The following is a 65,888-nucleotide window of genomic DNA, read 5'->3' as shown; positions in this document are numbered from 1 at the left end:
GCGATCTCTTGGATCGTTAAGGGGTGTAAACTTCACCTCGTGAACGGTTTACAAGTTCCTTAAAAACTTGTTGGCGACTCTTTTGCTCTATCTTCTTCCCTTTTGGACGCCACCGTACTTTAGTGTATGATCACAGTGGGGTTCAAGCTAGTGGGATTTTAAAGGCTTGAAATTATTCCCTACACTTACATTTTTTTTCAAGGGTATTTTTTTAGGGGTTACTTGTATGAGTTAATTCAAGGGTTACTTGTATGAGTTACTTATTCAAGGGTTACTTATATGAGTTACTTCAAAGGTTACTTGTATGAGTTACTTATTCAATGGTTACTTGTTACTTATTCAAGGGTTGCTTGTAGGTTGGTTTCAAAAAAAAAAAAAAAAGGTTGCTTGTAGGCCCCATACCAAACCAGTAAACCCTACAAGTAACCCCCGACCAAAACCAGTAACACCCTACAAGTAACCCCCGACCAAAACCAGTATCACCCTACAAGTAACCCCTAACCAAACCAGTAACATCCTACAAGTAACCCTAGACCAAAACCAGTAACACCCTACAAGTAACCCCTGACCAAACCAGTAACACCCTACAAGTAACCTAACCCCTGACCAAAACTAGTAACACCCTACAAGTAACCCCTGACCAAAACCCTACAAGTAACCCCTGACCAAACCAATAACACTCTACAAGTAACCCCTGACCAAACTAGTAACACCCTACAATTTTTGACGTAGAATGTTCGATTTGAGATTCCACGAAGAAAAGGAGCTCAAATTTCTTTGGTTCTCATCGATTTCACTACTTCAAATGTTGTTCATGATCTTAGGGATAATTAATCACAAATTGTCACAACAATTTGACACCCAATTTCTACAATTTCGGGCTTTAATTGTAGCAATTTAGCAAAGAGGAGAGAGAAAATGGGTAGAGTAGAGATATGGTTGTTGGTGATGTGTGGTTTGGTTTGAAGAAGAAGCTAAGAAAAAAGGAGAGAGAAAATGGGTGGAGTAGAGATATGGTTTTTGATGATGTGTGATTTGGCTTGAAGAAGAAGCTAAGAAAAAAGAAGAGAGAAGAGTTGTGGTATTTTAAAAAAAATAAAAAATAAAAATTGTGGCTGGCCACACCGTGTGGCCAGCCACATACAAAAATTTGTGATCATTGTTATGTACTCCCTCCATCCCCTAGCTAATACAAAGCCTTATTTACTTTTTGGGTAAACCAAAATAAAATGTCTCTTTCTATTTAAATATTATATTTTTCTTCATTATTACCCTTTTTGGATGATTTACAAAAATAAAGTTACTTTAAAACTCATATAAACTTTTTGCGTCGGAATGAAACTTATTTACAAAACTATTGTCCATGTATGCTCGGATAAGTTTAGCTTTGTTTTTTAATTAATTATTTTTTTTCAATGTAAAGGTATCGGTAAGCCGGTAAGTAGCGGTTTTGCCCTTTATAAATTGCTACTCCGTATCTTTACTAAACACAAACCGCAACTTTAAGTAGCGGTTTTAGACTATAAGGTCTATAACCGGTTGTCTCTAAAGAAAAATTATCCAAAATGTATAACCGAGCCCAAGTGGACTATATTTTCGTAATTAAGTTTCATTCCAACGCAAAACCGTAAATAAGTATTTTAAAAGCTATATTTTTTGTAAATCATCCACCCTCTTTTTAATGCGTTATCATTTTTTTCTTCCCTTACTTTTTTTTGTACATTTAATATCAATTTCCAACACTTTCTCTTTCTATTTTTACAATTATTCCCAATTACCTTTTCTTTCTCTCTAACCCTTGACAGGGTAAAGTCGTATCCCCAAATCAAAAGTAATTCCTAAATCCTCTAACTAATGTAGATAGGAAAGTAGGGTCGAATCCACAAAGAAATGAGTCTTTCTATTCCTAATTAACTAATGTAATCTAGATTATGAAGTAACCAATATATAAATTTGAATATGAAACTAAACTACGAAGATTAAGAATAGGGAGAAAACAATGAATAAAAGGATCTAGGGCATAGGTTCACCGATAAATAATATTCCAGGGTAGAACATAATAATCAATCATCAATGCATACATTAATCAGATCATAAAGGGCTTTCGCTACGTATTATAATCACACAATTAATTTACCGGTATTAAATCTCATCTTTCGAATATCGACTTAACCATTTATAAATTAACCTGCCTATTGAAACTAGACCTAAACATCAATTCTCATCTGTCGAATCTCGAATCAATATTGTCAAACTCATGCATAAAAGATCAGGCCTAATCTAGTCACAGAGCATTAAACCAATCAATAGGAAATTAATCTAGCATTGACAATCAACAACAATAAATTACCCCTTCATATTATTTATGGATCCCCACAAACCCTAGAAATAAAACTACTCACACATAATAAAAACTAAACTAATCAAAACAATAGAATAAGACATGATTAAAGGAATAGAATAAACAACTAAGATTAAGAGAAGAGAAATCGTTACCAAATAAATCTGGAATTAAGAATAGATTAAGAACAAAAGTATAAGAGAGAGAAACTAATCTAAAAGCTAAGTAGAGAGAGAAAATCTAAGAAAAATAATTAAGAGAGTAAAGAAGAGAGTACTAAACTTGTTTTACGGAGAAGTATTTATACTCCGTAATAATCCTAAACTAAAACAAACTTAAACGACGAAATTAACTCCTAATAATAACACGCGCCCGATCGGGCGAGGCATCGCCCGATCGGGCGCGCCTTTTTGCTCATCAGGTACGAATCTCGCGCCCGACCGGGCGCGTCACCGGGCGCCGACCTTTGCTTCTCTCGCCCGGTCGGGCACGCCTCCGGGCGCCAGCCTTTTTGGTCGAGCGGCTCTCTTGGGCCACTATCTGGACTACGATTGGGCTCCAATTCTTCGGGCCAATCTTGGTTTCCTCTTCGGGTCTTGAATACTTGGTCCAAATGCCCCGGTATCACACATACCGAGCCCTTAATCACCGGTTCGATGGCTCTAACCGGTCCTGGGCTATAAAAAATGGTCGTGCTTCTTCAGTGCTCGTGATTGCTCCATAATATCTCGGGAAAATGCTCCAAAAGTGCAAATCCCTGCAAAAGTCAACCAAAACTACGAAAACAGTAGAAAACACCAATTAGTAATAAAAGTGGCTCTAAAGAGCCAAAAACACTACTAATTATGACCAAGGGACGGGGGTAAAATACTATATAAAATAGACACATCGATCAACCCTACATGCATATATATACTTTTAATTATTAGTTGTTTTAAATAATTTACAATTTTTTTAATTCCCGCTCAAAAATTAAAAGAGACTTTGTATTAGGGAACGGAGGGAGTATTTACAAATATATAACATTCCTCCCTGAAAAATGCCTCCTGGGTCTATAGACTTTGTAATACTTGCTTCATTTTTATTTAGGGCTTGTTTGGTTCACCTTATTTTTGCTTATCTGAATTTATCTGATCTGGTCTGATATGATCTAATTGTCTGATTTTACCAAACTTTGATCTTAAGTGTACGATGATGATGATCTATAAGGAAAAAATATATCAATTGGAGTCTAGTTAGCTTAGATTCGTAATAATGTGTATTTTATTAATATGTAATTTTCATAATTTTTTCATTACAAAATTAAAGATACTTAGCAATAAAAAACTGCATAAAACGATCATCTGATCTGAACTTATTTTTTCTGAATTAAGTAAAAATAAGGTGAACTAAACAAAACCTTAGTTGACACGTTTAATTTAGGCACACATATTCAGAAGAGGAAAGAAAATGAGAGAAAATGATAAAACAAGTGGAGTACACTAAAAACATAAGGTATAAAAATTACAAAAAAAGGAAACGTGTCAACTAAAAATAAACTTTCTAGCAGATTATGTGCTTCTTAAAAAAATAATAATACAATTGGCCAAATTGGTAAATAAAAAAGACCTCTAGCAACAATTTGGTAAATAAAATAACTCCGTCGACAATTTGGTTAAAAAACAAAAAAGAACTACTAACCTCATACGACAATTTGGTAAAAAAAAATTCCGACAAACTACTCGCAAATGCTTAATTTAGTTTGTTTTTCGTGGTTTTCTTACTTAAATCTCCAACCCCATCTCTGGAGTTAACAATTTGAAGAAAAATTATTGTTTAAATATTAATTTTCACGTAATTTTCTACCTCTTATAATCGAAATTTTAAAAAATTGGAGTAGGAAATAAATTTGATATTGAGATATAGCAAAATAAAAGGAGATGACGTATTAATTTAAATTTTAAAATAGGAAAAATAATTTTAAAAGTACAATATGAATTTGTGTGCCAACACCTTTAAGCTCTAGTAATATGGAGTTGCGGGTGAGTGATTTAATAGACCATGATGCTATGTCATGGTGTGAGGATATAATTATGGACAATTTTAATGCATCTAATCAAGCGTTAATTTTGTCAATCCCATTGTCCTGTCGAACAACAAATTACATTATGTTTTGGTAGCCGAATAAGAATGGGGAGTACTCCGTGAGATCTGGGTACTTGTTAGGGAAGCAGAGCCTTACTTCAAGGCAATTTTAGCCAAATACGGATGTTTGGAGGCTTGTGTGGGGTCTCAAGGGGCCACGAAAACTTTCTCATTTTTTGTGAAAAGCGTGCAAGGGCTTCCTCGCTGTGAGGGAGAGACTGCACTATCGCCATTTGATCGATAATATGAATTATTCGATTTGTGGGAATGGAGATGAATTCGTGATTATGCTACCGTTGAGTGCAATGTTGCAGGGAAATTGGGTTGCTAGCAGTTTTTCCCAACTTATTGCACAAGCTCCATCTTCTAGTTTTGCTGACAGACTGGTTTGGGTGGCTTCTCAGGTTAATAATGATGAGTTGAAATCCTTTGCAACTCTACATGGGTCGCTTGGTGGTGTAGGAACTTGGTTGTCTTTGAAAATGCAAGTTTTTGCCTTGTTAGTATTGCTGCAAACTTGTAAAAATTTGTTGCTGATCATGGTGAGTATGTGAAGAGAGTATTTATGGGGCAAGGGGTGCCTGTGATGCAATCTGGAACATCTTGGATGCGGCCTGCTAAGGGAATGGTGAAGGTCAGCTGTGATGCTCATGTGGGAAGGGTGACTGGACTTGGGGTCGTGATTAAGGATGCTATAGGGAGGGTCTTTAGTTGTTGCTGTGAGACAGGAGAAGGCTGGATGGGCAGCAGACATTGCTAGCTGCTGCTTGTCGTTTCGGGCTTCAGGTGGCCAATAGGCTTGGCTTCTCCTCGCTGGTACTTGAGAGTGATGCGTCTAATGTGGTGCAGGGCGTGAAGAAATCTGCTGCCAGCTTTACTCTCTTTTCTTTATTGATTGATGATATTTGTAGTATCTCTCGATTTTTGCATTGCTTGCTTTTCTATTACTCATGTTAAACGTGCGGGTAATATTCTATCACACAATGTTGTTAGATGGGATTCAGAAGGTTGTAATGAACTTGTTTGCTTAGGTTACGTCCTTTTCCCCAAAGCCTTTTAACTTTGGCTGAAATTGACATCTATTAATAATATTATCCACAAGTGTCTTAAAAAAAAAAAGGAAATTTGAAGACTTTGTCAGAAAAAAAAATGAAATATTTTAGTCTAAATGTCGCTCGAGATTATTTTTTTACCAAATTGAATTAACTTTTTTTAATATTGTCGCCAAATTTATTTAATTACTAAATTGTCGCCGGAGTTATTTGATTACAAAATTGTTGCTAGGAGTCTTTTTTATTTACCAATTTGGTCAATTGGCCTAATACAATTTTCACCCAAAAAAAAAAATTTCTAATTGTGATATGTTGCAAGTGTTGTAAATTTTCGATTTTGGTGTATTTCGAGTGTTGTAAATCTTACAAAAAATCCATTTTAAAGCAAACACATATAAAAAAATGGAATAAGTACTCTTCTAGTGTTTTCCCCAAAACATAATTTTTATTTTATTAGAAGTTGTGTTCAATTTTCCAGCAAAATCAATAATAACTATATACTAAAAGGCACATCAGCAATGACACGTATCATCTCATGGTATGTCTTAAGTATTTTCTTAAAAAAAAATAATTTAATGGGAAATTTATTTAAAGATATTATTTGTAAAATTTAAATATTATATAAATAACAATGATATTTACCTTTATATATATATATATATATATATATATATATATATATATATATATATATATATATATATATATATATATATATATATATATATATATATATATATATATTGACATTCAATTAACTAATATAAACATAATTTTTACTCTAAGAGTATAATTTGAGATTGACAAAAGTTAATGACTAAAATCTAGATATAATACAATATATGTTCACTGATAAGGATATAGATGTAGATTTTTTCTTAATCCTCTTTTTTTTTTTTTTTTTTTTTTTTTTTTTTTTTTTATAATTTTTTTATATTCTTCTTTCTATGGTTTTTTTAGGATTTTTTTTTATATATTTTTTTATTCCTATAATAAATTTTAATCTTTATTATAGATTTTCTTATCTGGTTTAAACATTAGAATGTCAATTAAGCATGATATTCCATGTATCATTATGTCAAATACTTTGTTTTTGTCAATGATAAATTTAGACAATTTATGTATTATATTCTATCAATTAAATTTATGTATTATATAACATTATTTTATAACAAAATATACGGAATAATAATAATTGTGCATGACACGAGACCTAATATATATATATATATATATATATATATATATATATATATATATATATATATATATATATATATATATATATATATATATATATATATATATATATATATATATATATATATATATATATATATATATATATATATATATATATATATATATATATATATATATATAAGGGAGGGATCCGGTAAGAATCCCTCCTTATATAAGAACCTAGTATATATAAGAACCAATCTAATCCGTAGGATTAGATTGTAATAGACGCTCCAGATTAAAGGAATGTTAGTAATGGCATTATAGTAAATATGAAAACAGACCACCACCATATATAAACCCCAAATTTTCTCTCTCCTCAAACATAACCCACACTTCATAAAGTTTCTACTTACTACCTCACTCTCTCTCCTAAAACCCCCAAATTCTCTCCAAAAATCACGAAATTCTGATTTGATTTTTGTGATTTTTCTGATTTTAGCATGATTTCAAGTCGATTTTTTATTTTTCTCATTTGATTTTCATTAATTTTCGGCGATTTTAGTGTTCAAATTTCAGTGATTTTAGGGATGGAATTTTCAGCGGAGTTAGGGTTCGAATTTTAGCAATTTTAGTGTTCGAATTTCAGCGATATTAGGTAATTTCAGCACTACTTGATTATTTCTTGTTTGTTTTTTTTTGCTGCGATTCTTTTTGGTTTTTTTGGCATCATTTTAGTAGTATTTCGATTATATTGCTACCTCTGTATTCAATCTTTTATTGAATAGTCTATGTTTTCAGTTTTTTTGATGACTTATTGTATGTCTATTATGTTTTGCAACTAATTATGTAATTTCGGAATTTCTAAATGAATTAATTGACTTTTGTGAATTGTAAATTAGCTTAGGATGTTCTAAACTCTTTCTCATAATGTTCTAAACTCTTTTTCATTATGTTCTAAGTTAGTGATACCTCTTATTGCGTTCTTAATTGTTAGTGATATCATTTTTCATTGATCTATTGGGTGGTTGGTTGGCCTTTAGATGGATGAATTAGTGTTTTCCTTAGATTGATTGATTGACATATATTATCTTTGAGGGAAAACTTGGGGACTGAGGAGAAAGAGAGAGGGAAGGAGGGGTGGGAGGATTATGCTGGCTAGCTGGGCATTATTAATGAGTTCAAAGGCTTAAAATAGGTGGATGAACTTATAGTCTTATACCATGCTTATGAGTTATGAATTTATGATGTTGCAAACTTAACTGTCTCAAGATGAATTGTAGATGCCTGGCAAGTTAGGATGGTTTTGTATACATGATGGGGGCAATTTAACTTGATACAATGTGGCCATATCAATGCCAATGTAGCTTTCTAGTATGATAATTATCGATTTTAAAGTTGAAGTAGCTGCTGTCAAAATTAGTGGAGTATTGGGTGGGGGCCCTTTGGTTTGAGAAATTGTAAAATGTGAAGGGAGGAATGTATGTAGAATTTGAGTTTCTAAATGTGATTGTTTTCCGCCCCTTCTAAGGGGGAGTGGTGATCAATAATATACGTCTAAAACCTATTAGCTCAAGTGGTAGAGCACTATGTAAATGCATAGAAGATGTAGGTTCGAATCCTACATAGGTTATCTTTATAAATAACTAAAAAAAACTTAAAAAGTAAACCTTATTATTTCTACTTATAGCCTAATTTAGAACAAATGTAATAATTTAGAACATAATGTAGAACATTGGAAATAATTTTAGAACTTATAGAAAAAACTTAGAACATAAGAAAAAACTTATAACACGGGATAAAAGTTTAGAGTGCATTAAAAATTAGAATATAGGTTAAATAATTTAGAAAACATAGGGAAAAAATTAGAACATAAAAAGAAAAATATTTAGAACATAAGAAATTAAAAGGCTCATAACACATAAGAAATTAAAAGGCTTAGAACATAGGAAAGATAATTTAGAACATGAGAGAAAATTTTAGAACATAGGCAAAGAAATTAAAAAATGGGAAAAAAAATTTAGAACATAGGCAAAGGTTTAGAACGTAGGAAAAATAGTTTCATTTAGAACATGAGAGAAAATTTTAGAACATAGGCAAAAAAATTTAGAACATAAAAAAAGGTTTAGAACATAAGAAAGATAGTTTCGAACATGAGAGAAAATTTTAGAAAATTTAGAACATAGGCAAAAAATTTTAGAACATAAGAAAAGGTTTAGAACATAGAAAGATAGTTTAGAGCATAAGAGAAAATTTCACAAGAAAAATTTTAGAACATAAGAAAAGGTTTAGAACATAGAAAGATACTTTAGAACACAAGAAAAAAATTAGAACATAGGGTAAATAATTTAGAACACTAGAAAACTAATTTAGAACATAAGGAGATTACTTTTACTGATTTAGAACATAGGAAAAATAATTAGATCATAGACAAAAGAATTTAGAAACATAGGAAAATAAACTTTAGAACATAGGTAGAAAAAATTTAGAAAAAAAAAAAAAAAAACTTTAGAACATAAATAGACTAAATTTAGAACATAGGAAAAAAAAACTTTAGAACATAAATGGACTAAATTTAGAACATAGGATTAGCCAAAAAAAAAAATTAGAACATACTTCGTATATGATTATACGAATCTATTTTATATTCTCAGTCATGGTTATTGTATCTAGCAATTTCTAGTTAACTTTACTACTTATAAATCATAAAAATCATTGATAGAAACATGAAAGACAACAAGGTCAAGGAAATTTAGAAAATTCTGAAAAATATCAGCAAAAAATAACAATTTATTATTATTACTAAAGAAGAAAAAGGCAATTTAGAACATAGGAAAACTCTCAAAACATAGATTTAGAACATTAGGGAATTTTTTTTTTAGAAAATATTCTGAACATTTTTTAGAAAATTGAAAAAAAGCTTAGAACATAGGGTTGAATTACAGTACATTATTTAATCGTTGGGCATGCTAAAACCTATTAGCTCAAGTGGTAGAGCACTATGCAAATGCATAAAGATGTAGGTTCGATTCCTACATAGGTTATCAGCGTCATGCGATAATTCCACCGAAAGTTAAAATTTTTGGTTGGCGTGTTCTTCACAATGGGGTGCCTGTTCGGAGCTATTTAGCTAAACGGGGTATATGTAGTGATGATATTTGTCAAGTTTGTGGTGATGCTCTTGATTCTCTTATGTTAGACATGGTCTTACAATTGTTGTTGAGGCAGGCTTGTAGAATATTGAACTTGAAACTGATTTGCTGAAGCTGTACTCCCACCTGCAGAACAACATCAGAGAAATTTCGCCCTTTGGTCTGAATGTGAACGATATTTTGTGCATTGCTAATTCTTGTTCTTCTTTTTCTGTCAGCCATGTTGGGAGGGAAGGGAATAGGGTGGCACATAAGCTTGCCCAATCTAGTAATGAGTTTGATTGTACGAGAGTCTGGATTCAGGAGCTCCCTGCGAGTTTCATGTCTGCTGTTCTTTTTGATGCTCCTGTTGTGAGCTAATAAAATTCTGTTATGTTCTCCTGTCAAAAAATAAAAAAGAACCATAAAAAAAAAATATATAGGACTAAGTTATACGAACAAAAAATACTTATCGAAACTATGTTAAAACGAAACTCTTTAAAGTTAAACATACACTTGTCTCCACATTACACAAAAAAATCGAACAATCAAACAATCGAACTAATAAATAATCGAACAAAATATATATAAATCGAATAGAAACTCGCCAAAAACAAAATCGAATAGAAAAATACCCAAAAATCGCCAAAAATCGCAAACGTATTGACGAACACTTGAATTAATGAAGAATTCAGACAAAATTCGTGAGTTCCAAGCAGATTTGAATGAATAATTTGATGAATCTTTCTTTGAAAGCTTTGAATGAATTTGGGGAGAGAACTTTAGAGTGAGAAAAAAGTTGTACCGGTTTTTAGAGAGAGAAAGAGCTGACAAACTTTTCTAAAATTTCTATTATACAATAAAAGGTTCATTAATTTACAATAGTGCCATTATTTTGATCCGGGTAAATGTTGAGCGTTAGATCTTGATTGATCCAATGACTGAAAATGGCCTTTATATATAATGGGTTCTTATATAGAGGAGGGTTCTTATATGAGCCTTCTTATATGAGCCTTCCTCTATATATATATATATATATATATATATATATATATATAAAGGAAAGATTATCATTAGCATATTAGCTTATATATATATTAAGGAAAGATTATCATTAGCATATTAGCTTATAAGGTTGAACACAATAAACTACAGAAAATATGAAAATTAATTTAACTACTTTACAAAATAACACATAGAAAAAAATGTCTAACTATTGCAAATTTTATGAAATGAAGGAAAGGGAGTAATAAGTTACGGAGTATTATGAAATGAAGGAAAGGGAGTAATAGGCCTTGTTTGGCAAATGACTGTTGGTGGTTGACTGGTTCACTTGGTTTGTTTGATTAGCTGGAATGTTTGGCTGTTTATAATGGCTTTTGAAATTGGCTGTGTTAAGCTGACTGTTTATAAAAGTGTTTGGTAAAATAATTGTTAGTTGTTAGCTGTTTATTACATAATTTGTGGGCCAACAAGCCAAAAGCCAACAAAAAGCTACTCAAAGCAGCATTTTCATTTTGACTTAAAAACCAGTTTTTTCGCTCACTAAAAAGCCAATTACCAAACACATTTTTTGGTTGTTTGACCACCTAAAAAAGCCAAAAGCTAATAAAAAAAGCCATTAAAAAGCCAATTACCAAACATGACCATAAACTAATAATTTCCCAACATACTTCCGTAATTTAAAATAAAAAAACTGTAAAAGTCCCCACATTCTCCTGTATTCCTAGAGTGTAGCAGTATACAGTAAAAGAATCTTATTTTAATCCACTTCGCCCACTTGTGTAGTCACTCTCACAGTCTCACCTCCATTTAACTCAACTCCCTCTCTATTTCCCCACTTCCCCTCACTCTCTCCTCCTCTCTGAAAAAAACAGAGCATCACCAATGGACCGCTTCACCATTTTCTCTCTCCTCCTCCTCCTCCTCCTTCCATTCTTCTCTCTTTCAGGTACATTCTTCTTCTTCCTCCAATTAACCCCATTTTCATCATTTTTAGATCTAATTACTCATTATTTGTTTGTTTATTTGTGCAACAGAAGGAGGAACCATTGGAGTAAACTACGGCAGAATAGCAAACGACTTACCTTCCGCTTCTAAAGTCGTCAACCTCCTCAAATCCAACAGCATTGATCGTATCAAAGTCTACGACTCCGACCCTGCCGTCCTCCGTGCACTCGCCAACTCTAACATTAAGGTCACTATCGACCTCCCTAACGAGCAGCTCCGCTCTGCCGCTACTCGTACCTCATACGCCAGCGTGTGGGTTCTTCGCAACGTAGTGGCGTACTACCCGCATACCCTCATTGAGGGCATTGCCGTCGGTAATGAGGTCTTCGTCGACCCGCAAAACACCACCACTTACCTCGTACCCGCCATGAAAAACATCCATTCAGCGCTTGTCAAATACGGGTTGGACTCCAAAATCAAGGTTTCTTCTCCTATTGCGTTGAGCGCATTGGGAAATTCTTACCCTTCTTCAGCCGGGTCGTTCCGGCCCGAATTGGTTGACCCGGTTTTTAAACCGATGTTGGAGTTTCTCCGCAAAACTGGGTCTGCTTTAATGGTGAATGCTTACCCCATTTTTGCTTATCAAGGTAACAGTGACGTCATCTCGTTGGATTACGCGCTTTTTAGGGAGAACCCAGGTGTGGTGGATGCCGGAAACGGGTTTCGTTACTTTAACCTTTTCGACGCTCAAATTGACGCTGTTTTCGCGGCAATGTCGGCGCTTAAATACGACGATATCCCCATTGTTGTGACGGAAACTGGCTGGCCGTCGAAAGGTGATCCGATGGAAATCGGCGCTTCCGTCGAAAACGCCGCCGCTTATAACGGTAACTTAGTTCGCCGGATTCTGACCGGCGGTGGAACTCCGTTGAGACCCAAGGCGGAGCTGACGGTGTTCTTGTTTGCTTTGTTTAACGAGAATAAGAAACCCGGGCCGACATCGGAGAGAAACTACGGGCTATTCTACCCATCCCAGAAGAAGGTTTATAACATTCCGCTGACATTGGAAGAGGTGAAGAGCTGGAAAGATGTCAAAGGGAGTTCGCCGGCGGCGGCGGTGGGGACGCCGGCGGTGAGTCCGGCGACCGGGAATGGTGGTGGGACAGGGAGAGTGACGGTGAAGGAGACGTGGTGCGTTGCGAATGGGGAGATGAGTGAAGCGAAGTTGCAGGCAGCTTTGGATTACGCTTGTGGTGAAGGACAAGCTGATTGTCATCCGATTCAACCTGGTTCTCCATGTTTTGATCCTAATACTCTTGAAGCTCATGCGTCTTATGCTTTTAATAGTTTTTATCAGAAGAATGGTCGGAAATTTGGTTCTTGTGACTTTGAAGGGGCTGCCTTTGTTGTGTCTAAACCACCAAGTACGTTTTCTCTCTACTCAATTCTATATTTGTTTCATATTTTTATGTTTTACATGTCCAAGATTTGAGATTAAATCCTGTTTACATTCTCAAATGAATCAAGTAGTCTAGTATAGTTTGTCGTAAGATTAGAAATTAAATCCGGTGTACATTATATAGAGATGGACCAATTAACAGTATATATTGAACTAATTTAAGTTTAGAGAGCCTAAAATCAAGCTTAAAGTGAGAAAACAGACGCTAATGTTGACTGTTATCTCATCTGATGTTAAAGATGAACGTCTTTTTAAAGGGTAAAGTTGATGTTATTCAATTTTGTTTTTAATCAACGAATGGTCTTGGTCTGGCAGTCTGGCTATAAATCAAGTTGGCATTTGTTTATCTAATTTGATTAGACAACATTTTTTACGTATTTCAATTGTTCTGTGATGATAAAATGATTGTTTTTTGAGGGGAAAAATGATTGAGTACTTAATACTCCGTACTTAGGACGTAAGTTTATTTATTGGGGATCGGAAGATACTCTGTATTTGATGATTTAGTGTGTAATTTACTTCATCTAAACCTAGATGATTTAGAGTGTAATTTTTCCTGCTTTCGAGTTAGAAAAAATTAATGTATTAAGAGTTAATGATAGCTTAGAGACACATTCAATTGTCCAATGCATAGATTTTGCGACAATATATTGTCACATAGTCATAAAAAACACATTGTATTTGGAACAAATAGAATTAGACAAGAAAACAATTCATCACATATATCAATTAACACTAGACTTGAACCTGATTTAAAGTTGCCTCGATTCGACCCTACCCTATCCCGAACTCAATAACTCATCACCATATACAACCCACAACTGAATACGACCCCGATTAGATCAACTCAATCGGAACAACCCCAACACATGAATAGTCCATATGACTCGTGTAAAATCTGTTACAATAACACAAACTTGCTAAGAGAAGTGGTCCTATAGAGTTGTCAAGTGTTGACGTCGATTATTAATGCTGTCACTGTTTTAAAACTAGGGTAAAAACTAAAAAAAATGAAGGGTGATGATGTTAGTATAATGGTGACCTCGTGCTCTGGCAATCTGCATTTGAGACCGTAGATTTTGCTATCTTTTTAATGTTGGTTGTACTTGTATATGAACGCAAATGCGTGCAAATGTGCGGCATTGGACCCAGTTAGCCATGTGGTAGATGTTGTATAAAAAAGGTTTTCATTGCTGCTGGAATTTGTCACTGAGAATCGACAATTTAGTCAAATTTTCTGCAGTTGTTAACACTAACGATCAAATTTTAGTGCCACATTATTACTTTTATGATAAAAGTGTTCATTTTTTTAAGTTTATCTCTTTTTGTTTTTATTTTGGTAACATGTGATTAACATATTGTAATGTTTGTTCTTGCATATTCTCGACCAATGTTGGAAGCATTGAAATTTGAGTCGTCTTTATTCAAAGTGTCTTGCAACGTTAGATACTTTTGGAACTTTGGATCTCATACTTGTTTTGTCTTAATAAACTTGATTATTTTATAATCACTATAGAAAATCTTCTCCCTCTTCAATCATGAGAGTTTGGTAAAAAATCACGAGAGTTTGTATAAAAATAGCTTGTGGTGAATAGTGTACATAACGATGATATATTAAGTAATTGTGGCTAGAGTTAAGGCCTGTTCTGATAAATTGAGCTGAGTTGAGCTGAATTGGGCTAAACTAAATTGTTTCTAACAGAGTTGGAATTGAACTGATTTGAAATTATTTAGTAATTGTGGCTAAGAGTTGGGGCATGTTTTGATTTACTGAGCTGAAGTGAGCTAAATTGAATTGTTATGAGAGAATTGGAATTGAATTGATCTGAAATTAAGCTGATCTTATAGAGTACCTATCTTCATCCTCATCATTTTACTCTTGAGAGTTATTGTATTAAGTCGGTAACACTAACCCGAGATCTTAAACTAACCTAATAAAAAAAAATGTACTAAAAGTTATTAGAATCCTACACGACCCTACTAATCTCTATGAAATGAAGAAGGGAGTACCAAAATTTAATTATTGTGTAACAGACTAACATAGTACACTTACTATTCCTTTTTTTAATGAATGAAATTTATGAAGTAATTTTTATTCTAGTATTCTGATAAAACCAAACTTGTACAAATTGTGCAGGATATGGAAAATGCGACTTTCCAACGGGATATTAATGTGAAAGGATGACGTTACGAAGCGTGTGAGAATAGTAGTTGAGTTATAATTATGTAAGCTACAGTACAATTATTATTATTATTATATAGTCGTTTAGTTAAATTTGGGGGGTGTTGTTTTTGTATTTACTTGAATAGTTTGGGAGGGGGCAGTTAATTAACATTAATTGGAGAACTACTAGTAGTAGTAGAAAGCATGTTAAAGTAGTTTTGTATCATTGGTATGTAATTAACTATGAACCAACTCTAACTTGCTTTTTTACGGAGTATTATATAGAATTGATGCATCTATTTATTATGAAGTACTGTAATATTCAGTTGGTTGTTGGCTTTTAAAGAGCCGTTTTATTTTAATCATTTTATGCTTGTTCTCTAGTTTTGTTATTACAGATTTACAGTAATTCCAGATTTATTTCAAAAATTGTTCAGTTTTATCGAAGTTAATTGAGGTCCTAGGAAATTGCCTGGCTTAGGGGTGTTAACAAAGTAAATAAACCTATCTAATCTAGTTTACAAACTAAAAACAACAAAGTTCAGCTCGAGAAGCTTGTAAACATACTCTTTTTTATTTTATATATTTATTTATTTAACGACTAATGAATTATTGGTTGGTTGCTTATTACACTATACCCTCAGTTTTATAATATTAATTTCATATGGAATCAATCTTATAAAATAAGAAAAGAAGAATAACATTAAAGTACAAAATAATCCATAATTAATTTACCTTATTCAATTTTTTTTATTTTTTTATTTTTCTTTTGGGAAAGTATAAGTCATAAACTCATAATGCATTATTCAAGGAAGAGACTATATCATCAATTCGCAACCAATTAATTCTAAAAAAATTAAGTTAAAATGGGAATATATTCAATGTGGATAGATATTTTTAAAACACTCAAAATAATATACGAGACTAAGATTATGAAACGGAAGGAATATTAAAGACTATTTTTTTTTTTTTTTGACAAGACTATTTAAAGACTTGTTTGATCTTGTGCTTAGAGATGACAATGGATCGGATTCGGATCGGGTGGAGCTTCACCCGCATCCATCCATTACTCTAATCGCTCCATCCACATCCATCCATCATCCGCTTCACCCATCATCCATATCCATGCGTCCATCATCCGCGGATGAAACGGGTGGAGTGGATGACTAATGGATGAGTATTAAAGTTGAAAAAAACTCACATAACTTTAATTTTCGGTTATTTGTACAATAGTTTTATTAATTTTATTAATTAAAAAGGAAACAATAACAATATATTGTTTGAAAAATTAATTTGCAACAAAAAAATATATATAATTTTCTTTCACATTTCAGATTTTATTATTAAAATTCTTAGATTAAAAAATTAATATATGTTAAACGGGTGGGTGGATGATTAGCGGGTGAAAAAAGTATCATCCATATCCGATCCGATCCATCATCCGCTTCATCCGTCACCCGCTTTTCATCCATTTAATTCGGGTTTTCATCCATTTATTTATTGCGGGTGGAGCGGGTTAGTGGATATCCACTTAATATTGACATCCCTACTTGTGCTTGGTGTTTTGTTTCCTAATTCCAATTTATTGCATTTTTTTTTTTATTTTTTTAAAGCAATTTATTACATATTGTTTTAACAACATTCACTTTTACAAATACATTATTTTGCCTACCCCGTAATTACAAATTCTTAAATGAACCTGATTCACATTAATTTATTGTGAACCACTAATATTAGTGAAACTATGGTTGTTTAATTAATAAAAAAAAGTCACTATAATAAAAATAAGGTCATTATGTTGAAATAAAAGTCATTTTTGTAATATATAGTCTATAAGAGGTTAAATTTTTTAATGAAATATTTTATATAATGGTCAATATGAAAAATAAAGGTCACTATGTTAAAATTGTAGAGTGATTTAGAGTATGGAGATGAAATTCATGATTGTTAGATTAATTTGCTTAGGTTATGGTGTAGCAAATTGATTAGCATAAGAATTAGAGCATGATTAGACACCAAGCAGCAACAGTAAAGGTCTTTCGATCGGGCTATTGCAGCCCGATCGGGCGCGAGGCTTTGGTAGAAAAACGCTGAGTCTTAGCCCGATCGAGCTTGTACAGCCAGATCGGGCGCGCATGGAAGCTGTGTTGATTGTATTCAGCCACCCGATCATGCAAGTGTAGCCCGATCGGGCCCGTATGCATTCAGCGAAAGTGATATTTCTTAGCCCGATCGGGCGGTGCCGATTTCGATCGGGCTCGTACTTTTAATGGGTTGATGTTCCTTGCTTTTTGACAGTTACTTTTGGAGTTTTGCTCTAAGGATGTATATATACAGAACGTATATGATGAAAATGATGGTGATGAAAAGTTAGTTTTTAATAAGCTTTCTTTATTCATTATCTTGGTTTTGCAAAAAGTTCTTTAATTATTATTATCATCACAAATATCAAACACTTATCTACATTGTTTTGTAATCATCCTATTTGTGATTGCAATTGTTTCTTCGTTGTATCTCCTAAGTAAATTTCCGTGAAAACCCAGTTGTAGTATAGGGTCGGAATTATACTTTTGGGAAAGTGATTCCGTTCACGCCTCGAAAATTTTCTATTCTAATTTGTTTGCTATTTTTGTGACCCTTGTTCAAACACAAATTTCTCCAACAACCCAAAAGTATAATCTCGAAAATGGCAAATGTTAAGGAATTGATGGCCAACATTCAAAAGTTGGACAAATTCGAGGGTGTTGATTTCCGAAGGTGGCAGAGGAAGATGCATTTCTCACTACAAAAAAAATGAGAATAGGCAACACTTAAGATTGCAACACTTAAGATTGCAACACTTACAGAAATGATACTCTTAGTAATCTAAAGCAACAATATTTATTTATTACCTTGAACTAAAGTAACAGATAAAAAAGTGTTGCTCTAGAATATATAAGGCTACAGTCGCTTAAAGTGTTACCTTTTTCTAGTCTAAGACAACAAACATAATAATTATTGCATGAAAAGATAACAATAACAAAACTATTGCTTGAAAATGTAACATTAATATCTATGTTGCCATCTACGGCAACATTTATATTAAAAAGACAACATAATTTAAGATATTGCTTTTATGGAGAGTGTGTGTAATGTGTGAGATATTATATATATATATATATATATATATATATATATATATATATATATATATATATATATATATATATATATATATATATATATATATATATAGTTTGGTGGAGTTGGTGGTGAAGTCACCTTGTGACTTTGCTTGTGACTTTGAGGTCACAAGTTCGAGCCCTACAACCTACTAAATGCTTGGGAGTGGCAACATTTAGAAACATTTTTGAATTGTACTGTCTCCTTAGATGGCAACATTTTTCATTTGTTGTCTTTGTAAAAGTGTTGCCTTATGTATTATTTTACCTTGGTTTTCAAAATTGTTGCCTTTGAATAAAAATGTGTTGCCTTATGAATAGACAACGGGGGCATATACTATGCCTCATATGTGTTGCCTTAGCTACAAGGCAACACTTTTTTTATATTACGCAATGATTTTTCACTGTTACCTTTGCTTTATTTTGTTGTAGTGTCTTCTTGACTACAATTGGGGTGGCCTATGTTCTTGCTACTCCGAAACCCGAGGAGAAGGAGGAGGAAACAATTGATGAAGCAAGGAAACGCAACAAGTGGGAGAATGACAATTATATTTGTTGTGGTCATATTCTCAACAGTATGTCTGATGAACTCTTTGATATCTATCAGTTTAATGATTCTGCTAAGTCTCTATGGGATGATTTAGAGGCTAAATATATGGCTGAAGATGCTTCTAGCAATAAGTTTCTTGTTAGTAAATTTAATAATTATAAAATTATTGATAGTAGGCCAATTATGGAACAATTTCATGAGATACAAAGAGTATTAGGAAGTCTTAGACAACATAACATAGTTCTTGATGAGACCTTTGTAGTGTAATCTATAATAGACAAATTACCTTTTTCTTGGAAAGACTTTAAAAGTGGTTTAAAGTATAGGAAGGATGATGTTAACCTTGAGAGTTTGGCTTCTCACATTCGGATTGAGGAAGAAACTCGGGTGCAAGAGGGAAATAAGGATGGAAATCCTAGTTCTACTACGGTAAATGTAGTGGAGGATGCCAAACAAAATGTGAGAAAAAGGGGTAATGACTCAAACAAAAATAAAGGCAAAAAGCCTAAGTTAAGCGGTGATGGTTCAAAGTCACGTGCTTGTTGGGTTTGTGGAAAACCCGGTCACTTTAAGAAAGATTGCACAATCTGGAAGAAAAGAATGGGCAAGAAGAAGGCTCAAGATGGGAATGGAAATGCTAGCCAATCCCAAGACAAACAAGGTAAATCTTGTGCACAAATTTCATTTAATTCATTTATGAATTATATGTGTATGATTTCTGAAATCAATTGTGTACAGCCTGATTGTTCGTGGTATATCGATTCGGGAGCATCGAGGCACATGTGCAAGGATAGATCATTGTTCAAGACCTTCTTGGAGGTTGATGATGGAGAAATTCTCTATATGGGCAATGACTCTACAACTAAGGTGCTTGGAAAAGGACAAGTGGAGCTAGTCTTTAGTTCGGGAAAATCTCTTATTTTAAGAGATGTGTTGTATTCTCCCGAACTTAGGAGGAATCTTGTATCCGGTGCGATCTTGAATCGATTAGGTTTTAAGATGGTGTTTGAGTCAGATAATTTTATTTTGTCTAAAGGAGGTCAATTTGTAGGACTTGGTTATTTGTGTAATGGTATGTTTAAATTAAGTATTTCAAATACTTTGAATGATGTTGTTTATATTGTTAATGATAATTCTTCTCTATGGCATTTGCGACTTGGTCATGTTAATTATAAAAAGTTGTATTTTATGTCAAAGTATGATACCTGTGTTTGATCCAAGAATAGAGAAGTGTAGAACATGCATGTTAACCAAAATCACAAGAAAACCATTTCCTCAAGTTGTTCAGAAAAATAATTCATTGCTTGATTTAGTGCATAGTGACTAGTGTGATTTTCACAACACACCTTCTTTAGGGAATAAGAAATATTTGGTAACTTTTTTTGATGATTATTCAAGGTTTTGTTACATTTATTTGTTATTCTCTAAAGATGAAGCCCTTGATAAATTTAAAATTTACAAAAGTGAAGTAGAATTGCAAACCAATGAAAGGATTAAAAAGCTAAGAACAGATAAAGGTGGTGAATACTATGATCCAATTTATTTCCAATCTTTAGGTTTAGTACATGAAACTACCGCAGCATATACACCACAACAAAATGGTGTAGCGGAAAGGAAGAATAGGACACTAGAAGAAATGGTAAATTCTATGTTGTCATATTCAGGTTTAAGTGATGGATTTTGGGGTGAAGCCGTTTTAACGGCTTGTTACGTGTTAAATCGTGTTCCCATGAAAGGGAAAGATGTAACCCCATATGAGCTATGGTATAAAAGGAAATCAAACTTGAGTCATCTCAAAGTTTGGGGTTGTAGGGCAATTGTAAAAGTGCCGGAACCTAAACGTAAAAAGTTAGGTGAAAGAGGAATTGAATGCATTTTTATAGGATATGCGGATCATAGCAAATCCTATAGGTTCTATGTAATAGAACAAAATGACTTTTGGTCAGTTCACATCACCATTGAGTCAAGGGATGCATTGTTTGATGAAAATCGATTTTCTTCAATTCCTAGACCAAAGGACATAACTCCAAATGCCAATGCTCAAAGTATTAATCAAATTGTCATTGATCAAGAGGTGGATGACCAAACTCATTTAGAGGAGGCATCTACATCATTATCACAACCTAGGAGAAGTAAGAAGGCAAGGAAAGAAAAATCTTTTGGCCCGGACTTTCATGTATACTTAGTTGAAGGATCAAGGGAATCTGTTTCAACACAATTTCCATACATTTTTAATGTAGAAGATGATCCTTTGACCTATGATGAGGCTATGAGGTCTCGTGATGCTCCATTTTGGAAGGAAGCTATTAATGATGAGATGGAATCCATCATGGGAAACAATACTTGGGTTTTAGCTACTTTACCACCAAAATGTAAACCAATTGGGTGCAAATGGATCTTCAAAAGGAAATTGAGGATTGATGGAACGGTTGAAAAGTTCAAAGCCCGGTTAGTGGCACAAGGTTTTACACAAAAACCTGGTATCGATTATTTCGATACATATGCACCTGTTGCTAGAATCTCAACTATAAGATTGTTGATAGCACTTGCAGCTATCCACAATCTTGTGATCCATCAAATGGATGTCAAGACAGCATTCTTGAATGGAGATTTAGAGGAAGAAGTTTACATGCGACAACCGGAAGGGTTTGTTGTGGAAGGTCAGGAAGAAAACGTTTGCAAGTTGATTAAATCTTTGTATAGGCTAAAGCAAGCACCTAAGCAATGACATCAAAAATTTGATGAGGTTCTGTTGTCTAATGGTTTTAAGTTGAACAATTTAGACAAGTGTATTTATAGAAAATTTGATGACAATGGTCAAGGTGTCATAATTTGTCTATATGTAGATGACATGTTGATCTTTGGAACTGATTTGTCACAAGTTGAAAAGACAAAGTCATTCCTTAGTTCAAAGTTTTCCATGAAAGACATGGGGGAAGCGGATGTCATCTTGGGCATAAGGATAAAGAGGGAAAAAGGAAAGTTTGTCACAATCTCATTACATTGAGAAAGTGCTCAAGAAATTTGATGTGAGTGAAGACACTACTTCTCTTTATTCAACATCTATGGATCCTAGCATAAAGTTGATACCTAATGAAGGTTATGCGGTTTCACAACTTGAATATGCTAGAGTAATAGGTTGTTTGATGTATGCCATGACAAGTACTAGACCAGATATTGCTTATATAGTTGGTCAACTGAGCAGGTACACTAGCAAGCCTAGTATGCTACATTGGCAAGCGGTTCGACGCTTGTTGAAGTACTTGAAGAAAACCAAGGAATTTGGTTTGTCTTATACTGGATATCCTTCGGTTGTAGAAGGGTATTCGGATGCAAGTTGGATCTCTAACAAAGATCATTCCTCCACAAGTGGATGGGTTTTCCGATATGGGGGAGGTGCCATTTCATGGGCTTCAAAGAAACAAACTTGCATTGCGGACTCCACAATGACGTCGGAGTTCATTGCTTTGCATTCGGCTGGTAAAGAAGTCGAATGGTTAAAGGATCTCATGTTTGAGATTTCTTTGTTGCCAAAACCGATATCTCCAATAGTGATACATTGTGATAACAATGCTACCTTGGCAAGGGCTTATAGCCAAGTTTATAATGGTAAGTCAAGGCATATTGGAGTACGACATAGTTACATCCAAGGACTTATCAAGGATAGTGTGATCACTATTGATTATGTTCGAACAGATCTTAATCTCGCCGATTGTTTTACCAAGGCATTGGCTAGAGATGTTAATAATAGGATGACAATCGATTTAGGATTGGAGCCCTAAATAATCACAATTAGGAGAATCTCAACTTAACGCCCAATAAGACGTTGGGTCTTAAGTTCAATGAGATTAATTCTCTTAATTAAATTGATGATTGGGAACTTGTTTATTCATCCAAGGTAAAGTTCTGGTTTTCTGTGATGAAAAGAGGTTGTTTTTAAACTTAATAGAATTCCTGATAAAAGTGCTTTGGTCACAGGAGCATGTTGGAACTCTACCTATATAAGTACGAGGTTTAGCCGCTTCAAGGAGCTATTAGGGGTGTAGCTTTGATGTACTTATGAATAGATATGGACACATGGCTTATAGTGTCAAGCTAATATGTATTTAAGTAATTAATCTTGTGTGTGTAATATCTTCAAGTTTCCAAATGTGTTGCTTTTGGTTCAAACGTTTCACGATACCAAATGGATACGGATTCTTGAATTGTATATTGCACTAAGTGGGAGTTCTAGTCTATGTACACTTTCATTTATGCATAAGATTGTTTTGGGATGATGATGTTATTTGCAATGAATCTATTTAATACTCTAAATGGGGGAGGATTGTAGAGTGATTTAGAGTATGGAGATGAAATTCATGATTGTTAGATTAATTTGCTTAGGGAATGGTGTAGCAAATTGATTAGCATAAGAATTAGAGCATGATTGAACACCAGGCAGCAACAGTAAAGGTCTTTCGATCGGGCTATTGCAGCCCGATCGGGCGCGAGGCTTTGGTAGAAAAACGCTGAGTCTTAGCCCGATCGAGCTTGTACAGCCAGATCGGGCGCGCATGGAAGCTGTGTTGATTGTATTCAGCCACCCGATCATGCAAGTGTAGCCCGATCGGGCCCGTATGCATTCAGCGAAAGTGATATTTCTTAGCCCGATCGGGCGGTGCCGATTTCGATCGGGCTCGTACTTTTAATGGGTTGATGTTCCTTGCTTTTTGACAGTTACTTTTGGAGTTTTGCTCTAAGGATGTATATATACAGAACGTATATGATGAAAATGATGGTGATGAAAAGTTAGTTTTTAATAAGCTTTCTTTATTCATTATCTTGGTTTTGCAAAAAGTTCTTTAATTATTATTATCATCACAAATATCAAACACTTATCTACATTGTTTTGTAATCATCCTATTTGTGATTGCAATTGTTTCTTCGTTGTATCTCCTAAGTAAATTTCCGTAAAAACCCGGTTGTAGTATAGGGTCGGAATTATACTTTTGGGAAAGTGATTCCGTTCACGCCTCGAAGATAATCCGTTCTAATTTGTTTGCTATTTTTGTGACCCTTGTTCAAACATAAATTTCTCCAACAAAAATTAGGGTCATAACGTCGTATTTAAGCTCACAATAATATTAAAATTATACAACTTTTAATAAAGGTAACTATGTTAAAAATAAGGGTCACTATGTTCAATATAATGTCAGTTGCGTGTGTATAAATTTCGGGTCCACAATAATATTATTGTGGACCAGGTCCACGCAAGTCTTTCTGCCCCGTAACCCCAAATCATCCCCTATAAGGCCTAAGACTATAACTAATCTTTAAATTCCAGGTATAAACAAAATTAAATAAATAAAATAAAAATAAATCAATATTACTCATTATAAGACAAGAAATTATTGCCTAAAATGGAAGCCATTTCTCTATGAGACTATCACAAAGAGGAAGTAAAATTGAAGGGTTGTGAGACAAATGCAAATGTCTCACAACCATTAAAATAACATAAAAGTAAAAAGAGAGAGAAAGGAGGAGAGAGATAGGAAGAGTAAAAAAGTTGGTGTGGGTCCCACTAAAACTTTTCAAAAATGGTTTCATGTTAAAAAACGACCAAAAAAAAAAAAAATTGGGACCACAACTAGTGAGAGTATATTTTGTACCACTGACTATTTTTATAAGTACCACTAAAACCGCATTGAGTACCACTGGGAGTGTATTTTGTACCACTGAATTGTAATAGTATTATTTGACAGCCTAATTAGACCTTTGAAACTTTTTTTAAATACCACTAAAATTATATTTTGTAGCACTGAGAGTGTATTTTGTACCATTGAATCTAAAATGGTAAAATTTAAATCCCGCATGAAATAACCAATCTACCCTTGCGAGACACGTCTAAATCTCTGTCAATCCTCCGTTTATATAACCTCCTATCACAAATTCACAAGCAAGAATATCAATCTTGAATTTTTGATTCAATCCAACTCATAATCTAAAGTTTATTATCAAATGCAAAGTATCTCCCCTATTTTATCTACTTTCTTAACACTTTTTTGAAATAGAGACAAGGCTCCAAATCTATAGGGTAAGCCCAAATGTTTGAATGGTCTTGAACTCTTGGGTTGAGAAAAGTAAACATTTTAATTGCATGCAAATAATGAAGCTCTAGTGGAAGATACGAATAAATCCTTGAAACCAATAGCTTAATCTAATACTTCCTCCGTTATGTATTATCTTGTTAATGTTGATTAAATAAGTGAAAGGTGTGTGATTAAGGGTAGGAGAGAACACAAATTTTTAAAAAAATCGGGTGTACAATAATTATTGTACATCCATTATAAAGATAACCTAAAGTGATTAATAATTACTCCTGAAATGAATAAAAGTTACCCCAATTCAAATAAAAATTATCTTCGCTTTATTAGTAAAGAATCACATTTTAAATGACTAAAAATCAATTATTAGTGATTGAATGTAATTAAATTACCTTTATAAAACTTTTCTTGTTGTTGATTTATATAAAAATTGTATTATGTTTAAAGTTACCCAAAAAAAGACAAAAAGTTACCCTAAAATTAGCTAAAAGTTACCCTTATACTGCTCGATGTACAATAATCATATAACTAATATATAAAGCTAAACTTTTAGCCAGGTCACGAGACAGCGACACTTGGCATTCTGACTTTTTCGCCAAGTGTCGCGCCACCTTGGGTAAATTTAAATAAACTTCATATGATAAAAAAAAAAAAACCGTCAAGTGTCGCGCTACCTTGGATAGATTTCATAAGATAAAAAAAAATAGGTAAGAATTCTATAGGATAGAATTTTAGAATAAGATTATTAATTTAGAGTTATATTTTTGATAAAATACCAAATAATAAATTTATAATTAGGCCACAAGACAATATCATTTAGCGTTTTAATTTTTCGCCAAGTATCCACGTTGGATAAATATAGATTGACTTTGTAGCAAAAAGAGTTAATTTAGAATTCTATTTTCAATCAAATTGAATTATAATATGTAGTATAATTTTATCTTAAAAGTCCATAAACTACCCGGGCATCGCCGGAGCACAAAACTAGTATTAGTGTAAACCGGATGTATACAAAAGTTTTTGAGGAGAGAATTAATGGCCACCACTACAAACGCATGCCTAATAAGCTGATAAGATAAACAAACCTTAAAGATAAATTAAATCCTAAAAACTCTAATAATGTCTTATAAAAGGATAATTTTTCGTAATCTTTATCCTAAATAAATCATACGGATACGACAAAATAAATCCTAAAGAAAATAAATCTAGACTCCTAATTCTTGATGTTTGATCCGCATCAATTAAAAGGGTTAAATTGATACCATGTTCTTAGTTGAATGCTTAATCGCCTTAATACACACAAGATGTTAGGCATATTACGAGGTGTTGGGATGCCAAAATGGCTATCCATTTTGGGCTTTATTTACTATTGGATTCTCAGACCCAATAAGCCAAATATGTGTTACTAGGAGTCTTGGAGCTTAAGTCAATGCAAAGATCGTTGGATTGTGTAACTAATACGTAGTACGGAGTACATGTAAAATTAAGGAAAATGTATATTCTCATGATACTAAAGTATACTTCCTCCGTTTTTTTTAGTTGACACTGTTTGACTTTTATACTATTCATATATTACACTTTGACTCGCTTTTGTGATTTATATATCCTATAAAATGTGGCGATTCTTCTAAGGGGCAAGGCTAGGCTTGACCTCCCTTAGATTTTGATCCAAAATTTATCATCTACTTAAACTACTTTACTTAAAATTAGTGTCTTCTAATTGTTAGATAATTACATCACAAGCAAATAAAAATACTTGCATTTCTAATTTAATGGCAATTTTCTTCTTACTTTATTTATTTGCGATGTTGTTAGAGATTCCATACTTGCTAAAGTAACTTTTATATCGTTAATTTTTGTAGTTACATATACACCGTATCTAAGTCATGCTAAATTTAATATTTTCATACAAGTCAAATATTTTTTTTTTTTTTTTTTTTTTTTTTTTTTTTTTTTTTTTTTTTTCAGTTGACAGGTCGTTTTATAACACCTATCCATCATGTTATGATGACATTTATATATTAGTAAAAACAATATGTCATGGTAATACATGAATAGTATAAAACCTAGATACTTAAGTAATAATTGAAATTAGCTTTAATTCGATCACCCCTCCCTCCGCCCAAAAAAAGTTGTCAAGATCCGCCAGTGCCGGCCCATAGATATAATAAAATATACAGTCATGTGGGATCTTGTTTGAATCGTCTACATGTATATTTTATTAATATTCACTTTTTTTAAAAAAACAAAATTTCAATGTTGATAATTGAAGTTATTAAGCGTTAAAAACATGCGTTGGCAAGCGTGATAATAGAAAGGTCAACTAAAATTAAAACAAAGTATTAGAATAAATTTTGCTATTTACTGCATAAATTGCGTATATTTTGGTGTGCATATTGTATTGAAAAAAGCGTTTTGTGTGAGACTGGACTCACGTGAGATTGGACTCTTAATAAAAAAGGCGCGGGCCTGAGATACTCGACCAAAGCCCGCGCACCAATTTATAAAATGTGTGAATTGTTTGTCATTTATCATTTTCCTCAAATTTCAAGTGCAGACATTTTCTAACAAAATCGCGAACGCATTTATTTCGCGAAACTAAGAACTCCTTCATTTCTCAAACATCAGAGCCTTCAGATCAATTTCAAATTTCTGAAAATTAAATCAAAAAATGGAGAAATTAAACAACAGAATGACAATTGAAGAAGAATCTGATTCACCTAAAGAATCAATTCCGAGCTCAATTACTGCTGAAAAAGGTACAATTTATTTCAATTTAATTACATAATTTCAGATCGTATTTAAATTCAGATGCATTTAATTACAGATTGTATTTAATATCAGTTTGTGCTTAATTTCAGATCATATTTAGTTCATAATCAATTTGACTTTATGAATTTTCGCAAAAAGTTAATTCAATTTTGGATGCAATTTAAATTTGCATATAATAAATTTTGACTTATAATTTGCATGTAATTTTAATTAAATTTTCAAATTTAAATCGTATTTAATTTCGAGTTAAATTAGACTTATAATTTGCAACCAAGTCAAATTTATTTTCAGTTAATTGTTAATTTCAAGTTATAACTTGAAAGTAATCCTAATTTAATTTCAGATCGTAGTTAATTTCATTTCTATTTATAATTTGCATGGAAGGCTAATTTGATTTCAGATCGTAGATAATTCGATTTATATTTTGCATGCAAAGTTATTTTAGTTTTAGATTGTATACCTAAAGTGTTGAGCAATAATAATGAATGCAACATATAATGTAATTATAGAAGAGAACACCAATCAAGGAAGAGATGATGAAGAAAGAGATGAAGATGCTGCAAATATAATAGGTATGTTTGTTTGAAAATTTATGAAGTGTTAAAATAATCTTAAATGGTGGAATTCCTGAGAAAAATATTTTAATGCTTACAAAAATAGAGTAATTCCTAGCATATATAATGTAATTCCTGACTAAACATAGTAATTACACATAAAATATATTTTTAATTCAATTCGTTACTTTGTAAATCTCATTCCTGAATCATTTAATCAAATATCTGACTATTTTAATCTTATTTCTGATGAAATAAATTTCAAAACAATTTTAATTTTGACTAAAAAATTGTAATTCCAGTGTAACAATATATAATTCTTGTGTAATTTTATGTAATTCCTAACTTATGTTATCTTAAAACTGACCAAAAAATAATATATTTCTGAATAAAATCTTGTAATATCTAAGTATAATTAATTAATTCCTGAATAAAAGATGCTAATTTACTAAATCAATAAATTTGAATACAAGTTTAACCCCTGACTAAAGTATATTTAAGCCTGACAAAAATATACTAATACCTGATATATAAATATAATTCCTCACTAAAACATAGTATAATTCAATTCCTAATCAAATATTGTAATGTCTGACAAAAATTGTTCAATACCTGACATAAAATATTTAATTCCTGATATAAGCATACTAATTTGTGTTATTGCTTAAAATTAATTCTTGATAGTTTAACTATAATTCATGTTATATAATGTCTAATTTTTGATTGAATACCTTTAATTCCTTATAATATATCTGAATTGATATATTTGTTGAGTAAAGTATTCTAATTCTTGACTTAAATTTTATAATTTCTTACACAAAAAATAATTTAATACCTGACTTTTGTATAATTTATATATTTACTTTTGCTGCAGATTATTACAAATATGACAAGGATGAAAACATAAGTAGATGTTTAGCAGGATATACAGTATCAGACTACAATGATGGATATTTTTTTTATACAAAGCTCATTCAAGATTTGTTGGTTTCAGTGTAAGAAAATCAACAAAGAGAAGAGATAATAATGATTTACTGTATGAGTTTTATTTTAGATGTTCTAAGGAAGGATAGACAAAGGGTAAAATGAAAATTGCAGGTGAACATAATTCAGTAGAAATACCCATATTGGGTAAAACTGATGAAAGAAAGAGAAAAGAAAGGGAAGTAATGAAACAAGAACTGGATGCAAAGCTCATATTCGTTTTAAGAAAAATGCAGAAGGTAGATTTGCTGTTCTTGCACATGAGTTGGAACATAATCATGAACTGGTAATAACAGTTCAATGACATCATCTAAGATCAGAAAGGCAAATATCAGCTCCAATGGGTGAGCTAATTGAGAGCATGATTGAGAGTGGTATTAAACCAATGGATGCTTATAATTATATAAGCAATGAAGCTGGAGGAGAAGAATGTGTAGGTCATACTAAGAGAGATCACCTTAACTATGTATCAAGAGTGAAAATGAGTATGGTTGAAGGTGGAGACATGCAGAATGTATTAGACACCCATCAAGAAAGAGCGGATCAAGATCCTTCATTCTTGTATAGACTGAAATTTGGAGAAGAAAATAATGTTGTGAGCTATTTTTGGCGTGACTCTCAAATGCTTGAAGATTTCAAAGCTTATGGGTGATGTTTTAATCTTCGATACAACATACAGAACAAACAAATATGGGTTGATATGTGCTCCATTTGTTGGTATAAACAATCACTGGAGAACAACAATGTTTGGATGTGCATTCATAACTGATAAAAAGACTGAAACATTTGTTTGACTTCTTTCAATCTTTAAAAAGTCAATGAGTGGAATTGAACCAAAATCAATCTTCACTGATCAAGATCTTGCAATGAGCAACGCCATACCAGAGGTAAGCAGTTTTAGCTTCATAATATTTGTATTTTATACTGTAAATATGTTATTTGTATTCTATAACTTAACACAATCTAAGTAATTTTTAATGTAGCTTATTTCCTGTCCAAAAAAATATAATTCCTCTGAAAAATAATGAAATAAATGACTAAATGTTAATAACAGATTCAAATTTTTTTAATTCCTGAATTCAAACTATTTAATCATGATGTAAGAAATCTTAATACTGATGTTTAAGTTTTAATTCCTGGAAAAAGTAATATAATACCTGAATGAAACTATCTTATTCTCATTTTAAAATGTATTTAATTATAAATATAATTTTAATCCTGAAAAATATTCTTTAATTCCTGATAATTATAAACTAACTCCTGCCCTACATAATGTAATACCTGAAAAAAAATGTCATGCATGACTTAAATCAACCAATGCCTAAGATGAAAGAAATTATATCTGACTAATAATATCTAATTCCTGTCTAAATTCAACTTATTTCTGAGTTAAAAGTATTAATTCCAAAACACTAATTAAACTCTGAAAATATTTAAATCCTGACTAAAATATATTAATATCTGACAAGAATTATTTAATATCTGACTATAAAAATAATAATCCTAAAAGAAATAATATGATTTTCCGAGAAATATGATTTAATTCCTGCCCTAAATAATATAATATCTGACTAAAAAATAATAATCCTGAAAGAAATAATATTATTCCTGATTTTTAATACAAAGTGAATGCCTTCTTTCTACTTCTCCATAACAGAAACAGAACAATATCAAAAAACTTCATCATCCTTACCATAGTAAACTATAGTTGGGAAATAAATAAATATATTCAATATGAAGACAAGGCATATAAACTAACACAAAAAGTATCTTTTTAGTACTTCAAAATCATCATTACATTAATTATAATCAAATAAGTACATCCATATCTTTGTCATAGTTGTGACATTGCCTTACAATTGCAAAAAGTACACTGTCACACTAAACCATGACAAGGGAGAAAAAGAAACTATATCAGATTCTATACATTAACTCCTACCTAAGTCATCAAGTTTTACTTTAACTGACTGGCTCTAAAAGGCTAACAACAACAACTAGTACTTATAGTCAGTTTAAAGCCAAAATAATGCCCTCTAGTTACTCAAAAAACAACCTACAGGGCAATTCACCTAACAACAACAACACTGTTCAAGCTTAATCCTGCACACCTGGTTGAGTTGCTTCCTCCCTCTTCCTTTTCTTGTAGTACATAGCTTCTTCATCCTTAAATAACCAACGCAACCCATCCAAAAATTGAGCCCAATCTTGAACCATCCCATTATGAAAGCCATAACCATTATTTCTCATTATATCTTTGGCCATCCACCACCTTTCACTTTCATGTTGGGCTCTAACATAATGAGGGATCCAGGCCTTAAAAAACCATAGTTCATTCCAGTGCTTACACACACAGTTGCACATGCCTTGAGCTTTAGGGGGCAACTTAGGGAAAATGTACATGCATAAAATTTCAGGAATTGATAACGCATGTGGGGCATCCTGATCTAGAGCCACCATATGATGAGGGTCGTCTACTGGATCCATATAACCTAATAAAACACACAATAATTATTGTGTTAACACAACAACAATTACACATAATTCATGCAAACAAATACTCTGTTTTTTCAAGAATAATTACACATAATTCATGCACAAAATTACTTAAGTAACAAACAGCAAATTGATCAATACTAATAAAAAACGCAAAATCGACATAATATAAAAATAATTCTATGATTAAACCTAACAATAACAACAATTAGCAGATGAAAGGGTATTTTTTTAAAAATAAATAACGTTTCATGATAAACCCTAAATCGATCAACAAATCATCACCAAAACACAACAAATAAAAGCAATAACAAAAAAAAAAAAATAATAAAATGATCAGAATTTTACCTTAAAATGCAATTATGATCCCTTCGTGCAAAGTTTTTCCAGAAATGGCTTCACTCGAACAGAGAATAGAAGATGAAAAGTTAGAGGAGAATATCCTTTTTTTTGTTTTCACTGGAGTAAATAGTACACAAGAAGAGAAAGGGGTGGGAGCGCGAAACTAGGGAACAAAGAAGCAGAAACGTCATTTCAATAATTGACGTCCTCGATTACCAAAAAAAAAAATTAAGTCAGTTTAATTCCTATTATATGAAACTTTTAATCTATTACCTGACTAAATATACTAATTTTTTACCAACAAGTATTATAGTCCGATTATTATAATTGACATTATTTATCTAATATCTGACTAAAATACTTTAATTCCTGACTAATATATTATTATGCCTGTCAAAAATAGATTAATAACTGACGTAAGTTATATAATATCCGACTGTTACTCTTTAATTCCTTACTAAAATATTATTATTCCTGACTAAAATATTATTATGCCTGACTAAAATATTATTATGCCTGACTTAAATCAACCAATACCTAAGATGAAAGAAATTATATCTGACTAATAATATCTAGTTAGTTAAATCAATCAATTCATCATTTCCTGGCTTTTAATTCCCAAGTAATTTAATTCTAAATCAATCAATTCATCATTTCCTGGCTTTTTATTTGTCCACGTAATAATACTCAGTCCTAATATAAAATATTGTATTATAAGGAATGTAGTGTAATATAATTTCTGACAAATATAAACCATTATATGAAAATTTTAATCTATACCCGACTAAATATACTAAATTTTTACCAACAAGTATTATAGTTTGATTATTATAATTGACATTATTTATCTAATATCTGACTAAAACACTTTAATTCTTGACTAATATATTTTTATGCCAGAGAAAAATAGATTAATAAGTCATGTGAGTTATATAATATCTGACTTCGACTCTTTAATTCTTGACTAAAATATTATTATTCTTGACAAAAATATAAACCATTATATGAAAATTTAAATCTATTACCTGACTAAATATACTAATTTTTGACCAACAAGTATTATAGTCTGATTATTATAATTTAATTCCTGAAAAAAAAAAGATAATACATGACAAAACAAAATAAAATCATAGTATACTACTAAATAAATACTCAGCAATGTATAGGGTACAGATTTCATATATTTCAAAAAGTAATACATCAAAAAATATACTCGTAATATCTTTTTGAAAATTTAATTATTACATATCATTTTCTTCATATATTAAAATGATATTGATTGAGATTAATCCTTAAGAAAGAGAGGAAAAAAAACCTAGAATCTTAATCTTCTTCTTGAGATTTTAAACTTGTTTTTTTCTTTTGATCTTTTTTTCTTCTTCCTGTTCCTTCTTTTGTTGGCCGTCTTCTTTCTTTTTTTTTTGTTTGTTTTGTTCTTCCTGGAATTTTTCTTCCACCCTCTTTCTCTTCCTCAGTTCTTCAATTTCATTCTTTTCAACTTTTTCATACAGCTTCATCAACCCATCCTTCACTCTATCTCTTCTCTCAAATAGATCATTTAATCTCTTTTCAAAGTTGTCAAAAACATTTTTTTCTGGATCGTTTGATGAAGTAGAAGATTGAGAATTGTTTTCTATATTTGAGGAATAAAGAAAAAGAGTTTGTTTTAGGAGAGAGAATATACAGGAACACAAACATGCAAAATGTATGAGCAAATCATGGTTTTATAGATAAATAAAAAAGATTAAAAAAAACTTAACTTTTAAAATAATTTTCTATTTCTTATTCTTACATTTTTGTCATCTTTATCCAAAAGTCTAGATAAACATCTTTATTTTAAATATCTTTATCCAAATCACATAGTACTGAGAGCTACTCTAAGTAAAATCAAACACTATTAAATTTTTTTATGCTTGATAAACATATAACAATACCTGATATAAGTTATCTAATATCTGACAAAAACGTGCTAATTTCTGTCTTTTAAATTGTTATTCCTGAATAAAATACTACAATAACTGAGATAAATTATCTAATATCTGACTAAACCATTCTAATTCCCGACTCTAACTATTAGATAATACAACAATAACTGAGATAAATTAAAAAAATTCAAACTATTAGACTTTTTTGTTATTCCTGAACAAAATAAGTTTATAATTGACATTATTTATTTAATATCTGATTAAAACACTTTAATTCCTGACTAATATATTGTTATGCCTAACAAAAATAGATTAATAACTGACATGAGTTATAAAATATCTGACTTTGAATCTTTAATACCTGACTAAAATATTGTTATTCCTGACAAAACTATATCAATTACTACCATGATTTATCTAATATCTTACTATAAAATGAAATTATTTGATTTATGTTGTCTAAGTAATGGCTAAAATCAAACACTATTAAATTTTTTTATGCTTGATAAACATATAACAATACCTGATAAAAGTTATCTAATATCTGACAAAAACATGCTAATTTATGTCTTTTAAATTGTTATTCCTAAATAAAATACAACAATAACGGAGATAAATAATGTAATATCTGACTAAACCATTCTAATTCCTGACTCTAACTATTAGGTAATACAAGAATAACTGAGATAAATTAAAAAAATTCGAACTATTAGACTTTTTTGTTATTCCTGAACAAAATAGGTTTATAATTGACATTATTTATTTAATATCTGATTAAAACACTTTAATTTCTGACTAATATATTGTTATGTCTAACAAAAACAGATTAATAATTGACGTGAGTTATATAATATCTGACTTTGACTCTTTAATACATGACTAAAATATTGTTATTCCTGACAAAAATATATCAATTACTGCCATGATTTATCTAATATCTGACTATAAAATGAAATTATTTGATTTATGTTGTCTAAGTAATGACTAAAATTTACTAATTCCTAATGAATATCATGTAATTCCTGATTAAAATAATCTAAAAACTGAAGAAAATAATCAAATTGTTCTATAATTGTTGCAAGTGTATCCAAATTCAAGACATAGATTGTGTCTATGGCATTTACAAAAGAATTTTGTATCACACTTTGGAACTTTAAAAAACAACCCTGAATTCAAAAATATGTTTCACAAGTGCTTAAGTGGTTGTGATTTAGAATTAGAATTTGAAGATGTCTGGAACAAGATGGTTCAAAAACATGGATTAGAAAAAAAAAAAGAGTGGTTTGATAGGTTGTTCGGGCTACGAGAAAAATGGTGCACAACATTGAGCAAGGATATTTTCTCTGCGTGAATTCTTTCATCTCAAAGAGTAGAAGTAACAAACAGAGCAATTTCATTTAAGGCCAACAGAACCACTAAACTTTTGGAGGTCTTTCACATATTTGAAGCTACTTTGAGAAGATGGAGAAGCACTGAAAAGAGTGACAACTTCAGATGTACTACTGAGAAACCAAAAACAACAACAAAAATATTAAAACATGCTGCTGAAGTTTATACTATAAACTAATACAAGGATTTTAAGTTGGAATTTGACAGCAGTCTAGGAGCATATGCAAAGGAAAAGCCAACTTCAATGCAATACGTCAAATTCTTTGATGTTTCTCTTGATGAAGATTATAAGCACACCTATCAAGTCATATATCACTGTCAAAACAATGAGTTTATGTGTTCTTGCATGTGCTTCACAGAGACCGGATTGCTGTGCTTTCACATCCTCAAGATAATGCAAATGTACACACATACATGCTATACCAGAGATATACGTTCTAAAACGCTGGACAAAGCTTGCTAAATCAATGATATGGGATGAGAATGAATCAGGTACGTACATACTTTGTTATTTTAAAATTTATTATTTGTTAATTAAATATAAAATGAAATTAATTTACTCCTATTTATAATAATTTATTCCTAACAAATATTATATAATTCCTGACAAAAATAGTCTTTTTGCTGAAATAAATATAGATACTTCTGATAAAACAATTTAATTATGACAAACATAAACTTATACCTGATATAAATATTATTATTTCTGATAAATATAAACTTATTTATTACAAACATAAACTTAATAGAGAAACTTATACATTAATACCATTTTCTGCATCAGTAGGAATCCTCTCATTACCATCAACAGTAAAAACTCTAATGTAAAAATTTAAATCAATATCATGATAAATATCTAGTCTTTCTCCTTCAACAATATTATTGGATGATACAAAGCTTGTCCATTCATCATCAATAAACATGCCACCACAGGTTCATGTATTTTGTGGTACGCTTAACACTTTAACTTCCCAAAATCTGCCATTATTCCCACGATAGACTCTAACTGAACCTCTGAATCTTAAAAGAAAACCTTTCCAATCTGCAGGAATTGGCTGAAATATAAAAAAAAACACACACACACACACAAAATAGAATTAAAACATTAAATATTTACTAAGATACAAAACAAATATATAAGTATAAAGCTTAATGTATTTACCAAACTATGCCGATAAATTGATCTGAACTTAACAGAACATTTTGCCAAATTTTCATAGAAATCAGCCATTGTCTTCAAGATTGTACAAAAAGAATATATATATAACTTATTCTGAAGTTATGATATAAGACTCAACCTTATATAGAAACAATAGAGGTTGTTAATTTAAGGTTTTTTTATAGAAAAAACTTGATTTAAACAACCTTTAAATAGAAAATAGTTATGTATGAACAACAATAATGGACATGTAAGTTAACAGAAGATATTATGACTTTTGTCTATTTTTTATGACTTTTTAATGATGCAATAAATTACTTTGAAATTATATGACTTATTCAGTTTTTTCAGATTTGTATGACTTTTTGAAGATGCAATTAAATACTTTTTCAGTTTTTTAAGATTTTTATGACTTTTTGAAGTTGCAATTAAATACTTTTTCAGTTTTATATGACTTTAGTCAAATTTGTATAACTTTTTGATAATAAAATATATTAAATTTTCATATTTATATAACTTTTTATTATACAAGAACACTTATGGCCCAAGGAGAAAACAATATTGTTTTTACTGAAAAATTAAAATTATTCCTGACATTTAGATTCTCATTCTTGATTATACATATGTTATTCATGCCTATACGTATCTTATTCCTGACATTATAATCTTATTCCTGATATATATATTGTTATGACTGACAATAATAATATTATTCCTGATATAGATATATTTATTCATGACCTATATTATTTTATGACAAATGTAGTAATTTTATTTTATTTTTATTTTATTTTTTTTTTGTTAGGAAATGCAACTACGGATCATTCATTAATAAACACTCCTTGGAGGCAATCAATAACAAAGAATTTTTACAACCTTGTAACTATATGTCAAGGGAACGAAGAATCAACAAAATTATGTGACGATGCTTTGGAACAAATGTACAAATCTGTAAGAAAAGTGTTCCAAACAAATGAAGAAAAAATTCGTGAGCTTGATGAAGAACAAGAGAGAAGGAATGCTGTAAAAGATCCAAAACGACCAAAAACAAAAGGAAGGCCAAAGAAAAACAAAAGAATTAGAGGGCATTTTGAAAGAAGAAGAACAACAACTAGAGATCTAAATGAGTTTGGTACCAAAACTCCAAATCCACAACTCATTTAATATTGAGACATTCATCAAATAATTTTTATTCATTAAAAATATTTGTAAAAAATATTATATTTAATTATAGTATATTTTGATTTGATATTTTAGATTTATAATCAAAATTAAGGTTTGATAATTTGTATTATTCCTGACAAAATTAATCTAATTTCTGAACAAAATAATGCTATTCCTGACTAACATGATTCATTTCCTGATACACATCACTCATTTCTGGAATATAATTTCTGAACAAAGTAATGCTATTGCTGATTAATATGATTTATTCCCTGGTAATATTCACTTATTTCTTGAATATTATTTCCTAACTGAGTTATGTTTTTCTTGATAAAAATAATCTAACTTATGCAAAAACACGCATGCATACCTGATTGATAATATTAAAGAAAAGCAAAATATATACATATATAAATAACTGTATAAATAAAATTTATCAACCAAAATGAACCTACTATTTAACTACAAAAAGGTAATATATATAAAAAATAAAATTATCTAACTATTGTCTATATTCTGCTGTTTTTCCATTTCCTTTAGTTTCTTCTGCTCCAATTTGTATCTCCTATATTTTTCTTTTTGTATAGCAGCTACATCCTTTCTATATTGAGCCTCAAGCTTCTTCCTTGTAGGCTGAGCTTTGAAAATCTTGTCTTTGTTAATAGAAAATTCAATGCAAGCATTCCACAATTGCTTGCGCAAAAAATTGTCTTCTCTATTAACCAAATTATAAGCTATTCTGCATCTATACAACTTCCGATTTTGTTTCTGCAAATTTATACAAAAATACAAAAATAAGAACACTAAAAAATAATTAGTTTAAATCACAACAAATATCAAAGAGAGAAAAACACTTACATTTTTTAAATCAAGAAGTCCTCCATCTAGTCCAGTGTATTTTTGCATACACATTAATGCAAAAAGCCCACAATCATAATTTTCTGTGCTAGTCTTCCAAGAAAAAGATGGAGTATTCCATGGCAACGTAGGAACTTTTTCCGCTAAAAGATGTTCTTTCTTTTGCAAAAAAAGATGAACAACTCTAATTTGTAATATATATATATATATATATATATATATATATATATATATATATATATATATATATATATATATATATATATATATATATATATATATATATATATATATATATATATATACACACACACACATAAGCATCTAAAAGTGTAATTTTTAAGAAACAAAATGAAATAGTTATTTTACAAAAACTTACCAAATACTTATCTATATAATCCAAATCAGTTCGATCAATGTCAGTCCTGTTATTTACCCAATCTATACGTGGAGTTATAACAGGAATAAAATTGAAAACCACTAGAGTATAGTGATTTTTGTACCAAATGGGAAAGATTAACTGCAACAAAAAAAAGTTAAACTATTATTTCTTATAAACCAATACCTGACTTAAACTTGCTAATTTCTGAGTTTTATATTATTATGTATGACTAAATACAACGATACATGACATGAATAATCTAATACCTGACTAAAGAATGATAATTCATGACTAATAATATCTAATTACTGATTATAATAATATAATTCCTGACTAAATATTGTAATGTTTGATCCTGACCTATATTATCTTAAACTTGAAAATGTTAAATCCAAAACTTTAACTTTTAGACTATATAGTTCCTGCATAAAATAGTGTTATGCGGTTATGCCTGGCTAAAATAGAATAATACCTGACATAAGTAATCTAATATCTGACTAGAAGATATTAATATCTGACTTAGATTGTTAAATTCATGACTAAAACTTGTAAATTACTGATCAATATAACTTAATTCCTGAATAGAATAATCATATTTTTGACTTAAATTGTTATGCTTGACAAAATACAACAATACCTGAGATGAATCATCTAATATCTGACTAAGCATAGTAATTCCTAACTAATAAAATCTTATTCCTGATTATAATAATCAAATTCATGACTAAATATTGTAATGTTTAATTCCTGTCCTATATTATGTTAAACTTAAAAATGTTAAATCCAACACTCTAACTCTAAGATTGTCTAATTCCTACATTAAATATCTTTATACATGACAAAATTAGATTAATACCTGATTATAAAATCTAATACTTGAATGTAAAAATATATTACCTGAGTAAAAACAAGAAATAAATTTAAAAACTTACCAATTCTGCTTCAGCTATGTTGAGCTTTGGAAAACGTTCAACCCATTTATCAATGGCAACATAACATCATTAGAGTCATGTTTTTTCAATTCCATTTAAAGCTCCATTTTTTTCAACTGCTCCTTAAACTTTGCATATTCTACTGGATTATTTTCCAAAGAATTTTAAAATTTTTTCCTGATATTTGATCTTCTTGACTTCTTTTTTATAATTTTCTCTCTTTATTAAATCTCTGTATAATATCCTACAATACAAAAAAATTTAAACATATATTAGGTTATATACATAAAAATTCCAAAGATAATAAGTAAAGAAAAAGAAAAAACTTACAGTAACTCCAGTAAAAAAAACAATTCTCTTGTACTAAAATATTTCTCTGTCAGTTATTTGGCTCTCTTCAAGAATCAACACAGAAGCCCAATCATCATGAATAGCACTATTAATCTAGACAGAGGGGCGCAGCGAACAAAACTCCTCTTTCACCAAAATAATATCGCTTTGGGAAGGATCTTTAGTGTTAAACTGACATATAACATCACCGGTATCTTCCACATACAGCCTCCTGTTATGCGCCTTAAATCCCTCATCTTATTCTGTAGGATCTAACTCTTACTCCTCATCATATTTTCTAAAAAAGAGGAAATCACACATATATCTTTCATGCTCACTTAAATTTTTCAGATACAGAGGCTTATTTTCCTGCAAACTCCTAGAGACAATCATTTCTTGACTTTGAATCGAAATCTTATCAATAGGGGGATGTACCCAATCTGAATCCAAACTAGATGCTTCCAAATTAGCCTGCAATTTCAACTGCTGTTTATCTCTTTGATATTGCGATCTCTCAGCCTGTTTTTCAACATATGTATCAGCAGCAATAAATGTAATTTCAGGAGGGACATTTTCACCGGTAGGAATTTTGTCCACATCAATTAACTAAATGTGTGTTTTAGGAGGCTGAGGTCCTATTTCCATAAACTCATCTTGAGACAAATCAGCAGCAATAGGAGTAGGAATTTTATCTATTACAATAAGGGTAGGATTAGGAGCAGTAGGAGATTTTAGAACTTCAGTTGGAACAGATTCATTTGCAACCGATTCCGTTGTAGCATATTTGCTTCTCAATAAATCTAAAACTGTAGTTGTATCTCTAGGCTGAGCTTCCTACAGAAAAAATAAAATGTATTAAAATCAATTACAAGTAACTTAAATCCAAACAATAATAACCTATACTAATTAATGAATTCAAAATTCTAATTCCTGATAGGAAGATTCTTATCACTGACAAAAGTAATCTAATAGCTGAATGAGTAAATCTATTTCCTGATTAAGAATGTATTATTATGAAAAAAAAAAATTAATTTCTGTTCAAAAATTTATTATTCCTATCTAAAGTATTCTTACTACAGATAGAGGTAATCTAATATCTGACAGAAACAACTTTATTCCTGATGAACAACTAGAGTTATAATTTACATCTTAACAAAATTTTATCATTTACTGCACAAACTCATCTAATACCTGACTAAATATTATTATTCCTGATACAGTAAATCTAATTACAAACCCAACAACTATATTGCTTTCAGATATATTTTAATTCATGACAAAAATATTGTAATTGCTGACAAAACTTATGTAATATATGACAAAATAAATCTAATTCCTGACCAGAATACTTTAACTCATGAAAAAAATAACAAAAAAAAAAAAAACCTGATTCACAACATCAATAGGTGATTGATGTTCTTCTGTAACTTTACTTTGAATTACATCATCAAATTTAGTAAAAACCTGAAAACATATGTATAACAGAAATAAAAAATATATAAATTTATTTATATAAATATCAAATTTAAATACAATAATTATTTTAATATATTATTCAAATAAAATACACATATTAGACCTTAGATGTGTTGTCATCATCTTTGTCTTTTTTTCTTTCTTTTTCATCAGTTACCAGAACTTCTTCTTCAGTAACTTCTGCATTTTGCTCCTTTGATGGTTGAGAAGAAGGAGGAGTAGGGGTAATTAAATTAAACTTTGGCATAGAATGTGCTCCCATGGAAAAACTCCTACCTTCTTGCACAATCCTAGCCTGATTATCATTCAAACCAGCAGAATAAACTTCATTGAGTCCCCTAGCTTTCCTTGGTGTCCTAGGAGGTGATGTTGAAGAACCAAGAACACCCTCCACATCAACTGAACTAACCACATTTTCTGCTGATGCTGTGCCAGGTTCAGAATTTACAGCAGTAGTTTCAACACCAACTGAAACAGCAATATCAGTTCCTTTGTCAACAACAGCAGCTTCTGCACCCAAGTGAAACATCAACAACAGATTCTTGGTGAACAGTCAAGACTTTGTCTTCTTCTGTATTTTTCTCTGGTATCTTTTAAGGCATACCAGTTTCAGGTATATCAGTTTCTTCTTCTTCATTGAATTCTTTTTCCTTATTTGCATCCTCTAATTTATCACTTTTAGGTATATCTTGACTTAGGACTTTCTCCAAATCAAGATCAGTAATAACATTATTCACTTGTATAAAATAAACATTAATATCAAACATTAATCTTAAGTTAATTTCATATAAAAATAATGATAAAGGTAATTAAACTTACAATTTCATCAGACTTAAGCTTAAGATCAAAATTATCCAATTCAGTGGCTAACTTTTTGCTCTGCATAGCAGCTACCACTATTTCATCAATTTTAGCTAAGAACTGTGGATTGGAATATATATCATCATCTCCTTGAGATTGAGATTCTTGTGAAGTTTTTATTGCTTCATCCTTCAAATCAATAGCAAAGTGAATTTGGTTCTCTGATACGATCTTCAAGTCACGACCAAATTTCATCATTTTTTTTTCACAGCCTAATAATAATAAAAAAAAAGAATAAAGAGTGAATGAGTTAAATATAATAACATATCCTACATAAAGAGACTCTCAACATTCTAATTCCTGATAAAAATTAAATAATTTCTGACTAAAATAATATTATTCCTGAAACTGATACCTTATTTCCTGATTATAAAAAATTAATTCCTGACAAAAATAAACACATTCCTGACAAAAGTAATGTTACTCCTGTTAAAAGTAATATAATTTCTGATTTAAACCATGTTATTCCTAATTGAGATATAAGTTATTTCCTGACTAAAATAATTCCATTCCTGAACAAAACTCTCATATTCCTGATTAAAATTCTCATATTAACAATGATAGTAATATAGTTTCTTACTTACAATATTAATATTGAGTGTCTTAATTTATTTCCTGATATCAAATTTCTTACTCCTGATAAAACTAAACTAATTTCTGACTACAATTAATACTAATTCATATTATATTAATCACTGAATTATTGATAAAAAATTTAGTACATAATAACAGGCTATACATAATGAACTCTTAAATTAAAAGCTTTAAGAAATTAATAAAAAGATGAGATTTTAAACTTACATCAATATCCATTTTATCAATCTCATCATCAGTTGGGTACTCTTTAGGAATTATGTACATGACATATCTAGCTTGGTCATCTTCAGCTTTCAAATCAATTGGGGCAGATTGTACACCCTGACCTTCCTTATTTCCACCAGAATCAATTAGGGCAGATTGTACACCCTGACCTTCCATATTTCCACCAGAATCTTCATCATCATTAGTATCTTCAAGTTTAAACTCAATGTTATCCAACCGAAAAGATTTTAGAAGCTCATGTTCACTTTTCCCAGCATAATGTAATGGTAATGTCTGAGGATACAATTTCACAGTACCATAATCAATATTTTCAGCAACGACTTTAATCCGCTCATTCAGAGTTTCACATGACCAATTCATTACAAATGGCTTCCTATCTAAAGTGGTCCTAAACTCAAACTTTTGCCAAAAAGCAATTATAAAGGCAACCAAATAACCATTTACTTGTTTTGATTTACTTTTCAATTCTTGTCCTTCCTTCTTTTTCAAAACAAAGGACTGAAACTCTGCTATAGATGTACATAACCAATCCATCACATAACCAGCCCAGTTGTAAGTCTTTATGAAACATACATCTTCCAAAGACTTTATGATGTTAAAATTGGGGGACTTATCACCAATTGGAGCCAAAAAATTAGATACAACAAACATAACAAAGAGTCTCTTTAATTCATAACCTCCACCCCTATACTTCTCAAACAATGCTTGATAAGTAAGAAAATTGACATATGTCTTCTTCTTCTTACTTTGAGCTGCTCTTTCAGATTCCTTCTTCTTGCTTTCAATACCTTTTTCAAACTCATCACCAGTTTTCCTCTTATTTTTTTTTTTTTTTTTTTTTTTTTTTTTTTTTGTTAGTTTCAGATTCATTTTCTTTTTCCAAATCTTCTTCTCCATCCAAACCCAAAAATTTCCTCCACTCTGATTTCAAATAGTCATCAGGATTAAAGCCTTTCTTGTTTTTAGAAATCTCTTTCACAGGTATATCAGTAAAAGGAATGCCCAAAACATCAACAATATCAGAACTGTCAATATGAATGGCATGTTCCTTTTTACCAACAATCAAATTTCTTGCCTTGGGATTATAATGAGTTACTATATAACCATGCAACTAGTGACTAATATTATCCTTCAATTTCAAATTAAGCAACCCACCAAACCCAATTTCTTTTACATCCTGTTTTTTTGCTGATCACTTAAATCTTCGATGATTTGACAAAGATGATTAGGACTGGATTTATTACCAAGCTCTAAGTCTTCAATATCATCTTCACTTAGAGAACTGAACGTTTGAAAAGTAAAAAATCATGTTAAAATTGAGAGCTTTTTAAAACATTCTTATTCATGATAATTATTATGTTAATGATAATAGTAATTTTATCAGTAAAAATAAATATGTTTTTGCTAACCAATATAATCTTATTCCTAATACCTGATATAAGTTATCTAATGTCTGACTAAAACGTGCTAATTTCTGAATTATAAATGTTATTTCTGACTAAAATACACCAATACCTGAGATAAATTTTCTAAAATCTGACTTAACCTTTCTATTTCCTGACTAATAATATTTAGTTCCTGATTGTATTAATCTTATGTCTGACTTAACCATTCTAATATCTGACATATAGAATGTTATCCCAGACTAAAATACACCAATATCTTAATTGAATTATCTAATATCTAAATAAAGCATGCTTATTACTGATTATAATAAACATATCTTTATTATAAAAATCTTTATGCAAATCAAAAAGTACTGACAACCACTCTGAGTAAAATCAAAGACTAATAACTGATAAAAGTTATCTAATATCTGACTAAAACGTGCTAATTTCTGACGTTTAAATTGTTAATCCCGACTAAAATACACCAAAACCTGAGATGGATTTTCTAACCATTCTAATTCCTAACTAATAATATTTAATTCCTGATTATATTAATCTTATTTCTGACTTGAACTTGCTAATTTCTGACATTTAGAATGTTATGCCAGACTAAAATACACTAATAACTTAATTAAATTATCTAATATCTGAAGAAAGCAAACTAATTCCTGATTAAAATAATCTTATTTCTGGCTTAAAATTGTTAAATACAAAACTGTAATTATTGACATCATCAATTGAGTATTTTATTTTTTTATGACTGATAAACATAGATCAATTCCTGATATAAGTAAGCTAATATCTGACTAAAACTTGTTAATTTCTTACTTTTAGAATTATATGTATGACTTGAATACACCAATTCCTTAAGTAAACTATCTAATATCTTACTAAACCATCCTAATTCCTGGCTAATAAAATCTAATTCGTGAAAATAATAATCTTATTCATCACTTAAAAATATTAAATGCAAAACTCCTAAATATTCACATCATAATATAGCATTATGAATAGTGAAACAACCATATCCATAACAAAGGGCAAAGCAAGAAAAGATAATCCTGACAAATATAATCTATTACCAAATTACAATATAATAACCAAATATGTAAGTTTATTTCCCAAGAAAAAATATTCAATATGAAACAACAAATACAAAATGCTATGTCTTTTTGCGAAATAAATAGAATAGAATTTCACACCTAACAGGTCGACTTCGTTTAGACCCAGGTTTAGGACCATGCTTCTTCAATGGTGGTTCTGAATCGACCCTACTAAACGAAATAATGACTTATAAAAATGATTTTTTTTAAAAAAAACAGTATAACCTAAAAAATAACTGAAATAAAATAAACCTTTCAGCCATTGCAACTATATTCTCCTTTTTTCGAACTTGTTTACTTCGTTTAAGATAAACTTTTAAGGGAGAAGAATCTTTAATCGAGGAAATGGTAGACATTAATTGAGTCGAAAATGACGAATGTTAGGGTTTAAAAAGAAGAAGTAAAAATTAAATACATGCAAATATAATTAAAGCTAGAAAATGAAGTAGTTATGCGAATTATTCGGAAACGTCAAATTAAGTCGATAGTAATGGAGTGTAACACTACGTGAAAAAAATGAAATTGGCACCGGTTCAAACCCGGCCTAAGGCACCGGTTTGAACCGGTGCCAATGTGGGGGGTGCCAATAAGTGGTTTAAAAAGGCACCGGTTTAAACCGGTGCCAAAACTCAGAATTGGCACCGGTTAACCGGTGCCAAAAAATACCAAAAAAAATTTAATTCACTGTTTTTGGCACCGGTTAACCGGTGCCAAAGTGCCAAAAAATTAATTAATTTTTTTTACTAAAAAATTAAATAAACTAAAATTAAATGAGGATACAAAATATAAATCGAACATCACAATCAATATAATCAAACCTGTTCAATATATATATAATCAAAAAAAATTTACAGTATAGATCAATCAAAAAATTACAACATATAAATCAAAATAAAAAAATTACAACATATAAATAAAAAAAAAAAATTACAATATAAATCAAAATAAAAATTTACAACTTCACAATAAAAAAAACCCATACAACATCTAAATCAATATACTTGCATCTTGATTCTTCGATTTAAGATTTAAATTCATGTACCTGCGCCAATTAAAACAACCAAAATAAATCGATTAAAATGATTTAATTAAGCTGCGATTTTTTTTAAAAAAAAAATCCTGAAAATCAAAAAATAAAAAAGCAATCAGTTCAAAAGAAAAAAAACCCAGAACATTAGTTAAAAAGAATTGAACCCAGAAAATCAGTTAAAAAGAAAATCGAAAAATAAAAATATAAAAAAAAAACCAAGAAAAAAAAAATCGATTCAAATAAAAACCAAAATCGAAAATCAGAAAAAACAACCCAGAAAATAAATAAAATTAAATTCGATTAAAAAAAAACCCTAAAAAATAAATATAAAAAAATTCAAATAAACCCAGAAAAAAATTAGAAATTGAAAAAAATTAAAATCCAAAAAAACCCAATATTCGAAAAAACCCTGAAAACTAAAAAAATTGAAATCGAAAAAAAAATTGAAATCTTAAAAAAAAAAATCAAAATCGAAATTAATTAAAAATTAGATTAAAAAAAAATTGAATTCGAAAATAAAATAAACCTAGAGATCGAAAAAAAACCCAATTAAAAGAGAATTGAAATGGAAAAAAAACCCAGGAAAAAAACCTAAAAATCACGAAAATAAAAACCCCAAAACTGCATGCATTAACCCAAAATAATCTATTATTTTAACAGAAAATTAACCCAGAAATCGAAATTGAAATCGAAAAACAAAATCAAAATTGAAAAAACACAATCAAAATTGAAATCGAAAAAAAACCTAGAAATAGAAAAAAAAAATCGAAAAAAAGAAACCCAGAAATCAAAATTAAAAAAATCAAAATCGAAAAAAAAACTATTAAATTTGAAATATAAAAAACCAGAAATCGAAAAAAACAATCAATATCGAAATAAATCTGAAAAAAACCCACAAATCGAAAACACCCAGAAATCGAAATAATTGAAATTGAAAAAAAAATTGAAATCGAAAAACCTAAAAAAAAAACAAAGAAATCAATTAAAAAAAATCAAAATCGGTGATGCATCTTTTGTCTTCGAATTGTTGGTGGTCTTCGAGTGATAGAAAGGAGGAGGAGATCCAGAAAGATAAAGAAATGAAGGAGATCGGTGAGCAAGAAGGAAAGAGGAGGAGAAGAGAGAGAAAGAGGAGAGGAGAGGAGAGGAGAGGAGAGGAGAGGAGAGGAGAGAGAAAGGGATGAGAAAATTAGGGTTGGGGGGAGTTATATGGGCGGTTTTTTTTTAATAATTAATAGAACCGGTTCGTAAAGGCACCGGTTCAAACCGTTGCCCTTTTAATTTTTGGCATCGGTTTGAGCTGAACTGGTGCCATTTCTCTTTGTTTAAAAACCCGCCCATTTTTAGGCCGGTTTTTGCCACCGGTTTGGCCTGAACCGGTGCCATTAGGGGGTTGCCTATTTGTATTTTTCTACTAGTGTAACTGATAAATATGGAGTGAAAATGTAGAAAACGTGGGTGAGAAGAAGGAGGAGGAAGGCGGAACGATGGATTTGTTTGAAAAAAAAGCTATTTAAAGTTCGAGCCGCGCGCGGGCTGAACTTTAAATAAATTGGCCGAGCGCAGGCCGATTAATAGAACGGACTCACATGAGTCTGTTCTACACAATATTTAAATATAAAGATAAAGGAGTTAAGGACATTAACCCGTTGAGCTAGTCATCCCAAGGTTCTAAGTCACGAAAAAGCACTGATTAAACCCGACAATCCGACATGATAGTGATTTGACCCAATTAGCCCTAAAATGAATCAATATGACTTCAACCCTACTTAGGGCATGTTCTTATTGACCGAACTGAACTGAACTGAACTTATTAGAGCTGAACTTAACTTATTAGAGCTAAACTGAAAATAATATAATGATAACAGGGCCTTCAACTTGACATAGTGGTTGCAAACGTGCATGAACATAAATTATAACAAGTAATAAGGGCCTGTTCTCTTCAGCTTATTTTCAGTTTAGTTCAGTTTAGTTCAGCTCCAATAAGTTCAATTTAGTTCAGTTCAGTTCAGTTCAACTCAGTTCTTATCTTAATTTCCTTTTCTCATAAAATATTCAGTTCAGTTCAGTTCAATTCAGCTCTAATAAGTTCAGTTCAGTTTAGTTCAGTTCAGCTCAGTTAAGTCAATCAAAACAGGCCCTAATTATTACTGATTAATAGCCCTGCCTCCTCCTTTCTCTCAGTTTTCCATTGAAAACGCACTCAAAATCACACTTGACGTTCTTTATCGAATACTTTATATCCCTCATTGAAGTAGTTTCTGAGGTAAGTTGTTGTTTCTTATACTCCCTCTGTTTTTAATACTTGCTCCATTTTTCCATGCGCGGAGTTTTAGGAGAAATTGGAGAAAGTAATAAAATATGGAGGTAGTGGGGTAGTTGAGAAAATAAAAAATTGTAAAAAATAAAAGTAGTGGAAGAATAGGAGGAGAAATAGTGTTATGTTGGGTCCACTAAGTGTGAGTAATGAATTAAATATTGTAAAAGCTTACCAAAAAATGAAATGGAGCAAGTATTTAAAAATGGCCGGAAAAGGAAAGTGGAACAAGTATTTAAAAATGGAGGGAGTAATAATATAGGGTTCAAAAATCACAACTATTGGTTCCATATAATATTTTTTTTTTTCTTTCTTGAACAAATTAAAGATTATGAAAGATCATAACCAGTGATTGTGTTGCTAGAAAAAAATAATTATGAGCCTAATTAGATAATTGAATCAAATATCCCTAAAATTATGTGATTTTTTTAGCTTTAATTTATTTGATAATTGAATCAAAATTGATTGCTAATGTATTGCTATGGTTTATGATATATTAAGTTTTTCAAGATTTTATTAGGGATGACAATTGGGCGGTGCAGGTGCGGGTACCCCCTCCCCATACCCACACCCGCCTAAATTTTTTATATCCGTTACCTACCCGCTACTCACGGTGGGTAAAATTTTAACACCCACATCCACCTAAGCGGATAGAAACCTAAATGCACCATCCATGTGAATATCCACACCCCGCTTTTACCTGCTTTTTACCCGCCAACCTAATAACATTTGTTTTATAAATTTTCAATAAATATGTTTATTTCGCCATATCTTAATTGATGTAAATTCATAAATTAATAGCATATTGTACAAGGTAGTAATCAATTTGTGATAAATAAATAAAACTAGTAATAAGTTGGCGAGTAACTAGGCGGGTAACTCGCGGGTAACTCAGCGGGTAGGCGGGTAATAAGAGGGTATGACACCACCTACCTGCTTCCCACAGCGCCCACGGTGGGTATGACTTTTGTACCCATTCCCGCCTACTTACCCGCCAAAGTTGGACTCATACCCGCTCCAATTGGGGCGGGTGCGGTACAAAACCCCGCATTTTAATACCCACATCCCTAGACTTTTTACTGCTTCTGTTTCTGAAAGTTCGACTCACTTACGATTCATAGAGTCAAAATAAAATAGCTTTGACCACATTTAATGAACCTATATAAATAAATTAGCATATGAGATCTTATTTGATTCCCCTTACTATAAAATTTTTCAATAACAACTTTGTATAATTTTCACTTATACAGAGTCAAACATATTCATGGTTAAAGTTGTTTATTGGAGACCACACAGTACAAAGTGAGTCGAACTTTCGTGAATGGGGGGAGTATAATGTTTGGAAGTGGGACTTTGTATGATGTATAAATGTATTGGTGGTGCTGTGCTCTACTTTTGATGCCATTGATCAATGCATTCTTATGCTAAAGAATTTGTTTATGTTTGTAGGGACTCTGGTTTGCTTCATGGATTTGGAGGATTTGATAGAAAAATACAACAATGTTTCTAGGGAAGAATTGGAAAAGATAAGAGAAACTTCACAATACCCAACTTTTAGTAAGGCCATTTTTGAATGTTCCGTAAAACTGCTCCATAGGAGAAGGGAACGTGAGATGGAACATGATAGAGAATCTATTAATACAAGACCGTTGGTTTAGGTAATTTCTGTCCAAGTTCTACCTAATGATATGATGGATCAAAACAAACCACTCGCCTTCCATGGTAGAGTATATCCTAAATTTCGAGGATGCCCTAGTTTCTCATTGTGAGAAACAAATTTTGTTTCTCACATGACATTTTTGTAAATAAACCAACAACTTTAGGTAATTGTGGAGCCCGCAATAATGAATTTTTTTTTGATTTATTCACGAAATTAAATGCCCTCATGAGAAACAAATTTTGTTTCTCACCATGAGAAATAGAGAATTTCCCCTAACTTTCATGGTACAACTTCTGGAAAAAAAGATTGTCCATGATCTCTACAACCGTAAGTGTGACAATGCTCAAGTTTTTAGACTAAGTGGCACCTTAACACTGATTAGTCCAGATTGTTCGTCTTGGCCATTGGACATTTGCATGTCATTTCCTAAGACTAGGCTTGTAGTGGATGCTTGTGCAGGAGGTAAGAAACTATTTGCAGAGCACTTTTGTTGTGACGAATATATAATTGTATTAAGTCTTATGTATATAGATTTAGCTTTTGAGCTTATGTTTAAGCCCTAATGTGTTTTAGGTTGTATATAAACCTTGTCATACAAAAATACAAAGCAAGGGAAAATCAATTTCTAACATGGTATCGGAACCACTAAAATTCTAATCCCTATAACTCTAAATTTTTCTAATCCCTAATTCCCAAATTCAATTTTTAAATTATAAATTCTAATTCCTAAAATCAATTTCTACATATTAAGCTCGAATTTCTGTTTCTTGGCTGCTCGGATTATGGGTGCATCTTTGTGGTGTGCGTTGCATATTCGGGTTTCTAAACTTCTTATGTACCTTTTCTGTTCTTCAATACTCCTACATTTCTACCACTACTTATTGCTTTTCAGTGGCGGACCCACCCTTGGTCCTGGTGGGTCACGTGACCAAGCAAAAAAAAAAAAAAAATTAAATTTTCAAAAAACAAAAAAAACACGGAATGAGTGTCTGAAAGGGGAAAAAAAACAAAACAACAGACCCAAACACTCTCATTCCCTCTCTTTGCGAAATCGCTCTTCGACAATTTCAGTCACTGAGTCACTCACTCACCAGAGTACCACTCCCCTCCCGCCGCACCGCCTCGAAGGCCGCCACATGTCCTCCCACTAGTAGAATAAATATGATGGGAAGCTATGATTTGCAAGCTGTTTTTATAATCCGCTTCCCATTAGTGATTAAAAAAAAAAACAATGAATTGGCAAGCGGTTTTGGCGCGAACTGCTTGCCTTTTAACTAATGGCAAGCGGTTTAGGGTTGAACCGCTTACCATTAGTTAAATTGGCAAGCGGTTCAACCCCAAACCGCTTCCCAATTTAAAAAAAAAAAAGCGGGCATCTTCTAATTTCTTTCCTCTGCCTCTAACACTTTCATTCGTACTCAAGCATTTTTCCAAATTTGCATGTCCCGCCTTCACTCCGCCTCTCTATTGTCTCTCCTTTCCCTCTAGTTTTTCCGGCCACCAAGTCCATCACTCTATTCACTTGAAGTTGAGGGTTTGTGGGTGGTGTTCGCGCGTGGGTTGAGGGTGTTTGGGGTGCTGCTCGAGTGTGGGTCGTTCTTGGGTTGTGGGTGTTGCTCAAGGCTGCTCGTGGATGGGTTAGTTGCTGCTCCTAGCTGCTGGTAGTGGTTGTTGCTCCTTGTTGCTGGTGGTTATTTCGAATTGGTTGTATTGGGTGGTGGTGTTCGTGGGGGGTGGTGAACCGAGCCCAACACACACCACAAGTCTTCCTCATCCCTCAATCTTTCTCTTTCTCACTCTCAAATTAGGGTGAGTTTTGCTAAATTTAAGTTTCATATTGTAGACACCCATTTGTGTCTCCCCAAAACCAAACCCAGTGATGAGTACCTTTCACGTCGAATCATAATCGAATGAAACGAAAGTGTGGAAGGTCTAGTGTTGCGGAAAGTTTTTATTTCTTTTCTCTTCTCTATGTTTTTGAAAACTTTAAGAAAACAGCCAATCCAGTTTGGTTGGTCCATGATATGGGTCCAATAGTAGTTTAGTTAGATGGGGCTTGCAAAGACCTTTCCAACGATATATTATAAGCCCAATTCCGATGAATATTGAGGAAATTATGGCCAATTTACTAAACTGGGCCCGGTTTGAGCTTTATGTACGGCCCAATGATCTAGGGGAGGGCCTAATATGATTTATCATTCCTAATGCAATTAGGAATTGTTTTGGTCTTCTAGAATCTTCTAGAAGGTTCTTTTCATTCCTAATTCAATTAGCATTGATAAGTTGACTTTGTTGACTTTTAAGTGTTTTAATCAAAATCAAATAGCATTTTCGAAGAAATTATATTATTTTATCTTCAAGTACGGTAAACTTATCGGATTTTCGAAAACGCGTTATAATCAAGACTGGCGTCCAACCCCAGGCCTTGGCGCCTGGCCTGGAACCAGGCTTGGCGCCAGGCGCTAGCCATTGGCGCTTGGCGCTAGCCACTGGTGCCTGGCGCCAACGCCAGCTAGCCAGGGTTGGCGTCAACCTTGTTTCCTGAGCGTCAGACTCTGTTTTGTTAAATTATCTTTTTTGGCTGATTTTCTCTATAAATATCGTATCAAAAACTCCGTTTTCATTCATCAATTAATCATCTACATCTATCATTCACCAATTCTCCTCAATCATTAATTCTTTAGCATTCTTTTATTCATTCAATTCTTTCTTACTTTTTCATACAAAATTCCGCATTCACAAGATCTAGAAACACCTAGCCATATTCGAAGTTGCCTTCGCCCTAGACGTGAAAGGTTTAATTTCTGAGGGTTTGATCCCAAATCTCTCTTTCAATTATTTAATTTAATTGTTTTGATTATTATTTTCCTTGAAGTTACTAACGTGTGTTTTTTGTTATTAGAAAGAGGTACGAGGCATCAAAGTAAGTGCTTTAATTGATTTATTGATATTATGATGTAGACATCATGTTTACATTGTTATTATGATTCCTAGTATCATGTCTAGGTTAATTTTAATATTAAATATGATTGTTATGATGCTTCCTATGTTCTTCCTAATATTTATGATTGTTAGTATCATGTTAGGGTTAAAGACTTGATTTTTATTGCTTAGTGACATGCTAGGGTTTGTTATTAATCTTGTTAGTATCATGCCTAGGATCTTGCTATTTTTATTATGCTTTAATATTAACATGAACAAGATTATGATTATAATTGTTATAATTTATGATGATTATGAATATTATTATTATTATTATTATTATTATTATTATTATTATTATTATTATTATTATTATTATTATTATTATTATTATTATTATTATTATAATGATTATTTTATTTATGATTATTATTGTTTTGATTATGATTATAATTTTATGATGATTATTATTATTATCATGATTATTATTATGTTGCTTGATGCTTATTATTTATTGCTTGATCACACCTTTTATTGCATGTTTAAAGGGAATTTGTACTTGTAATCATGCTTAATAAGATAGTTAATAATCTTGTTAGGTTAACTTTGATTATAATTCAAGTGATCGCCAATAATAGTTTATTTGTGCATTAATATTCAACCAACATAGATTAAACAGGTTTAGGGTTAATCCTATTGATTGTATGTTAGTCAGAAAGCGCATATGAATACGATCAGAATAAAGTAGAGGCCTATTATTAGGGCAGGTTCAATCTCTTTTAGGTTGGATTTGTACCTTCATCCCCGAACCCTTATTTGGTTCATGACCTTATGGAGTTGACGATCTCTTGGATCGTTAAGGGGTGTAACCTTCACCTCGTGAACGGTTTACAAGTTCCTTAAAAACTTGTTGGCGACTCTTTTGCTCTATCTTCTTCCCTTTTGGACGCCACCGTACTTTAGTGTATGATCACAGTGGGGTTCAAGCTAGTGGGATTTAAAGGCTTGAAATTATTCCCCACAGTTTTTTGGCGACTCCACTGGGGAGGATTTCTATTTTAATTCCTGAATTTATTTCGGCAATGAATTAGAATGAGTGGATGAGACTCGAAAAGTTCTAAGTATTTCATGTGCGTAATTTTGATTAACATTATTGTCATATGCATAAAAAAGATCTCATTGGAAAGACCATCCGTAATGAGTTAAAATATAGGATTTTACACGTAGGAAATTTGAGGAATGTCTTTCACAACTAGGACTAAAATAACACCGCGCGAAACTGGAAAATTTTATCGAGCACAGAAAGCTGTTGAGGCATGTGGGAAGTAGCGTCAGGAGCCAGAGCTTGGCGCCAGCATTTTAGTCGTAGCGCCAGACGCCAGTATTGGCGCCAGGCGCTACAGTTAAAAGCTGGCGCCAGTCTCTATTTGCTGGCGCCAATTTCCCCCAATACCGAGCCAGAAATATGCGTTCTAATTTCGACCAGTTTTTCGTATTGTTTGCTCGATCCTACTTCCTGATTGAATTTTTTCTCACTTTTCTGAAACCCATATGTGTTCTACATATGGACATAACCCTATGGGAATTCATGCTCCATCTACCCGATTGAACGCTCCGTGCAACAAAGGGTACATCCGAGATGTTGAATTCACCAAACCATGGAAGCGAGTTTTTCTAAACTCGCGGTGTCCCATCCACTCGCGCCAACCCTTCACGGTTAGGCTTCCGCGCGGTGCATCCGGACAATTAACCGTGGACCCTCTATGGACTAAACCATATCCCGAACTTTAGAGAACTAGAGCCATGGTTAGGTTGCAAACTCATTGCATCATAATGTGCCTACTTGACTAATTGTGCATTATTTGTTGTGCATACTCTATGTGATTTTTCCTAACCGTTTGTTTGACTTGTGTTAAGACTAAATAAACTGATTAATGACTAAAGGACTTTGTTTAATTAATTAATTAATTAATTTGAGCTAATAAATAAACATAAAATCGAGTCATAGTTCCTTTAAGTCAACCCGGATTTTTATTCCCGTATACTGCACAAACGTCAACTTGTTTTGGTCATATCTGGAGTTCTAGAAAGAACTACGAGTCGTACAGCCTGCGGATCTGTAGCCCCGAGTTGTTTCTTTAATTTGGCGTTTGTTTCATCCCAATCAGAGTCGCAGATCAAAAGTTATGACTAAAATACCACAGTATGTCCAGTTTAATGCATATACGTGAAGTCTTAACTTAGTCTTTGCTTGAGTCTAGTTACATAGTCTAGCCACATGGTCATGACACGAGTCTTAACATGTCACCTTCACTCACTAGTCTTAGCACACACTTTGAGTACACATCACCATGACCATGTCGTAGGTTCATGCATGAGTCGGTCTTTCCGTCATTTGAGTTGGGGGGTACATTCTATTCCTAATTCTTCATATCCCTCCATCTAAATCTTCTTCCACATTCTATTCCAATTTTTCTGCACTTCCTCCATCCATTGCATGTTGAATAAAGTTTGAGTCAAATAATTAAAAATAAATATCCCCAATTTCCTTTTCCACAGTACTTGGTCGAGGAGAGAAGGGCGATTAATCAAGGACAACCTCTTTATTCAAGTCTCGCTTTTTGATAAACCGATTCGTCAAAAGAGGAAGGCTAAGAAGATAATGGCAACTCAAGAAGAAGTCAATGATCTTAAGAACCAACTGGCTACTGTAACTGAGACACTGAAGCTTCTCGCACTAAAGATCGATGACCCCGTGAAGCAACAACAGATGGACCTCATGCAAGAGAGCTTAAGCAAGTTGTCTAGCGATTACAAGTTTCAAGAGCTTACATCACAAGGGGTCTCGGTGGACAAAGATCTTCTTCCACAGAAGTTCAATTCCAACGACATTCCAAAATTCAAGGCAACAGATAATCCTTACTTTCATCTAAGAGCTTTTGAAACCATAATGAGTATTAAGGGTGTCGATAAGAAGGTTTTTCCCTCTCTGTTCCCACTATCTCTTGAAACCGTTTGCCAACAATGGTTCTTCTCCCTTGACAAGGAGAAAACCTCTACCTGGGAATCGATAGTGAACGCTTTCATTGATAGATACAAGTGCAATATCCAAGTTGAAACTGATCATAGACAACTTGAGATGCTAAGACAAAAAGAGAATGAATGCTTTACTTATTTCTTTAATAAATGGAGGGAAACTTCCGCCAAGATGATTGAGGTCCCCACCGAAAAGGAGTCTGTGAGAATGTTTGTCAAGAATCTCCAAGAAAAGTATTCAAAGCACTTAAAATATCAACACAACTTGAATACTTTCAAGGCTGTCTATGACATAGGTATCGAGATCGAAGATGACCTCGCAAAGCAAAAAGCTACTAACAATAGCAACCACGGTGGCTGGAAAGGAAAGAAGAGCGACAATCCTTCTTCTTCCGAAAACGCCCACTCTAGTAATAGTGTTAGTACCTTTGACCATAATGATGTCTTAGCCATGGACAATCAAGGATCTAAAAGGAAACCCAGGCGAGAGTTCACATCCATTGGAATGACCTACGATGCTGCTTTCGATCGTCTCTATGATCGAGGATTAATCAAACCTATTGGCCCTACCGAGGATCCGACACCAGAAAATAGATCTTCAAGATGGAATCCAAATTCCTATTGCAAGTACCATCGAGGAAACGGTCATACCACTGATGAATGCTACAGGTTTCAAAATCTCATTCAAGACCTCATAGAGGCAAACAAGATCCCATTGCCTCTAGCTAACGAGAAGACTGGGTGATGATTACGCAAACAACACAAGACAAGAGGCGAGCTTCAACGACAAGATTTTGTGACCTCTTTTTCTATTTCTTTTTCATTTTTTTTCCTTTCCCCAATAAGTCTAACATAGGCACCTTTTCCTCTCCTTAGATTTATTTTGTAGGATTTTTTTTTTTTGCTTTCCTTTTTTCTTTTAATAAAATGAGCATTTATTTCCTTATATATGATCATTTCATTGCATTGCATTAAAAAAAAAAAAACAAAAAAAAAAAAGAAAAAAAAAACAATGTCGAATTAAACACAAGGTATACCAATGATTTGAGGCACCCCTTGTAGCCACATCCTATCTCCTTTCACCTTTCAAATATGCAATCCTTTCTTCATAAACCACTTTGAGCCTCGTCTAACGATAGACCTTTCTTTTTTTATAACCTACATCTACCTAACCTTGGGATGGGATGGTGTGTAAATTATGCAATTCTAAAAAGCTTGAGTAATTCAAAAGATAGCAAAAATAGCAAAAAAATAAATAAAAGTGTACAAAAGGGTAAGTGTTCCAATGTCTTTGATGTGAAAATATCTTTGATAAGAACACGTCTCAGATTGCGTCTCTTATCAAGTGCTCGGTACCGTGCCTGAGAAACATGAATGCCAAGTGAGTGATAGACCGCATGATCGAGATTGCTCACACTTATAAAAATGAAATAAATGCTAAAGCAAACGAAAGAGCTAAAAAAAGAGTAGAAAACCTCAAGCATGAAAATACAAATATTCAAAAGCAAGGTTGCACACCTTGGGGGCTTATCTAGGGTCTTGAGCCTTTATCCATTTTTTCTATAACCTTTAGTCTAATCACGTTACAACCCTTAAAAGACCTTTTTGAGGTATACACACACTTGTGCGAGGTTTGGCTAGAGCTACGTTCGGCCTGATTCCTAACGGATACGTAGGCAACCTCACATCGAGGTGCGGCCGTAATAAAAATGCATTCATATTCACATTAACACACTTACACCATGATCATATCAAGGGATCCCCTGTGCTCATCCCTATTCACTTAGAGCTAGACTTGGGGGCTTGATCCCTACATCATTAGCTTACCTAGCCTAAGAGTCACCACCATTTGACTCTTTTAACAAATAATATCTTTCCACACACTTAGCTCTTGTGGCCTAGCTTTAGAATCACTTTCACACACTGCACAGATACATGACCAAATATATTTCCCTTAGGAACCCTTTGTCATGAAATCTTAACGCTGAAGCATGCTTCATCAAAATCACTCATAATTGTCATTGCATCACGAAGTATGAAGTGCTTAGCCTCCGTGCCTAAGTTACCCAAATACTTTCATCATTGAGTCAACCATTGAGAAAGCCTAGGATGAATTAATCCTTGCACAACATTTGGCTAAGATCATTCAACATGCACCTTCAAACACTTCGATTCTTTTTTCACGTCTTTCTTTTTCGGGAGAAAGTCGGTACCCTCCATAAAAATGACGGAAATTTTTTGTTTTTCTGCATTTCGAGTCATATACATATCGAGTTTCATGAATCAACACTCCGCACACACAAGTCACATCGAGTCGAGTCAATCTCGAGTCAGTCAAACATATCGAGTCAAGTTTATACCTTGAGTCGTGTCAAGTCGATGAGTCAAGCAACATTAAGCCTTAGGTCAACCCTAAGATAATTAAAAAGATTGGCAAAGTTCTATAGTCAAAATAAATACAGGTGCAGCAGAATAGGGAGGACCCTACTCCAATTCTTGGCGCCAGAGATATCTCAGCAACGACAGAGCTCGAAGCCTCCCAGAAAGGTGATTTCGACCTCATGCAGCAATTTTGGGTTCCTTGGTACGTCAGTTAGCCCCTATAAGCAATTTGACATGATTAGTAGTCGGCTCGATTACAATCGTAGTAAGTGATTGACCTGATAATAAATCGCCTCACTTAGCTTAAGCGCCTAAAACACTGGCTCATTACAGTCGGTTCAAAAGCAAGCACTTAAAAGACAATATTTCCAAATATGGATTGTCACGCATTCTTATTAAACGACAAAGTTTTTCAAAAATTGGATTGTCATCCCCAACTGACAATATTTCCAAAAATGGATTGTCGTGCATCTTCTTCAACGACAATTTTTCCAAGATTAGATTGTCATCTCTGGCAAAGTTTCTAAGCGTGGATTGTCGTGCTCCTTCTTTGTTGGCAAGTTTTTCCAAGTCCGGATTGTCGTACATTCGTCGGCTCGTTGGCAAGTTTTTCGAGATTGGATTGTCATACACCCAGTTCCCTATAGCAAAATTTCCCAAAGGATTGTTGTAGGTTTCTATTCATCATAAATATCGGCAAAAGTTCCTCAACGTGGATTGTCATTCATTTCAGTAAGAGGCAAATTTTCCCGAAGTGGATTGTCGGTCGACTCTTTTTTGCAAATGTTCCAAGACGCGGATTGTCAATAGTGGCAATATTTTCCCAAAAGGATTGTCGCATAGCGTTGGCAAATTTCCAAGGTGGATTGCTTTTAAGAGTTATATTCCAAGATGTAAATTGTCGATCGTAGCAAAGTTCTTATGAAAGATTGTTATGAAGCATTGGCAACTTTTCCAAAAATTGGATTTTGGCAAATTTTCCAAGGTACGGATTGTCGCTACATCGTGACAACATTTCCAAGGGTGGATTGCTACGAAGCATTGACAACTTTCCCTAAATCGGATTGTCATACATCATACAAGAGTTGTGTTGGCAACTATTCCCAAAGAAAAGAGGATTGTTATCACAGCAAAAGCACCGACATACTGGTTCACAAGCAGCAAAGTACCGATGTGCTGGCATAGCAAACATTAAGAAGCAGTGATCTTTTTGAAGACTATCACAGCGGAAATTAGAGTCATATCAAATAGAAGCTCTTTGTTCAGAGACGAGTGAACATCAAAACAACAAGGTCGCGTTCCCTAGATTGTGGAGAGTTGTCACAAACAACTGAGGATTGTTTCAAGAGAAGCAATCTTCGATAGTATTCCCTTGGACGTGGAATGTTATCAATGCGGATGAGGATTGTTTCGAGAGAAATAATCTTCGATAGTATTCCCTTCGATGTGGAATATTATCATAGCGGAGGAAGGTCGTTTCAGGCGAAGAAATTTTCCAAATTGTAAGCAGTTACAGGCGTAGCGGTTTTCAAGCGGGATGGCATTCTCTAGCTTGTAGAAGGTCATCAAAACAACAGTAAAGCGGCAGCAAATCGGTTACTTTCAGAGACGTGTGCTCTTCGGTGCAAGATACGCGTTTCTTAACTCTTTTATCTATTTAACTAACGCTAGTTTTGCAGGTATCGGCGTTACAAGAGTGATTTAGGATCGCAGAACGTTCTGAATCATTCTCCGTCCCTATCGATACTTTGACTTATGTTTTCGAAACTTGCGTTTCTCCAAACTCAGTCAAAGTGGGGGCTTCTGTAGACACCCATTTGTGTCTCCCCAAAACCAAACCCAGTGATGAGTACCTTTCACGTCGAATCATAATCGAATGAAACGAAAGTGTGGAAGGTCTAGTGTTGCGGAAAGTTTTTATTTCTTTTCTCTTCTCTCTGTTTTTGAAAACTTTAAGAAAACATCCAATCCAGTTTGGTTGGTCCATGATATGGGTCCAATAGTAGTTTAGTTGGATGGGGCTTACAAAGAACTTTCCAACGATATATTATAAACCCAATTCCGATGAATATTGAGGAAATTATGGCCAATTTACTAAATTGGGCCCGGTTTGAGCTTTATGTACGGCCCAATGATCTAGGGGAGGGCCTAATATGATTTATCATTCCTAATGCAATTAGGAATGGTTTTGGTCTTCTAGAATCTTCTAGAAGGTTCTTTTCATTCCTTATTCAATTATCATTGATAAGCTGACTTTGTTGACTTTTCAGAGTTTTAATCAAAATCAAATAGCATTTTCGAAGAAATTATATTATTTTATCTTCCAGTACGGTAAACTTATCGGATTTTCGAAAACGCGTTAGAATCAAGACTGGCGTCCAACCCTAGGCCTTGGCGCCTGGAACCAGGCTTGGCGCCAGGCGCTAGCCACTGGTGCCTGGCGCCAACGCCAGCTAGCCAGGGTTGGCGCCAACCTTGTTTCCTGAGCGTCAGACTCTGTTTTGTTAAATTATCTTTTTTGGCTGATTTTCTCTATAAATATCGTATTAAAAACTCCGTTTTCATTCATCAATTAATCATCTACATCTATCATTCACCAATTCTCCTCAATCATTAATTCTTTAGCATTCTTTAATTCATTCAATTCTTTCTTACTTTTTCATACAAAATTCCGCATTCACAAGATCTAGAAACACCTAGCCATATTCGAAGTTGCCTTCGCCCTAGACGTGAAAGGTTTAATTTCTGAGGGTTTGGTCCCAAATCTCTCTTTCAATTTTATTGTTTTGATTATTATTTTCCTTGAAGTTACTAACGTGTGTTTTTTGTTATTAGAAAGAGGTACGAGGCATCAAAGTAAGCGCTTTAATTGATTTATTGATATTATGATGTAGACATCATGTTTACATTGTTATTATGATTCCTAGTATCATGTCTAGGTTAATTTTAATATTAAATATGATTGTTATGATGCTTCCTATGTTCTTCCTAATATTTATGATTGTTAGTATCATGTTAGGGTTAAAGACTTGATTTTTATTGCTTAGTGACATGCTAGGGTTTGTTATTAATCTTGTTAGTATCATGCCTAGGATCTTGCTATTTTTATTATGCTTTAATATTAACATGAACAAGATTATGATTATAATTGTTATAATTTATGATGATTATTATTATTATTATTATTATTATTATTATTATTATTATTATTATTATTATTATTATTATTATTATTATTATTATTATTATTTTAATAATGATTATTTTATTTATGATTATTATTGTTTTGATTATGATTATAATTTTATGATGATTATTATTATTATCATGATTATTATTATGTTGCTTGATGCTTATTATTTATTGCTTGATCACACCTTTTATTGCATGTTTAAAGGGAATTTGTACTTGTAATCATGCTTAATAAGATAGTTAATAATCTTGTTAGGTTAACTTTGATTATAATTCAAGTGATCGCCAATAATAGTTTATTTGTGCATTAATATTCAACCAACATAGATTAAACAGGTTTAGGGTTAATCCTATTGATTGTATGTTAGTCAGAAAGCGCATATGAATACGATCAGAATAAAGTAGAGGCCTATTATTAGGGCAGGTTCAATCTCTTTTAGGTTAGATTTGTACCTTCATCCCCGAACCCTTATTTGGTTCATGACCTTATGGAGTTGACGATCTCTTGGATCGTTAAGGGGTGTAACCTTCACCTCGTGAACGGTTTACAAGTTCCTTAAAAACTTGTTGGCGACTCTTTTGCTCTACCTTCTTCCCTTTTGGACGCCACCGTACTTTAGTGTATGATCATAGTGGGGTTCAAGCTAGTGGGATTTAAAGGCTTGAAATTATTCCCTACAGTAGACACCCATTTGTGTCTCCCCAAAACCAAACCCAGTGATGAGTACCTTTCACGTCGAATCATAATCGAATGAAACGAAAGTGTGGAAGGTCTAGTGTTGCGGAAAGTTTTTATTTCTTTTCTCTTCTCTCTTTTTTTGAAAACTTTAAGAAAACATCCAATCCAGTTTGGTTGGTCCATGATATGGGTCCAATAGTAGTTTAGTTGGATGGGGCTTACAAAGAACTTTCCAACGATATATTATAAGCCCAATTCCGATGAATATTGAGGAAATTATGGCCAATTTACTAAATTGGGCCCGGTTTGAGCTTTATGTACGGCCCAATGATCTAGGGGAGGGCCTAATATGATTTATCATTCCTAATGCAATTAGGAATGGTTTTGGTCTTCTAGAATCTTCTAGAAGGTTCTTTTCATTCCTTATTCAATTATCATTGATAAGCTGACTTTGTTGACTTTTCAGAGTTTTAATCAAAATCAAATAGCATTTTCGAAGAAATTATATTATTTTATCTTCCAGTACGGTAAACTTATCGGATTTTCGAAAACGCGTTAGAATCAAGACTGGCGTCCAACCCCAGGCCTTGGCGCCTGGAACCAGGCTTGGCGCCAGGCGCTAGCCATTGGCGCCTGGCGCTAGCCACTGGTAGTAGCAGATGCACTTGTAAGCAAACTTTTCTACTTATTAGTTATATTTCCTTGTCAAGTACATTATACTTAGAACCGATAAATTTTTGTGTTGTAATAGCTCGAGCATACTTTGGAAGTAATTGAAGGCAAGCTGACTCCAAGCACCAAAAATGATCCTTTCACCTTAGCTTTGGGAAAACCATACCACCCTGGGTGAGTAATTGGTTTTGGCGGGAAACAACTAGGGTGGGAGAAGGTGATGAGTCCAGAATACACCAAATCAAGAAAAAGCATATCAAGTGTTAATTCGCCACATCGGATTGATGAGAAGGAAAAGGAATCAATTAAGGCGGAGATACGCGCGGAGCTGCAAGAACAGATGCAAAGTCAATTCAATGCCATTCTGAAGCACATGAACTTGCCGCTTTTGCCATTTCCCTCGAGTACCCCAGTAGACTCATGTAGTCACCCAGGAGGCCCCGAGGACGATCCAGTAGTTGAGAGAGAGGTAATTTTAGTACAAGGACGAATTACGTCATATGAAGTTCGTCAAATGAGGTCGTTTGCATGTTTAATTATTTTACTTTTGCAGGATCCTAGTCCTATGGATGCAGAGTCATTGAAGAGAGCAAATCCGATGCCTGAACCTTTCCCAGATGTTAAGGTGAACTTCACTACGTAATCAGCTTTTCTTATGTTAGGCTTTCGTTTGTTATTTCATAACTTATGTCCTAACTCCTAATCAAATATGTAGGAAGAGACGCCTTGTGAGATTCTTCACCCCGGGGAAAACACTGGTGGACAGTTGCAGTTGGTGGGGTATGGTAGTGCACAACCTTTTGACAAGGTCCATTTTAAGTCTAATACTAGCACCCATTACATCTCGGTCGGGATCGATTCTATAGTTGTTGGGTTTGAGGACTTACCACTAACGGTGCCTAGAGAGGAATATGATTTTTTTAAGCTGCGTGACGTAACCGGGAGCTTTGTGCAATGGCCACGTGATCGGTTGAGGTTGGTAGGATGGGTAAGTAAACACTACTTGTAGGTAACTAGATTAACATGTGCTTTGTGCAATGACCATGTTCTTTTATGTTACTAGATTACTATGGAAAATCAGTCCGCTAAAAGGAAGAAGGTGGAGAAGCAAAAATCCAAGGAAGAAGGTCCTCCGAAGATGGAACAAGGACAAGTGTCGAAGAAGAGTTCGAGAGCTTCATGTACTCCACTGGTAGAAGCCAATTCCAATGTCCTTAAGTCGCTTTCGAAAGCATGTACTTTTCTTCACAACCGTGTTAGTGAGTTGCCTACGGGTACACATATTCAAGTGAACTTGCCTAAGGCATTGTTCCACTATGATAAGGATGCGATCGCATACATTTCTAGAGAGGATGTGACGGAATTTCTAATCGGTTCCATGCTTAACATTTCCATCATTTAAACTTTCATGAGGTAAATTAACGAGACTATTTCTAAACATATTGTATTTTTGATATTTTCGTACCAAAACAATGCAACTAGTAATTACTTGCACACATTACTTTCTTGAAGGTCACTACAAGAGCTCCTAAGTAGTAAACCCGATGATGAAGCAGCAGTTGGGTGGTTATGCCCCGAGCAGACCTCCGTAACCAAATGCTTGCATAACCCTCGTGATGTGATAGATTACCTTGAGCGGGGTATTAGAGAATCAATGCGTGCGGGAAACAAGTTCATATTAGCCCCTTGCTTTGAGGAGTAAGTTTAAATATGTCACTCTTAATTTGTTTGTTAACTATAGATGATGACGCATAACAATTGATGGATTGATATTTGCTTTAATATATATGTAGTCTACATTGGAGCCTTATGGTGATTTGTGTTTCCAATAACACAATCTACTACTTTGACTCGGCTCGTATATGGC

At 32.5% G+C, this 65,888-nt stretch overlaps 2 protein-coding genes and 1 pseudogene across 2 annotated transcripts; all 3 read left to right on the top strand.

Annotated features, from left to right (window-relative positions):
- The first annotated feature begins 11,652 nt into the window (after positions 1–11,652).
- On the top strand, positions 11,653–15,786 carry LOC145558370 (glucan endo-1,3-beta-glucosidase-like). The gene is made up of 3 exons (XM_081619593.1): positions 11,653–11,781; positions 11,870–13,204; positions 15,377–15,786. The coding sequence occupies exons 1-3, from the start codon at positions 11,718–11,720 to the stop codon at positions 15,409–15,411; spliced, it is 1,434 nt and encodes a 477-aa protein (XP_081475719.1). The 5' UTR covers positions 11,653–11,717; the 3' UTR covers positions 15,412–15,786.
- Positions 15,787–18,089: 2,303 nt separating this feature from the next.
- Positions 18,090–22,121, top strand: LOC145557423 (uncharacterized). Its single transcript, XM_081618603.1, has 5 exons — positions 18,090–18,160; positions 18,997–19,256; positions 19,416–20,186; positions 21,061–21,788; positions 21,885–22,121. The coding sequence occupies exons 1-5, from the start codon at positions 18,090–18,092 to the stop codon at positions 22,119–22,121; spliced, it is 2,067 nt and encodes a 688-aa protein (XP_081474729.1).
- A 58-nt stretch (positions 22,122–22,179) lies between these two features.
- Positions 22,180–22,896, top strand: LOC145557422 (secreted RxLR effector protein 161 pseudogene; annotated as a pseudogene).
- Positions 22,897–65,888: the final 42,992 nt, after the last annotated feature.

This window comes from Chenopodium album, chromosome 9 (assembly GCF_948465745.1).
Source record: "Chenopodium album chromosome 9, dcCheAlbu1.1, whole genome shotgun sequence".
NCBI classification, from domain to species: Eukaryota; Viridiplantae; Streptophyta; class Magnoliopsida; order Caryophyllales; family Amaranthaceae; genus Chenopodium; species Chenopodium album.
Note: the sequence above shows the minus strand (reverse complement) of the source record. Positions and strands in the feature narration are given on the sequence as shown.

Bases quoted from the DNA above. Each gene is read 5' to 3' on its own strand.
- LOC145557423 (XM_081618603.1), top strand. From the start codon at position 18,090: ATGGCAAATGTTAAGGAATTGATGGCCAACATTCAAAAGTTGGACAAA. The intron at 18,161-18,996 runs GTGGCAGAGGAA...ATTTTGTTGTAG, and splicing joins GAGGGTGTTGATTTCCGAAG to TGTCTTCTTGACTACAATTG. The intron at 20,187-21,060 runs GTATGTTTAAAT...ACTTTTGGTCAG, and splicing joins ACTTGGTTATTTGTGTAATG to TTCACATCACCATTGAGTCA.
- LOC145558370 (XM_081619593.1), top strand. From the start codon at position 11,718: ATGGACCGCTTCACCATTTTCTCTCTCCTCCTCCTCCTCCTCCTTCCA. The intron at 11,782-11,869 runs GTACATTCTTCT...TTTGTGCAACAG, and splicing joins TCCATTCTTCTCTCTTTCAG to AAGGAGGAACCATTGGAGTA. The intron at 13,205-15,376 runs GTACGTTTTCTC...CAAATTGTGCAG, and splicing joins TGTTGTGTCTAAACCACCAA to GATATGGAAAATGCGACTTT.